The 72089-nt window shown below is 31.4% G+C and overlaps 2 protein-coding genes across 6 annotated transcripts; one reads left to right on the top strand and one right to left on the bottom strand.

The window, feature by feature from the left end:
- The first annotated feature begins 22531 nt into the window (after positions 1 to 22531).
- On the top strand, positions 22532 to 25717 carry LOC142627835 (putative trehalose-phosphate phosphatase 3). Its single transcript, XM_075801730.1, has 9 exons — positions 22532 to 22639; positions 23036 to 23176; positions 23795 to 23866; positions 23993 to 24118; positions 24272 to 24328; positions 24529 to 24630; positions 24786 to 24863; positions 25133 to 25273; positions 25517 to 25717. The coding sequence occupies exons 1-9, from the start codon at positions 22532 to 22534 to the stop codon at positions 25715 to 25717; spliced, it is 1026 nt and encodes a 341-aa protein (XP_075657845.1).
- A 10650-nt stretch (positions 25718 to 36367) lies between these two features.
- LOC142629725 (putative disease resistance protein RGA4) lies at positions 36368 to 40206 on the bottom strand. Of its 5 annotated transcripts, none has more exons than XR_012843104.1 (5): positions 39603 to 40206; positions 38602 to 38758; positions 37977 to 38081; positions 37622 to 37812; positions 36368 to 36973 (listed from the first exon to the last, which is right to left on the bottom strand). XR_012843104.1 is itself a non-coding variant. In XM_075803765.1 (3 exons), the coding sequence occupies exons 1-3, from the start codon at positions 39932 to 39934 to the stop codon at positions 36643 to 36645; spliced, it is 699 nt and encodes a 232-aa protein (XP_075659880.1). In that variant the 5' UTR covers positions 39935 to 40206; the 3' UTR covers positions 36368 to 36642. The 5 variants fall into 5 exon arrangements, 2 of the variants coding, with proteins under 2 accessions (XP_075659880.1, XP_075659881.1); XR_012843103.1 differs by having other exon boundaries at positions 37622 to 37804; XR_012843105.1 differs by lacking the exon at positions 37977 to 38081.
- Between the last annotated feature and the right edge of the window lie 31883 nt (positions 40207 to 72089).

Genomic DNA, 72089 nt, shown 5'->3' with positions numbered 1-72089 from the left:
CTCAGTCAAGCCTCTCTCTCGCTCTCTCAATCTCTCAACATCTCCGACACGTACTGCTGATCTACACTGATATCTCAACATCGCCGAGCTCATCGCTGTCAACTTCATCATCGCCGATCTGCGCCGTCGTTGTTAACCTCCATCATCGCCGATCTGCCCCATCACTTCACCTCTATCGCTGTCAACCTCCATCATCGCCGATCTGCGCCAAAATCTCAACCTCCATCGCCGATCTGCGCTGATCTCTCTACCTCCATCATCACCGATCTGCGATTCTCTTCCGTTCACCATCGTCGATCTGCAATCTCTGCCATTCAACATCTCCGATCTGCGAGTCAAGGTTGTAGTTTTCAGAAAATATGTTTGTGTTCTTTAGATTTGTGGCTACTGGTGTTTGGTTTTGTAAACTTGTTCGTTAGTATAGATTTTTTTCTTCCAGATATGTGAAAATTGTATCAAGTTTGGTTCTTGATTTGTGTTTTTCGGTCGAAGTTGGATCCGACCGCCGTCTACCTGAGCCCGATCCGACTCGACCCGTGGTGTTTCACGGTCGACGACGGGTCTTCTGTTCTGCAACCCGACAGGATCGGGTCGGTTCCGGGTTGGGCACAAACCCGACCCGGACCGACCCGTGGACAGGCCTAATCTATGTACTATTCTAGACTTCTTTTTTTCTTTTTTCTTTTATATCATTTGATAATGTTTGGGTCAAATTTATTCCATTGGTTTTCATTTGGATTATTATTATTATTGATATTATTTTATTATTTATATTGACGACCGGTTATTTCAACATTTTAAAATATTTTTGTAAAAATTTGTGTTGATTCTAAACTTATTGCTTATTATTTGTTATTCTCACAATAGTGGTAGATTTTAATATATTTCCATAATAATAGTAGGTAGTTTTTTTTTTTTGCTAAATAGTAGTAGTGGGTCATTTTCGCCTCTCACAACATGAATTCACTATTTGCTAAAAAAGAAAACATAAATTCACTATAAGCTCGAATCTTTTATAGGGGACAATTTACGCAAGAGAAATTTTGCTTGGAAAGCTCAAATGTGAAATGTTTGACCATAATGGCCAGTATGGTTCTTAGAAAGTTCAGAGACTTCTTTTGAATTTCGTTTCATTGGGTAACTTTCCTGATATTGCAATGTAATAAGCATTAATTGTCACTTGAAAGTTTAAAATGTTTCATGCGCATTTTAATTATTTTTTTAAAAAAAAACTTTTATTTGATTGTTTATTGTAAGTTAACAAAAATAAAGTGCACCTATAAAAAAGTGGGTCTATTTTTATTTATTAAGCTGATAAAATAAATAAATAACCTTAATTTTTTTTTAAAGAAATAATTACAATATGTTGCCAATTCTGCAGGTCAAATCGTTTTCCTCTTAGGGCCCTAAGCACTTTGTGCATATGAAGGTACCAATTCACCTAATCTTCCACTTTAAGTAGCAAAAGAAAATAGTAGTCAATAAAACCAAAACAATCTAGGTTTACAATATTTTTTCAAACAATTAATGTCACCAGTTGTAATTAGTAAATAATAAAAATAATATTAATGATGAGGCTTTTAAAAATGATATTGCTTCTATCACAATTTAAACATATTGCTAGGTATCTCTAACTGGACTAAAAAGTAAAATCAACACCAATAGTGTTTTTTGTTTGAGAAAACACCCATAGTTGGAAAAAGTAAAGGCACTGTAATTGTATTCCTTTACAAATTTTTAAAGGCACTACAATCCACTATTTTAAATATAAGGGCCAACTTTTGTTTAGTCCACCATTAGTTCGCACGAAGATTATCAAAATCGAAATCTTACTTCTTACATAGGATGAGAGGGAGAATCACATGAATTGGACTATAGGATTGAATTGAAGATCAAAAATCGCTAGAGGCTATATTTAATTATCAAGAAATGTTAAAGAACCTTCTCCCCTCTCCCCCTGTGTGTGTGTTAAAAATACTTAGTATTCTAAATATATATATATATATATATATATATATATATATATGTGTGTGTGTGTGTGTGTGTGTTAAAGAAAAAAAATTAGCAAAAGTTAATTATAAAAGGTAATAACTACTATGTTACAAATTACTAATATATAAACAAACTCCAAACTCCAAATTTCAAAATTACATCTTCCAACACCCAAAACATGCTTAACGTTCTAAATTAACAATATAATGCAAAGTACAATGTTTCTAACCATGTACACCATGGTAATAACACAAGCACATAAGAATGAATATTTTCCATATGGTTATCTCTCACTCATTCTAAATATAGATCGGTCATATTTATATTCATTTTGAAGTCTTGGGTATACATTATAATAGATTAAGTAGCACTCGATTTTTTTTAAAGTTAGTCCTACATTCAGATGTTTCAGTGAGCAAAGCATCCCCTGGAATTCACTATCTAAAAAACTTGAGGCCAACTCTGGCCAATGAAGACCATACCAGATTTGATCAGATTACAGTTCACACTAATCTCTTCTGTCCAAGACTCCAGCTCACCGACAAGTAAAATGAAATTTCTCCAGTTATTACTACAAAGTTATAAACTTTATTTATTTTGGACCATAGTTCTTTTTATTTTTCTTTGTCTTTCATAATGGGACTCGAAGAAAAAGACACATGAACCCAATTTGACACTTACTAATAATGAAAAATCATTAAATTTTTTTCCAAAATAGATGGTCATATGCTTCACCTTATTTTCACAACAAATCATAGGTAGTTGGTTGTTATTGATTCAATGTGATTTTGGTGGGAGATTTTAAACAATTGCTATCGATTGTGGAAAAATGGTTGTTAGGCCTATTTCACAACCTAGAGCCTTAAGCATTTATAAATTATTGATGTGGTTATTGATAATTAAAAAATTATGTAAGTGTTGTATTCAAATGTAAATCAATAAAAATTTGCTACATCAACAATTTTTAAAAAGTTTGTGGCTATAACATTCTCTTAAAAGAAGCAATGATATTATTAAGGGTGGACAAAGTGTAATTTTATAGAACAAAAAAAATACTAAAATTAGTCCATATGTACATGCTAATATATTTATTGAAATCCCCCCTCCCCCTCTCAATGACTCCCTCCATCCCTATGTGTGACGCTTGTTCTCTTTAAGAAGATTCAAGCCCAAAAATTAGACCAAACAACTCTAAATTCAGTGGGCCCATGTTTTTTAAGTTTTGGATGATGAGTTTTGAGTTATATAACTCAAAACAACTCAAACCAAACACCACTCATTATTTTTACAATAAATTTTCCAACTTTTAATTAAAATATTAAATGTTCGACGAAGACATTTTTGGTTTCCATAAAAGCTTTTGAGATTTGGCAATGTGAAAGTTTGACAGCAATGATTGTCGGTATGGTTCTTAGAAAGTTCAAAGAGTTATTTCCATGATATTGTTGCAATGTAAAGAGCGTAATTGGTACCTAGAAGGTTCAAAAAGTAACTGGCTATAGTTCACATAAAAAGCAAGACGACGCTTAAGTCTCCTCTTCCTTATAGATTAGAGGTTTCTTGGAGGAAGAATTTTGCAGTTTCTTTTCATCGAAATTAAGGATTTTATATTTTTATTATTACTTTTTATAAAGGTTTTTAATTAATTTATGGTGAAAATTATTTTTGAGGATGTTTTTATTTTGTTGGGATCTGATAGTTGTGATGAAAAGTAACAACTATAGTACTCAAATTTGGTTTGTTTACTTTGTTATCAAAATCAAGCTTAACACAAAGCTCAATTTTTATTTTTCAAACTTGATTTTTTTTTAATTTTTACATTCTTAGTTGAAATTAAACTTGTTCAAGAGCTTAGTTTATGTCCATTAAAGTTTATTTAACATAACATAACTTTTACTTATAGTTACTACATAGCAGCAGCATAATAGTCACCGTAATTTTTATTCAAAACTTTCTCTTTAAATTTAAAATTACACATATTAATTAATCACAAAAATATTACTTCTAAATTAGATTCACAAATAGCCAAATAAAAAAATGGAAAAAAATCTCTCTCTCTCTCTCTCTCTCTCTCTCTCTTTATATATATTTGGCGGTAATATTTAATGTTGCTATACATTTGTTATGCCACCTCATTCACCATGTCATATATTATTTTTTAGATTGTGTTTTGGTATTATGTTTCTTTCATTTCCCATTACAGAGTCTCCTCCTCCATTTTATAGCTTTAATTGAATTTTGGTTTGGGTTAGTACTTAATTTTTTTTTGAAAATAGGAATTTAAGTTTATAACAAAACACAATTTACATGATTATGAATTTGAATATGTCTACCAATTGTTTGAGTAATAAATTACTCTTACAAAGTCTATCTTTTATTCCTTTAGTTTCATTTTAATTTTTGGTTGAGATAACATTATAATTTTTTGATGAGTTTTGATTACCATGATAATTTACTTATTCTTTAAAAGATGAAAAACTTGAATAATAAATTTGAAATTTATAAAGTTTAGTTGTATATTAGGAAAATATAACACACTACAACAGAAAAAAAAATAGTTCACCTTAAAAAAAAATATTAAACAAACACAAAAAAAATAATAGAATTATATATTTTTAGAGATAAAAAGATAAAAAAAAATACTTGTAAAAATTTTTTTATAAAAAAATAGACAATACTTGAAATAATTATTACTTTTTATATATTACACCGTATTACATAATATATTTAAATATTCAACTAATTGCAATAAAAGTTGTATTACACAAAATAATACTGATAATATTTTTAAATATTCTACATAATATTTTTCTTAGTATTACATAAATTTTTTTTTTTAATACAAGATAGAATTCTACTCTAACCTAATCTAAATGTATATGTATGTAAAGTTACCTCTTGGAGACTTAAACCCCGACCCTTACTCCCCACACTCCACAAGCACTTATACTTATGGAGTGACCATCACATCAAAGATATGCGGTACTATTACGTAAAAGTTGTATTACATAATATATTTAAATATTCTCCTTCACATTATTAAAAAAAAAAAAAAAAGTGTAAAATCACCGATAATATATAATAAAGCCTTCCTTAACAATTTCAGTCAACATGAAGTCAACTCTGAAGAAATGAAAGAACCAAGCCGCTCCACGATAGCAGAAAGTAGAGCACCGGCCATACTTTGGCAATGGAAATTTACTGAATAACACAAGACAAAAGAAGAGTCTTGTGTTATTGTCTAGTAGCTCAAAGTGCAAGCAATAATGAAGTTGTGGGCCCACTTTCTGATATCTCAAAGCAAAGCCTCCTCTGGTCAATATCAATAAATGAGTCCACATTATACATCACCAGTTCACACTGGCATCCACCCTGTAATCTAAAAAGCAGAGCCAGCCGAGTTTGGCATGAGGTTATTTCCTGGCATAGGTTTTATTACATTTTTTTTAATATTATTTTTGGATAATTTTATTTGTAATATTTTTAAAATTTTTTTACAATAAATTATATGCGGTTAGTTATTATTGGTTCAAATTTGAACCTATTATTAAATTACTTTTTTTGCTCCAACAAATAAAACTAATAACAATTTGATACTTAAAATTTGTTATAAAAATATTATGTGCTGGTTTGGATCCAGCTTATTAGTGCTGCGTCTACGTTTTGCTTTTTTTTTTTTTTTACCCAGCCGCAAGGTTGGACTTTTCAGCTATGAACAGTGCACAAATGCACTATTTATGGGTCTCACAAATTTTACTTTTTAGCAACTTTTTCATTAAAAATGAGTCCCAAGGTACTATTCACACATTTAAAAATTATTTTGCTACAGTGTTTTCAGTTTTCAGTTTTCAGTTTCAGCAAAATAAGTTCTATCCAAACAGACCCTATGTATATAATATTTCTCATTATTTATGGATATTATTTAGTTAAATTTTTTTTTTGTTAACCATTTTAACAAAAAGTTTTCTATTTCAATTAACTAATTAAGTTATTTCTAAACCAACCCAAAATCTAGACAATACGGCACCAGTTCACACTGACCATTTACAAGGTGAATTTCTCCGCTTATTTACAATGCCCAAGGTGAATATCTCCACCTATTTACAAAGTAATGAACTTTTTAAAGTTCTAGTACTAGTGGAGTGTGGACCAAGATGAAGAGGTTTCTTCTCTGTAGACAAAGTCTTCTGCAATAGTTTATTTAATTGAAATTAAAAATTTTTTTACTAAAAATATTGTAGATAAAATTAAAAAAATATTTGAAATAGTATAGTAAGGCTTACAAATAGTGCTAAAAAGTATAATAAGATTTATGAATAGTAGTAAAAATAAGTTAAATAGTAACAAAAAATAAACTAAATAGTAAAAAAAACTAACTTTTTAAGCCAATGCCAGACGCAACATAATTCTATGTATATCTTTCTATTTAATGTAAATTTTAAATTTTAACTATTGAATTATATGTTTTTTATGTTTTTAATACACATAAAATTTTACTCAAATTAGATGTTATTTACCATTCAGTCAATAAACCTATTTTTTATGCAAAATTTTATGGATTTTATTGTACTTTTTCAAAGAAGAAACTAAAGAGGAGAGATTAAGGGACTGTTTGGTAGTGTATTTTGAATAACAGTTTTCAGTGTTTAAACAATATTATACATATTCTATTATTATTGTTTTTCGGATTATTATTGATATTATTTTATTATTTATATTGACAATTGGTTATTTTAACATTTTAAAATATTTTTTGTGAAAATTATGTTATTATAAACTTATTATCTACCATTTTGCTTGGAAAGCTCAAATGTGAAATGTTTGACCGTAATGGCCGGTTTGGTTCTTAGAAAGTTCAATGACTTCTTTCAAGGTTTCACGTGGTAACTTCCTTGATATTGCAATGTAATAAGCATTAACTGTCACTTGGAAGAAGTTTAAAAGGTTTCATGTGCATTTTAATAATGTTTTTCTGAAATTTTTATTTGATTATTTATTGTAAGTTAATAAAAATATAGTGCACCTAGAAAAAGCGGAGTTTTTATTTATTTATTTATTAAGATGATAAAATAAATAAATAACCTAATCATTTTTTTTTTTTTTTTTACAAAAATAATTACAATATGCTGCAACACCGTAGGTTAAATTGTTTTCCCTTTAAACACTCAAATACTTTGTGTATGTGGAGGTGTCAATTCACCTAATCTTCCAAAACTTAGTCTAGGCTTACAATATTTTTTCAAACTATTAATATCGATTGTTGTAATTAGTAAATAATAAAAATGATATTAACGATGAAGCTTATAAAAATGATGTTGCTATCACGGTTTAACACATGTTATGAAGTATCTCTAACTGGACTAAAAAGCAAAATCAACACCAATAGTTGGAGAAAGCCAAGGCAACATAATTGTATTCCAGCTCAAATTTTCAAAGGTAACCCATCTTCATTTATTGCAATCCACTATTTTAAATCTAAGGGCCAAACTTAGGTTTAGTCCACCATCAATTCACACCACCGTTATCAAAATCAAAATCTTACATAGGAAGAGAGAGAGAATCACGTGGATCAAATTGTAAGGTTGAATTGAGGGTCAAAAATTGCTAGAGGCTATATCTAATTATCAAGATATGTTAAAGAAAAAAAATTGATAAAAATTAATTATAAAAGGTAATAACTACTACGTTACAAATTACTAATACATAAACAAACTTTTTTTTTTTTTTGAGAAACAATACATAGACAAACTTGAAACTCCAAATTTCAAAATTACATTTTCCAACACCCAAAACATACTTAACGCTCTAAATTAACAATATAGCGCAAAGAACAATGTTTCTAACCATGTACACCATGGTAATAAGTTAACACAAGCATATAAGAATGAATATTTCCTAAATGGTTATCTCTCACTCATTCTAAATACAAATGGGTCAAATTTGTATTCAATTTGAAGTCTTGGATATTTACTTTATAATGGACTAAGTAGCACTCAAATTTTTTAAAAGTTAGTCCTACATTTAGATGAAGACCACATCGTCACTATCTAAAAAATTTGAGGCAACTCTAGCTGATGAAGACCACACCAGACTTGATCAGATCGCAATTCACACTGATTTCTTCTCTATAACCACTGACAAGTAAAATGAAATTTCCCTACATACTACAAAGTCATAAACTTTATTTATTTTGGATTATAGTTCTTTTTTCTTTTTCTTTGTCCTTCGTGATGGGACCCTATGAAAAATCATTAAATTCTTGTCCGAAATTGAAGGCCACATATGCTTCACCTCATTTTCAAAATAGGCTTAGACTGTGCAGGATCATTTTAGGCATTTTGTGGGCCTAATTAATCAATAGTAGTTCTAGTGGGAGATTTTAAACAATTGCTATTAATTGTGGAAAAATGGGTGTTAATAGGTTGGATGGGGCCCAGAACATTAGGGCACGTTTGTACAAGGACCTAGGAAAATGGAAACTACTTTTTCCATATGTCCGGGTTATACATTTGCCTTAAATTATAGCAAAACCAACACCAATTAATTAGTAGAAACGGCAAAAAACACCATAATTGTAGCCCCACATTCATTCACTATCTTAAGCTTATGAGCAAATTATGATTAATAAAGTCTATGCAATATATTATTAGTTCACACTATGGTTATTAAGTTCAAAGTCCTACAAAGGACTGGTGAAATGGTCATATGGATCGGATTGTATATTGAATAGAGAATCATAGGATTCTACTTTATGTTATAAAAAAAAAAAGGTGTAAAATCACCAGTAATAATATGAAAAAAAGTGGTATCCCTAACCTTACTCACCGACGATAATGAATATTCAATCATCCAAACCAAGTTCATTATTAATTTGTAGAATATTTTCTAAATCGTTATATCTCACTCATTCCATGTACAAATTGGTCAAATTTGTATTCATTTTGAAGCCTTGAATATATACATTATAATGGAATAAGTAGTACTCAAAGTCCACACGGGTAGACTCGATCAAATCACAGTTCACACTGATCTCCTCTCCAACCCACCAACAACTAAAATGAAATTCCCCCACTTACTACAAAGTCATAAATTTTTTTTTTTGGATTGTATTTTTTTTCTTTTTCCTTGTCCTTCATGATGGGACCCTAAGAAAAAAAAAAGAATTTTTTTTTAAAAAAATTTTGATTTTGAATTTTTTTGATAAAAAAATAAAAAGACATTGGAACCCAATCTTACACTTACTAATAGTAAAAAATCATTAAACATTTGTCCAGAATTGATGTCCACATATGTTTCACCTCATTTTCAAAATAGGCTTAGACTGTGGGGGATCATTTTAGGCATTTTGTGGGCCGAATTAATCAATAGTGGTTCTGGTGGGAGATTTTAAACTATTGCTATCGATTGTGGAAAAATGCATGTTAGGTCTGTTTCACAAATTAGAGCCTAAGCATTTAGGGTTCACTTAATTGAAGGAGTGAAAAAGTGGGAGGATAAAAAATATTTAGTTTTCTTTCATTTGTATTTGGTTAAGATGATGTAAAAGTGGAGAGATAGAAAATTCATTTATTTGGTTGAGAAAAAAAAAGAAGAGAAAATGGAAAATGAAATTTGTATAAATTTACAATTATATCTCTATTACATTAAACAACTTTTTTAATAGTATATAAATAATTCCTTTTCATTATTATTATATAAGAAAGAAATGCTATCGATCAATTTAATATATATATATATATATATATATATATATATATATATATATATGTATGTATATATATAATCTGAAAAGCAATTTCAGCCTTCTTTTAAAAAAAATTAGCAACTAAAAAGAATCAAAAAAAGAAAGGAAGAAAGAAAAAAGTCTAGCCGTAATTTTTTTTTAAAAAGAAAACATAAGTAACATGTAACCATTTTTCTCATATGGTTATCTCATATTCATTCTAACTCCAAAATTAGATAAAATTTTTGTTAATCATATGAGAGTGTGGCTTGATGGTAGGAGTTCTTATCCCAACATTAAAAAAAGAAGATGTATGATATACGTAGTATTACTCATTATTGTCACGTGACATAGGGTCAATGAGTCTACACTGAGACTCCATTTTTTTCATTTAGAAAAAAAAAAGATCAAATTTGTGTTTATTTTGAAGTTATAGATATTTACTTTATTTCATTATTTTTTTTATTATAAAAGAAATCATTAACTTTTTAATTTTGGACTATCAGTTCTTTTTCTCTTTCTTTGTCCTTCATCATTCATGGGACCCTAAAATTTGGATCGTAGTTCTTTTTCTTTTTTCTTTGTCCTTCATGATGGGACCTAAAAAAAAGACATATGAACTTTTTAATTTTGAATTATATATATATATATATATATATTTTTTTTTTTTTTACTTTTTCTTTATCTTTCATCAGGTGACCATAAAAAGACACGAACTCTTTAATTTTGGATTGAACAAAGTTTCTTTCCAAACTAGTTTGGAGAAAAACCCTTCAAACTTATCATATATCTTTTTTTTAGGTGTGAATTTTGAAAATCTAACCGTTGAATTTCATGTTCCTTATGTTCTTAACATGCATATCAAATTTCGTTCAAATTGGATTTTATTTATTATTTGATCAATGAACTTATTTTTTATACACAATTTTAGATTATAAAAACTTGAAATTTTAACATTTGTTTGATGACATAGCAATTGATTTTTTATTTTCTTGAAATTTTGCAAGCGTGAATAATATAATAAGAACATGCAATCCAACGGTTAGATTTTCAAATTTCACACTCAATATAAAAATATTTGATAAATTTGAAGAGTTTCTCTCCAAACTAGTTTGGAGAAAAACTTTTTTCTTTTAGATTATAGTTCTTTTTCTTTTTTATTGTCCTTCATCATGGGACCCTGAAAAAGAAAAAGACATATAAACCCAATCTGACACTTACTAATAACAAAAAATCATTAAACTTTTGTTTGAAAATATCATTAAATATTATAATCACCGAAAATTATAATATACGTTAAAGAATGATTGTCAGAAAGAATAAATTTGACACAAATTAATTATCTAAGATAATATCTGCTAAGTACCAAATGAAAAACTCAAAACTTCAAAGTTAGATGTTCAAACACCGCAAACTTACATGTGATTTAATTTAATTTATTTTGAAAAAAACAATGTGATTTTAAATCAACAACTCGGCATAAAGAATGATGTTGCCATCTATGCAGACTATGGCAATAATAGCATGCATATAATAACGAATATTCAATCGGGGACGTAGATACGTATTAGCCAGCAGGTTAGCCTGAATAATATTTAACAAATGTCAACATTTGACTACAAATTTGGTTATAACTTAAGGATATAACAATTATTAGATTACATATTCTTTATGCTAAACTTATTTTTTATGCTTAATTTTGGATTACAAAAAATTAAAATTTAAACAAATATTGATGACATAGCTATTAATTGAAAATTTAGCAAATATAGAAGATATAAGAAGAAAACATAATTTAATTGTGAATTATTAAAATTCACATCCAATAAAAATATATGAAGTGAAGTTAAGGCTATAACCTTGTAGCAAAATTTTTTCCTTTAATAAATTTTATGTGTTTTTTTTAAATCAAAATTAGATGCTTCAAGAGTCTGGCCCCTAACAAAAATAATAAGTAGAATATATAATTATTTACTATGAGACATAAAAATATTGTCCAATGAGTTGTTGGCTTTGTCAACTTGATTGAAATGATAAGTTACTAAGAGAGTAATGCTAAGTCTATAATATTTTCATTATAATTTTATAACAAAATCTTAAGTGACAAGCTACTATTAGTTTTAAATTAGATTATATTACTTTTTTATTCATCAATAATATATTACCTAAAATTTGTTGTGAAACATTATTTTTCCTAAAATAATTGATGATCGGTGTATTGGCTATTGCTTTGATATTTGTAGATTAAATAATCAAGAAAAGTTTTTATTAAATATTTCTGGCTCTTTCCCTATAATCCAAACCAAGTTTTTTTTAATAATTTGTTGAATATTTTTCTCAAATGGTTATCTCATATTCATTCTGACTCCAAAATTAGATCAAATTTGTGTTTATTTTGAAGTAATGGATATTTATTTTATTTCATTATAAGTAGTACTAAAAAATATTTTAAAAGGTACTCCTATATGCAGTAGCTATTTCAGGCAGCAAAGCATCCATATCAAAAACGTGAGAGCCTAGCTGGTCAATGAAGTCCGCGCGTGGCACGCTCCTGTCCCAGTTCACATTCTCTTTCCTCTCTTCAAAGCCACTGACAAGTAAAATGATTTCCCCCACTTTACCAGTACTACACAGTCATTAACTTTTTAACTTTGGACCATAGTTTTTTTTTTTTTTTTTTGGAACCCGAAAAATAGACATATAATTTTGGATTATAGTTCTTTTTCTTTTTCTTAGTCTTTCATGATAGGACTCTAAGAAAAAGACATGAACTTTTAAATTTGGATTAGAGTTCTTTTTCTTTTTCTTTGTCCTTCATCCTGGGACCAAAAAAAAAAAGACACGAACTTTTTAATTTTGGATTATAGTTCTTTTTCTTTTCCTTTGTCCTTTAACATGGGACCCTGAAAAAAAGACATACATGAATTTAATACACTCACTAATAATGAAAAATCATTAAACTTTGTCTGAAATTGATGGCCACATATGCTTCACCTCATTTTCAAGAGAGGCTTTAGATTGCGGGGGATCATTTTAGGCATTTTGTGGGCCAATTAATCAAGAATAGTGATTGTTGGAGATGGCAAAGAGTTGCTATTGAATGTTGAAAAATGGGCGTGAGGCTTGTTTCACAAATTAGAGCCTAAGCAATACAAGCTTTTAGATATTGTTTTGAATGATTGTGGAATGTGGACTTTTAAATTTGGGTCTTGGTGGACCAAATTTAAGTTTACATGGTCTTATTGTAGGTTGGATTGGGCCCAGTATATTAAGGAATGTTAGGACAGAAACCTTGGAAATGTGGCATGGAATTGGAATTGGAATTGGAATTGGATATCCTACCCAGTACTATAGGATATCAAAATCATTTTCTTAATAGTCTTTCTAGGACACAACAAAATTCAAAAAGATTTTCAAATTAGTCTATCACATTACATATGAGCTAGTAAAATTACAAATTGTGTTGGCCAATATGTGAGGTGGTAGGTTAATTTATGTGAAATTGTAAGAATTTTAGTTGTATCTATAATTCTATTGTTTTCTTAAAGGGCACCATATCTAGGGACTGGTGTGAACCAATCTAGTCCTGATTCCAAGTAGACTTTCGCCGAGGTAGAAGAGTGAGTGAAAATATGATAATTGGATTTAAATAAAGACAAGCCTTAGAGAGAAAGCTTGCAATGGATTTTGAAGCCGTTAAGTTGGATTTCATTTAAATAAAGCATATGATAGGTTTTATTCAAAACAGTTTAGAGACCTATCACTTTCCAAATGGATTTAAGTTCAAAATCTAGGTTGTTCCAATCATAATTATTTAGGAATCACTAAAACTAACTGCAAACATTATTAGAAAATTTTCAAATAAAGACAGGAAATAAGATGCTTAAAACAAGAACAAGCACAAATGATCCCTCTAATGAATTGTTTTTCCATCATACATAAAACAATTTGATCTAGATGAAACATCATAACAAATGTCAATAGAGTTGTATATCGAATACATACCACATTTTAATGGGAACCATCTTCCAGCTGGTTGATGGGCAATAGGATTGCAAATGCTACCAAAGTTAGCAGGCATATTGGCATAAAGTAACAAAGCTGCATGAGTGTCCTCATTTGATGATCCTCTAGTAGAAAAAAACTATTAGTATGTATACATACCTACACCCTGTACATACACACATATGTATAGAAAACATACGATTTAACTTAATCAAGAAGGTAGAACATTGAAGATTGACAGTTGTGTCAAGGCTTGTGTTGTTCAATAAGGTCAGGTACCTCCATTCTCCATGCATATTTCTTCATGTCACTGATAAAAGAGAGTAGAATGTTGGAGAGAAATAAAATAAAATCCTTTTCCCATGGATACTTTGTATTAGACAACAGAGAGTGTGTCAAACATCATGTACAAATAGTTTGGGGGTAGGTAACACCCCTCACATCAACAACAAAATTAGGTGGAATATTAAGCAATAAAAGGGAAATCTAAACCACAACCGACTTTAGTCAAGACATCTGCAATATGGTTTTCCCCCCTTTTATAAGAATGTTGTAGTTGATAGGGGTCGAGCTAGCTAAGTAGCACTCTTTGGTCCATTTGGTGCACTTTGGTCCAATTCGGTCCATTGTGGTGCACTTCGGTCCTCTTTTGTCTTTTTTGGTTTTCTTTGGTCTGCTTCTATCAAATTTGGTCCATTTCGGTCATCTTATGTCTAATTCGGTTCTCTTCGGTCCATTTCTGTCTATTCAGTTCAATTTGGTTCACTTCAGTCCATTTAGTCCTCTTTTGTCTAATTTAGTCCATTTACGTTTTTTTGGTCTGATTTAGTCCACTCTAGTCCATTTAGTCCTATTCGGTCTACTTTGGTCCTTTCCAGTCCATTTCGATGCACTTATTTATTTATTTTTTTTGGGAGAAAAGAGAAGGGATACTCATGTTTGTAATCATTTCCCCACGTTCCATGATACACTATCACTTGGATTTTTTGATAAGCCTATGGGTACCACCAGTGCAAAGTAGGGTGTGCCACTACTCAACCGCATTATTATAATTTCTGCATATTAAGTATGGGTCAGTAGTAGTACTTGAAGACTTCTTGGCACTTGGTTTAAAGTAATCGGTTTCGAGGGCTTCCTACCATTGCACCACACTTGCCAATGGTGGTGCACTTACTTAAATCCAAATTTATTAAAAAAATATAGATCTCAATCTCATTCCAATTTCTATAAGATTTTACCAATTTAATCTCAAAGTGTTCCACATATATTTAATGAATCCAACCACATTTGCAACCTATCTATTTATTTATTTTATTTTGCTTAAAAAAAGACAACTTAACATTACTTATTGTTAAAATTCTAAAATACTATTAAATCGCATTCAAACATTAGAGCCACTATATTTAGTTCCGAAGCCTGACATATATTGTGTATTATTAATATATAAATGTTTGTTGAATATTTAGTGATTATGTCTAGCAATTATTGTTACCATTAGTAATATTTAAACCATCTAATAATATTAATAATCCAAAAGAACATTCAACAGGGTTGAGAGAGAGATAAAGAAGATAACTTAAATTTCGGCCAAACTACAAATGAGTAAGTTATAATTAGTCCTAAATTATATCATAAAGAAATTATGATAAGGCGAAATGCTGAATAACATGTTATAGTCAATCCTTAGATAATTGTACTCACCCAATATACTTGACTCTATTTTGGCCCCTAAGCATGTGTGAACTACGAAAAAATTTACGAATATATAGTTTAATTGATCATGTAGTACTACTCTTGCAGCAAATTCCGAAGTGGTGGATATGGTTATATTATCTAATTCTGGTTACTAAATGGTTTGTTGAGATATAAACAAGGAGATTTGGGTATTTGGAGAAACCAAAACAATTGTTGCCTTCTTAAAAGATTACTTCGGGTTTCACCATAAACACTTAACTCTTGTACTTGCTCTTCCCTAAGAGGATGGAGATGGTGCATGTTTCCAGCAAGCATTTACGCATGTAATGTGTTGATTAGTGTAGTAATCAGTGATGATATGCAAAGATTTTGTGTTTATTAAGATATCTGTTGTAATTGATCAAGTTAAGAACAGATGTTTTCTCTGTTCAATATTTAAATATTAGAAGTTAAATTGTTAAAACAAGAAATTACAACATGTACGGTATATGAACCACCATGCTAAGATGAGGCCTTTTGAAGTTGAACAAATGTTGTGTTTGTATGAACCACTTAAGAATTAAATTCTTCCTTCAAAACCCATTATATAATTATTTTTTTCTGTTAAGTAAAGGAAAACCCTTAAATCAACTTTCTTGAGTAGCAGGATTGTCAAAATCAAGTCCATTGATATGCATGCTTGTATAGTCTATAGTTTTAATATATTGTGCTAAAAGCAAAACTTAGGTACAGTATTTAAGTGTTGTTCCTTAAATTCCCTTTTTAAAATTCAGTCATGTGACAGTATTTAACTAAAATACTCTTTCATGAGTTCATCCCATGAAAAAAAATTACATGACTGAATTTGTCTTGTACTAGTAGTCTAAATAAAATTACTTTTTAGGTGAACTTGGATTGTGTAAGTTGGATTTTAAGATTATATAATTTGTGAGCATAAGCCAAATCCTACGTCTAGCATATAAAAGGTCTATTTATGGAGATGTCATTTTTTTTAACATTTATGGAGATAACAATTTTCTCTTTTTGATAGATACAATCTAATTATCTTTTCTTTCTTTTTTTTTAATGTCAAATATAAGGAAAAAAGCAAATACCGCATCAATATGGTCTTGTAGAACAGAGTAAAACCAAGGAAGTCAATACCGTACCGGAGGCCGTACCTGTTTGGCCACTGGTACGATATAATTCGGATACCGGTTAATATCGGTGTACCGTTTCGGGTTTACCGCTATTTTATATATACATACATATATATATATATATATATATATATATATATATATATATATATATATTATATACACATACCAAAATCTCTAGAACCATGTTTATAAGCACATAATATTTCACTTATGTTATAGTAGATATAAAAGTTTATCATAAAACATTACCTCAATTCAGAAAAAATTATTCATAGTTTTAGACTTTAGTATCAATTAAAAGGAAAAAAAAAAAACATAATATAAAAAATAGAAAACTTAGTTGTTCATTGCATACTAAGAAAACAAATAATATTAATAAGTTAATGTAAATAAGTTACCATTATGCCCTTACAAAAATTCAATAATTACAAAACTAAAAAAAAAAAAAAAAAGGCTTTTTTCTGTACCGGCCGGTACGCCCGGTATCGGCCGGTATTGCCCGAAATTGGCCGGTATGGCCGGTACGCGGCCGGTACATCCGGTATTTTTTCCGGTACAAAATAGAAGTGTACCGGTACCGGTGCACTGGCCGGTACGGTATGTACCGGCCGGTACGGCCGGTACCGGTACGGTATCGACCACCCTGAGTAAAACCTTCTCTCTTTTTTCTTAATAACTTGATAGTTTGGGTGCAGGTTTTAAATCCTCGACATCTTTATTGAAAATACCAAAATATGTTAGTTGAACTATAAAACTTTTGGGGAGAACAATGTCAAACTTAAAAGAAAGTTGAATTTTCTTGGCAAAATGAGTAAATACCCTTAATTTAAAACTATGTAGCAAAATATCCCCATTTCCAAAGTATTTAGCAAAATGTCCCTGTTTTGGAACTCGATTTTAACAAAATCGAGTTCTGTGTAAAACTCAGTATCCTCAAAATCGAGTTCTATGTGTATTTTTAAGTAGAACTCGACATTCGCAATGTCGAGTTCCACTTAAATTTTCAAAAAAATTTAAGTAGCAAAATATGCATAGAATTTGACATTGTTAATATCGGGTTTTGCCTATAACTTGATTTTGTTAAAATAGAATTTTAAAAACATGGACATTTTGTTAAATACTTTGGAAAGAGGGGTATTTTGTTGTATAGATTTAAAATTAAGGGTATTTACCCATTTTGTTCGAATTTTCTTATAACCTTCATACCAATTGAAAATTATTAGAAATTCTCATAGCATAACGGGATGGTACACTCTCTTCTAACATGCATAATAAATCTCACCCAAAATTTAATTAGTAGGACTTACTATTATAGAAGAAGAAGATATATCACATTGCTATGGTAATATATCACATCATTTTACTCTTAAAGCACTAATTATTAATTACTCCGTACCATTATTGAAAGGTAACTCTATGAGAGAATACTTGGGGTGCCCGAAATTAGATTCTCATGGTAATATCTAATATGTAATTGAATACAAAACATCCAGGAATGGAAAAAACAAAAATTTACAACACTACTTGATTTGCCTAACAAATCACAGTTGTACCCACCTCAATTTACCATTTAAGAAACAAAAAGTTTATGGGCACAACAAAATCTGAAGGCATTTTTATAACAAGTTTGTTTTGAATTGTGATGGGTCCAAGTGAATTTTATTTTAATTTTTATCTTATTTTAACTTACATTTTGACTTCTTGTGAGATTTTGTTGTATTCGTGGAACTGAAGGCATATTATCGGACAGAACGAGGAAGGAGGGCAGTCACACATGAACAATAATAAACAAATTCACGCAAATCCAAACTAGCATCTATTAAATATGAATAAATTTTCGAAAAAACACAAAATAAGCTATTTCTTAATACCTTTCAACTAAATTATCTATCAAAATGGAACTCGCCGTTGTTTACTTGTCTTAAATTTTAAAGATTATCTATAGCCGACTCTGTATTAAATTTAGTAGAATTTATCTTTCAATGTTAAATAAATTAAGAATTGGTGAGAAAATCATCTTCCACTGTTAGTAAGATTAACAAAATTAATCTTGATTTATTTGTTCATGTTTCAAGCAATGAAACATTGTTATAAACTTAGGGATTGACTTACCTCTAATACTTTTTAAAAATAAATCTCTCACTTTGTTTTAATGAGAGACTAACACATTACTCACTCACTATATAAAAGGTGGGGATTAAAACCTACTACCACTTGTCATTGTATATTTAAAACAAAAGGACATATTCAATTAAAAAAATACTAAAGATAAGCCAAACCTATAAATATGTTACTTGTTTTGGTAAGGGGAGGGGGGTTTTAAAAGGTGACACTGATATTATTCAATATAGGTTATTTTTAATTATTATTATTACAACAATTCAATGTATTATGGAAACCTTTAACTCTTTAGTATTTTCGAAGTTCAACAATGTTGTTACATGATATTCATTTCTCTCACATGAATTGCGTGTTCTACTAATAAAATTCACAATGGAATCTACTATTAACATGCGAGGAATGAATATCATATTACTATACTTCAAAAGTACTTAATAAATTTTTATACCCTTAATGGTTGATTTTTTATTTGTTCTCAAGCTTCATTAAGTACTTATTAATTTGATGGACAAATTCATATCAACAAAAACTTAAAAATTTATTGAACTCGAAAACAATGATTTTATGAGAGGCCCATATTTCCGCTTGTAAATGATCCAAGTAAAATGATAGGTAAAAGTGTATAACAGCCACGGAAGGTATTAAAGAAACCCTTGTGCTACTAAAGAAACAAGCTAGAATGTAACTATGGACTCATCAACTAATATATTTCTCTTTTTGATACAAGATAGAAATTCTACTATAACTTAATTTAAGTGTACATATGTGTGAAGTTTTCTCATAAAGACTTGAACCCTGACTCTTGCCCCCCACGCCCTACACCCCACAAGTACAGTAGTACTTATACTTGTGGAGTGACCATCGCATTAAAAGTATGCGGTGGTCAATTAATATATTTTAAAAAGTTGAAAGCTAAGTGATAGGGGTTTTGTGAAATCTTCTAAGAAATTAATGGGTAAAAGGATTGGAGTTGATTTAATGTATTTCACAAAATAACCTAATCATTTTTCATTAGGACCCGCCTAGAAGTATGCTACTTATGTGAGTAAAACTAAAGCAATTGCAGTATTTATATCATTTGTGGAACGGATAATTCCACCTGAGGTAATTGTATGATTTGCCATACGTATTTTAATTCCCATTACCTTTTTCTTAAAAAAATCTCATTACTAATTTTATAATTTCACCATGGCTTTTAAATTGAGCTTATTTGTATTATAATATCTCTCTCCTAAGTTTTTGTGTTTGTTTCTCATAAAAATTTCATAATTTCAGACTTTATTACAACAATAAAAGTGAATTTTACCATATTCCTTATTATTTTACATAACCAATAAGTTTTCTCAAAAAAATAATAATAACCTTCTCTAAAAAAAAAAAAAAAACTATTGTCCGATTGGAGTGAGAGTAATTAATGCACTATAGCACACGTAAAATTGGAATCATTACCATCATTTTAATACCATACCTGTGCTTTTACCATATTCCGAATCCTAGTTGGACATTAAGCAAACTAGGTAAGTTTTAAATTTTGTGTGTGTTTTGTTTTTTTTCAAGTTTCATACATTTACAGATTTACAGTTCACGAATTTTGAAAGAAAAGTTTTAAAAGGTGAGAATCCGACGAGATTGTAATCTTGATTCTCTCCTCGTAAATGTATAAATACCATACCACCCCTCCCTTCTAGTTTCTCTCTTTCTCACTAAATTCTCTTTCTTACAAAGTTTAATTTCTAGGAAATTTTTCTCTCTAAGAAGTTTTTCTCAAATCAACCCAAGCTAATTAGGTACTTACTCTCTTCTCTTCACTCTCCCTTCTAATTCTTTTTACTTCATTGTTTATTCATAGCCGCACATACTATGTACTATGTTACAAAGTTTTGATTTTGAAACGAAAACAAATTAAGATTTGGTTCTATATATATACTAAGAAAAATTTGTCCTCCAACTTACAATTGAAATAATAATTCAATTTGGTACGTGGGGTCTATTCAATGTTACAATGAATAGCCTAATTTCAAAATGCTTTTGTTTTCTGTAAATTATGTTTGAATTTGAATGTATGTTTTATGTTTGTACTTGGGTTTTGTTGACGTGTGTTGGTTTGGTCTCCAATAGTAAGAAGGAATCTAGATTTTTTTTTTTAGAAGAAAGAAGGAGTCTAGTTGTGTGTCATTTAGAGTTTTTTTTTTTTGAATAAAAAAGTGGGTCCTAGGTATGGACTAATCGACCTCACACCACGTGACAACTATGGATAATAACATGCGCCATTGAGAGTTTGTACTTTATAGCATCCTATAGTAAAAAACGGATAATATTCAAGTAATCAAGGTTTTTTTTTAATTTTTTTTAATTGGGTAAATTTCATTAACATACCCTGAGATTTGGGTTAATGTCAATTAGATCCAAAAATTTTTAAAACTAGCTTTGTTCACTAAAACCAACTTAATTCCTAAATACTGTTAAACTTGTTAATCATTTTCCTCAACCATCTTAGGGACTAAGTTGGCTTTAGAGACCAAATTGATTAGTTTTGAAAAATCTTGGACTTAATTGGCATTAGCCCCCAAACTTCAGGGTATGTTGATGGAATTTAATTACCCTTTTAAATAAAACTTTTATTGAAGGTCTTGGATTTTAATATAGCGGAGTGAAAGGTTGATTGTAAAGACCATCATAGCCTTGCTTTTGACTTGAATCTAGGGTGACAATGAATAGACAAACAAGTAAGATAGGGGTAAGATAGTCATTGTCTTAAATAAACAGAAATCTTGCATCGATATTCATCAAAAAAAACTTTAGAGTTTTGATTCTTAAAAATAAAAACAACTTTAGGATTTTAATTAGAATCCACTCAATTGGAGAAAAAGGATCATAATACCCTTCTAAATTTATGCATAGTAATTGGCGGATGACAAGGTCTTCAGTCTCCCTAGTCCGTTCTATCTAATGACTCAAACACTAATACACGTTTTTTTTTTTTTTAATTATTGAAACTTTATTTAATCGAAAAAAAAAAATCTAAGGTATTTGTCTTGCTAACTTTAGCTTTATATTATAAGAGAAAAGCTTTTGGATGAGAAAAAAAATGGTACTATAATCTCTAACAATTACTTAAATATGATTTGTTAAGAATTTTGTAATTCAACTAATTAGTATCTTTTAATAGTTCTAATAGAAAAATCTCTGATTTAAATTCCACATTTCCCAACTATTGAATTATAAAAATAATACTTAGATATATTATTAAATTACCCCAAATACATAGTTCTATTTTTTTAAAGAAAATATTCTAGTTTCCTTTATTATTATTATTATTTTGGTAAGTTTATCAATTCTTTTGGTAAGAATTATTGCTATAGGGGTCTTAAAGATTGTCTATTAATAATGTAAAACTTCACCTGATTTTTTTTTTGTAGGACCCCATTAAATATTTTTTCTTCCAATTTTAGCTATAAAAAAAATAATTTTAAAAAAAAGGCCCCACAAAGCAATATTAAGTGAAAATGTGAAATCCGCCTTTTGTTTTATTTTTCCTTTTTCTTTGGGTGGTTAGTTGAATTAGTTGATCCACTTTTATCCCTTACGTTTTTAACCCAACTTTTTTAGTCAATTAAAATCATCCATTTTCAAAAGAAAAAACTATGTTAAAAGAGTGAATTATGCATGGTTGATATTGTCTCAACCAAATATATGTGAATGAACACAATTTCTTGTACCATTCTACCAATTATTCTTGTATCAACTATGAGTCTAGTCTAAGTTTCTTGCTTTGAGCTTGATTTATTTCCTTTCTTTTTTCATTTTTGTTAAATTAGTGTTGCAAAGTTAACTAACGCAATTTCATTTAACTATGGTATATCGACAACCACCTTCAGATCCCTTAAACATGGAATTCAACCCAAAAGAAAGATTTGACGACAATGGAGATACAATTAATGGTTCTTATGATGTATGGCTGGTAAGCACACACTATATTTAATGTTCCAACCACTAGAGATACCGATAGTTTATCATGTCATGCCTTATGTTACACCATTTTGCTATGAATGATTCAAAGAGTTTTCAAGTTTTCAACTCATTACAAACTATCTTTTATACATAATTTTTTACTTTATGTATATATCTTTCTCTTTTCATTGGGTACATTATTGTTTTCATTCATATTTTTTTAAGAAAAAAAAAATATTTTGCATTATGTACCATTTCTTAAAAGCTTTATTTTTTTAGGTTCAACTATATTCTTATCTACTTTCAACAAATAAACAAATCAACACACAAAAATCCAACCCAAAAGCATATTAAAGCTTTCTTGTTGTAGTAAATTACTAACAAGTTTTTTGTTTGGCTGCTATAGAAAAATCATCCTTCTGCCTTGAGCTCTTTTGATGAAATAAAGAGACTGGCTCATGAGAAACAAATGGTTGTATTTTTGGATTACGATGGAACCCTCTCACCAATTGTAAACGACCCTGATCGAGCTTTCATGTCTAATGTGGTAAGTACTTTATCTAAAAAAAGTTAGAACATGCATTAATTGTGACCATACATACATTATTAAAGATTATATTTTTGTGGTAAAAAATTCCCAAAAACTTTATGGAGGAAGAACTAAATTGTCTAATTTTTTTAACTAGTTCATGTATCATTTAGAATTCATTTGGCCGAAACCAAAACATATATTAGGAATTTATGCCTATGACCATGATTTGAATTATTTTATTTTATTTTTTTTACTTTGTTGGTTAAGCATCGTGCTATAGAAGTATAGGCTATACCATATAAAAATGAGTTTTCTTTTTAGAAAGTTTCAACTTATAGCATTCGCTTCTGATATTTTAGAAAACAAGTAACTTATATCAAAACTATTAACGTACTATTTTTTCAATCATTGCTTATCTTACTCCAACAATACTCTCCCATATGTGATATAACACAACCGTTGAATTGTGTGATATGTTTGGAAGTACAAAATTTTAAAAACGATGCAAACTAACAGGAATAGCATTATTTTAATATGGTATATATGTGCAATTTTTTTTTTTAATGAATGAATTTGTTCCTCCAAAAAAATGTTGTCTTATAACACTATAATCATGTGCCTATCGATTGACAGATGCGTTCGGCTGTAAGAAAAGTTGGTAAACATTTTCCAACTGCAATTGTCTCTGGAAGGTCTAGGGATAAGGTAAATTGCTCTTACACAATTAATGCAACAATGAGCTAGCTAGACCTTATAAATACAAACTTTTTTTTTTTCAAATTAATTAGCACACTTGTGATATTAACAAAGTGTTTTTTTTCTCTACTCTAGGTGTTCCAATTTGTGAGATTAAATAATATCTATTATGCCGGAAGTCATGGGATGGATATATCAACCCCATCAGTTTCTCTCTATTATGGTAACCATAAGCATCAAACTAGGACTATTGATGAAAAGGTATATTTTCTCAATTGTTTGTGGTTAATTTTCTATACTTGGTGCTTGTCATGGAAATTGCATTTTTTATGTTGTGTTCAAAACCTTAAATCAAAATTTAAATTGCAATGAAAATATCCTAAACGTTTTCCAGTAACTTTTTTGATCTTGTAGGGTAATGAAATGGTTAACTTCTGCCCAGCACAGAAATTCTTGCCTAGAATTCAAACAGTAAGAAATTATGTACTGTTTACAAACTTTGTATCCCCTTTTTCAGAGATAAAATGGCAAACTGATACGAAAATGCGTGGTTATAGTATCAAAAACTCCTCCTTTTGTTCCTAGCTAGGACTTTGTAGTATTAGAATGCAAATAAATTGTCTCTTTTTTTTTTCTTTTTAAACTTCAATAATGCTTTGCTTCTCTTGCAGATAAAGGTTATGTTGCAAGAAATAACAAGAGGCATAAAAGGTGCCATGGTTGAAGACAATAAATTTTGCCTCTCCGTACACTTTCGATGTGTGAATGAAGATGTAAATATTATAATGCAATAATGATAATTTGATATGATCAAATAAAAATAAATGCAATATGATAGCAATGTTATTGTTGACACATAAAAAACATGATAACATGTAGTAGTTCTCAAATTTGTAGATAATAAGATTGCATGTCAAAATTAATGCAGAATGTTGGCGTACTTAAGGAGAAGGTGGAATCAGCAATGAAATGCTATAAAGACTTCCGTATATCCGAAGGAAAAGAGGTATAGAATTTTTTTGTTATCTTTATAATAAATTCTAAGATTTCTCCCTTCTTAAAAATATAATTTTCCATTAAGTAGTAGTAATGTTTGGAATAAATCAATCATGCAATCATATAATTCATCTCTTTTGATTTTTTTTTTGGTGGAAGATAAATCATAGTATATGCACGTGTTCAATCCTAATTATTCTGTAAAAAATTTATAACTAATTCCAAAATTTTACAATTAAGACATGGTTGTTTTTGTTAATGTTGTTATTTTTGTTATAGGTCATGGAAATCCGACCTAATATAAACTGGGATAAAGGTCTTGCTTTGCAATATATACTTGATAATCTTGGTTTTGAAAATTCTAGCAAGGTCCTTCCTATATATATAGGAGACGATAAAACTGATGAGGATGCTTTTAAGGTATAGATTATCTACTTGATGGTACTTTATTATTGTTACCAATTTTAAAATGTGGTGATTCTTCTTAAAGCCTAGCAAGATGAACCCGTTAAATATTGATCAAACCCCCTCTTCTTCCATAGGCTTGGTGGATGTTGCCAAAACCATTGAGATCATGCATTTAACTCTTTTTGTTAATTTTGATGAATGATCAGGCTTGTATTTAGACCCACACTAATGTAATTTGTGTACCAATGTTTGCAGATGATTAAGAGCATTGGAAGAGGATTTCCTATAGTTGTTTCTTCTACTCCAAAGGAGACAGAAGCCCTATACTCTTTACGTGACCCAATAGAGGTCATGTCCTTCCTAATACGTTTAGCAAAGTGGAAAAAGGATTGTACTTTGAGAGGTGGATATGAAAACAAATCTTTGTTTGGTGTATTTAGGAGGTTAATTAGGTAGAGAGATGCTAACTTCTCAGTACGAGGTATGCTTAACAGGCACAGGTGAACTGGTTCATACTAATTGGATATTGTTACATTGTTATCATTTATGGGCAATTGTTTATAATTATATATAAGGGCTATTTCTTCTTATTTGCCTTTCTCCCAAGGTTCTAAAAAGTATGATTTTTATATGTACATTGAGTCATCCATGGCTCATGAAAAATCATGTTAATTGTTTTATTAAAATCAGTTTTTTTTTTTTTTTTTTGGGCACTTTGAACTTGGTCTTCCTCCTCAATTGTTTGGATCATTCTTCTGTCTCTTCTTCGTCTCAATTATTTAGTCATTCTTCTCCTTTTATTATTATTATTATTATTTTTTCTCTCTCTTTCTATGTTTGCTTCTGACAATTGCTCTTTATCATCAGACCAAAAACATCAACTAGGATTTTTGGTGTAAGAGGGTAAATGCAGATCAGAATTAATATATCTAAAACTGGTTTTGGGCTATAGTTCTCTTGTAACCAAACAGCCATGGAACTTGTTCAAGAACTTGGAACAGTACTGTCCACAAATTGGAATAGTGCCTGTCCCTATTTCAGAAGAATGACATCCAACATGCATCACCAAACAACATTGATGAAATAATGCCATCCCTATTAAAGTACTTATTATACATAGCAAACTCACTAGTGAACTTGCGGAAACACTTATACGCATAGCTCATGGCCGGCGTAAGTCCCTTAGCAAAGTCGTAATTTTTTAGTAGCATTTAAGGAATCCAAAGAATTTTAAGATTATATATTCTTTTAAGATATAAATTTTATTCTAGAATAATCTCACCTAGAGGCTTGAATTTCGCCCTTACTCCTCACCTCACAAGAACTTGTATTTGAAAAATGATAACTTGTATTTGTAAAGCGATCATCATGTTAAGGTAGCATTGTGATAATATTACATTTTCAAAATATCACAAACCTTGTTTTCCTAATAAAAAAATTAAAAGAAATAAATATATAAAACATAAACCTTAAATAACAACCAGGCTGTTTACATAGAAATGCCTTATGTCTCTCAAAAAAATAAAAAAGAATGAGAAATCGCTTATTATATTTATATATCAAAAACCTAATTTCGCACCTAGGATGTGCATGCTTCCACATGACTCTATCTCTTTGATTCCAATGCCCAATCTTATATTAATTGTATTATTTAATACATCAATTATATATGTTATCTTTTAGAGTGATGTAAACCCTATGATGTCACATAGCACACAACGTTTTATACACGTCATACAATTTTGAGCTTCTTCAATACACCCAAATAAATAAGTATTTTGATGTGTACTATTTCTTTCTTTCTTTTTTTATTTATTTTTTATTTTTTTATTATAGATAGTTTTAACATATGGCATTTACTCCTGATAATATTTTTTTATCATTAGACCAAGACATCAATTGATTTTTGGTGTAGGCGGAGATTAAACCTCAAATCTCTTATTCAATCATCAGAGATTTTACCAGTTGAGTTAACTGAAACCCACATTTTAAATTAATCTTAAAAATTTGTCATTATTAGAAGTATAAAACACATAATTTACTGAGATACAGGCCAAAATGAGCATTTGCCCATTTTTCCAAAACTTTCCAACAAAATGTCCATGTTTTAAAACTATCTAGCAAAATACCCCTATTTTAAACTCAATTTTTAAAAAATCGAGTTTCAATAAAAACTCGATTTTTAGAAAATCAAGTTATGTGAAATCAAACTTAAAAAAAAAAATGGAACTCAAGTTCCATGCAAAATTTCTCAAATTACTTGATTTTCATCAAATCGAGTTTTTCATTAAAACTAGATTTTCTAAAAATCGAGTTTTAAAACAGGGGCATTTCGCTACATCTTTTAAGTAAAATGGGCAAATGCCCATTTTGGCCCTGAAATACATATATACATAAGTTGTTTTGCCTTCTATTGCCTTTTTCAATTATCCATGAAAAACTTGTTCTCCTTTTTCTTCAAATGATTACATAAGTTGTTTTGCCTTCTATTGCCTTTTTCAATTATCCATGAAAAACTTGTTCTCCTTTTTCTTCAAATGATTACATGTGTCCCTTTGTGAATGTATTCAACAATTACAGATGTCATCCTTAAATTTACTTTCAATGTTAATTAATTTTTTTAATATAGAATATAAAGAAATATTAACATCCATACAAATATACAATATATAGAATGGAGGTTTAGTAATTAATTTTGGTATATTGACTTTTATTTCTCCCTATCATTCTTCCAACCCCTTTCCTCCCTTTCTTAACTCTTCTTCTTCCCCCATAGTTCTTCACCACACTGTTACTCTTTTTCAAACTCTTCATCTCTCTTTTTAAATCTCCTTATTCCTATCTTTGTTTTTATAAATTTCATATTACTTCTCTCTAATTCATTCCACATTCTTCCTACAAAAAATATCTCTCTCTCTCTCTCTCTCTCTCTCTCTCTCTTTGTGTTTTCTTCTTTTTTCTATGTATTAATTATTATATTTGCCTTTTTTAGCACATTTTTTTTTATTCTTTCTTGCAACTTTACTTTAGGTTGATATGTTTTAGTGTTTTGATTCCCCATCACAAGCCCCTTTTCTTATGAATTTTGTTTGGATTAATATATATATATATATATATATATATATATATATATATATATATATATATATATATATATATATAAAGTTTGGGTAAATACTTGTTTTGAAATTGAGAATTTAAGTTTATATTATAAAATGCTTGACTTGGCTATGTATTGAATGTGTTTACCAATTATTTGAATAATTGATTATTACAAATACTATATCTTATGACATTAATTTCTTTTTAATTTGGGTTTGAGATTAGGGAGAGAAAGTTTGAATTTTGATGTTATTTTGGCATTCTTTTTTGTTTCAATTTGTGTTTATATTAGGTTTTGGATCCTAAAAGTGTATGTTCAAAAAACAATTCTTGATTTATAAATGTTTAGATAGGTAACATATTTTTTTTTTGGATATAGTGTGTGAAATTTGGATTTTATGAATTTTATTAAGCAATATTAATTTCCAATATCTAGTGAACTTTGATGATGCACAAAATTTTGTAAGTAAATATTGTTTAGAAATGAATATTTTCTCTACTTACCTTTTGTGTTCTTGAGAAAGTTTGTCTTGTTTTACATATTTTATCTATTTATTTATTTATAGTTATGATAGTATTTCAATCTATAGCGTCTATTCCTTAATAATTTTTCTTTATCATCAAGCTAAGACATCAAATGATTTTTGGTATAGGCGGGATTCAACTCTAATCTCTCTTATTCATCTACAAAATATTTTACTAGTTAAGCTAACTGGAACTCATATTTTACTTTTAATTTTCATAATAAAGAAAATTTTTAACTATAATGTGTTATATATATATTAACTTCAAGAAAAAAACTTTCATGCACATCACATAATTTACAGCGACTAGCTTCTTCTTAACTCTTAGCATAACCTTTCCTTGTCTTTTTATTTTTTATTTTTACAATAACCTTTCCTTGTCTGTTCCTTGCATATGCATCTCCTAAGATAACTTTGAAAATTCCTTCTCAATTATATATAATCCAAGTGGTGACAACCGACAAACATGAATACTGGTATCAAGGAAGACACAAATGAGATTAAAGAAACATTGTTTATATTTTACGAATGAAGCATATATCTATAAAATAATTCATGAGTCTACTGTTAATACATGCTAGATTGTATAATAGTTTGAGGTCCATCGCCAATAAAAGGCTTGGTATGTTGAGGGCAGAGAAGCAAAACTAGAAAGATAATACAGGCCTATCAATATAATTGCACTGTTCATCTTCTTTCTTTTGTATCAGTTCAGTCATCCCTCTATACCTTGTGTGTTTAAGTGTGTCTATATATACATATATATGGAATCAATCACCGTCCGGCAAGTGGCGGCGCTACCTTTCCCATGCCAAGGCCACATCAACGCCATGATGGGTGTCTGCAAGTCATTATCTTCAAAACAAGGCCATGGAATTCTCATCACCTTCGTTGTCATGGAAGAGTGGCTCAACTGCATCTGTGGCTCCGACCCCAGCAAGCGAAATGATAACAGTAACAACACCATTCGCTTTGCTACCATCCGTAACGTGGTCGAGCGTGAAAAAATGGGTGACTTTGCGCCCTTCAATGAAGTGGTGAAGGCGAAAATGGAAGCTCCTGTTGAAGAACTCCTGGATCGACTGGACCCTCCGGTGGATTGAATTTGTTAGGTTTTGAGTTTGTAATGTTGGCAAACCATAACAAAAACTAAGTCTCATTGGTTTAGAATGGTCTACAGTGAAGTCCAAGGCAAAAAACTCATGTCCGGGGTGAAAAAAATTGAGTAACAATCTGTTTCGTTCGATTGGTACTCGATTGGTACTTGATTGATCGAAAGGCATTCGATTGGTACTTGATCGATCGAAAGTCGCATATCAGCAAAAATCAACAAACGTAAGAAGACCATAACTTTACTGTTTTAAGCTCAAATCACGAGCCATTTTTTCCAGTATTTAAAGGACATTATAAGCTAACCCTAGAGAGGCTTTTTAGAGTTTTTTTTAGAGAGATTAGAGTGCATCTTGTGCCTCTTTGTATTTAGGGTTTTGTTCCTAAAAAGCTCTCTTATATCTTCTACCGGTATTATTACTTGAAGAATCTCAAGATCCGATGTTGTAGAAGTTGCTGCCTTCTCTAGTCATCAAAGGTGCTGATGATCTAAACCTTCAATGGTGGTCTTGAAGTCATAAACAGGAGAGTTTGTGTTGCTAAACCTTTGAGTGGGATCTCAAAGTCACAAACGTGGGTGTTTGTATTTTGCAAAGCCCAAAGAAAGAAGTAGTTTGTAGACTCGGAGCTATCATGGGGTCGTGGTAGTAAGTTTTTTACTTGAGGTAGCAATATAATGTTAGTGGTCTAAGTCGCTATTACAAACTTCAATTCTTTCATAGTGGATTTGTTGTTTTACCTTAAGAATAGCTAGATCAAATCCTCCCTAGGTTTTTTACCGATTTGGTTTTCTTGAGTCATCATATCATTGTGTTCTTTATATTTCCACTGTTTTGCATGATATGATTGTTTTTTTTTTAAACCTAGATTTGAATAATAAACCTCAGTATTTATTTGGTTAATTAATTAGGTTAAACAATCTAGTTTTATAGGGGTCTAAAACGTATAAGTGGTATCAGAGCAGGTTAGCTCTAGTGTGTAGATTTTTTGATCTAAGAGTTGATCCTTGATCCCTGTTATCATGGATAATTTTAAGTGTCTTACTATTTTTTATTGTGATGATTTAAATAAAAAGGACACTGTTGTTTATGTTGATCTTATTGATGCCTGTGAAACTCTCCGTAAGGAATTATTGAAATATATGAAAATTGCTAAGAAATTCAAGGAAGAATTAAAATTGGCTAGTCTTGAAAAAGATGAATTGGTTACTAGATTAGATGAATCTAATAAAAAGAATGAACTTTTGAGAAATCAAATTTCCTCTCAAGATGAGAAGATAAAAACTTGGAGCAAGAGTTGGTTGAATGTAAGGCTAAAATTGAAAATTTGACTAGTACCAAGCCTGCTGTTGATAACAGAAGTGTTTCTGTTTCTCTTAAGCCTAAAACTAAGAGAGTTTATATCCCTCATTTCAAGAGGAATAATAAAGAAAATGATTATTTTGCTAGGTTAGACAAAGGTAAAAGTTCTGATGTAGACGCTGAAGTTTCTACACCTAAGTCTAAACCTACTATTAGAGAGCATAAGAAATCTGTTTTTGTGCCTACCTGTCATCTTTGTGGTGTTGTTGGTCATATTAGACCAAATTATTCTTTGTTGAAGCAAAACCAAAATCTGAGACTAGATTTACTGTTAGGAATACTGATGTTCCTAAATTTGTTCCTGTTTGTCACTTTTGTGGTGTCTCTGGTCACATTCGTCCTAATTGTCATAAATTGAAATTTAAACATTCTGTATTTCAATCTAGGATATGTGATAATATTTCTCTTGCCATAAGTCCATATAAATTGTTTCATATTCTTTTGAAAAATTTGAACTTGTTGGCTTGTGAAAGAAAATTGCAGGATTTTAGTCTTTCTCAGAAGATTGGTGTAACCCCTCAAATACACTCTGCTTTTCATGGATTTTCACCTACAAAGCCGAAGACTCGTGCTATATGGGTGAGAAAAGATTCTCTAAGGTAAGTGTTACTTACTTGTCCAAGTTTTAATTCTTTCAATTATTAATGGACATGTTTTCTTTTAGTTTTTTGTTGTTTTATTTTCTTAGGTTGTTTTGATTATTCAAAAATCCAAAAAAATTGAAAAATTTCAAAAAGATACAAATATTTTATTTTGTGTCTTGTTTTATTTGTTTTGAGGATTACATGAATTAGAATATCTTTTTCTTATTTAGAACATACTTGACATTGTGGAGAAACTTAAATAGTTTATGTAATATATGTGCTAAGCTATTTCTAATCTTGTATAAGTATGTACTAGTTTGTACATGTATTCATGGGTTAATTAAGAAATTAATATTTTTTTGTTTTTGTACCCTCTATAGCTTAGTTTTGCATTGTCATGCATTGCATTTGCATTTTATACATTAAGCATAATGTGTGCATTTAGTTTGGGTCATAAATTTTTTTAAACTAAAAAGATTTTTGTGTTTTGTATCACATATCATGGACTTGTAATCAAGGTTGGCCATATTATCTTTACATAACTTGTTTTTGTACTCTGTTTAGCTTGGATGAGCTTATTTTATTGCACTTTACTAGTTTGAGCTTTGTAGTGCATGTTGTGTGGAAAGATGTTTATAGTTTTTGATAACTTTGTCTTGATCTTGAAGTCACATGCCTTTGATTGTTAAACTTGAACTTAATGAGAAAGACATAAATAATCATCTCACCACTGTTTACTAGCCAATCATGAACACCTTAGTGCATATTGTAAGATTTTGTACTTGAGAAAATGTAACGCATGCACAAAAAGAACATAAGGTGTAGCCTCGGTTTAAATAATAAAATTGGTGTGTACATTATCTTGGTTATTTTAATAAATTTCAAAATAAATAAAATTAATGTGTACATTATGAGGCAAATCAAGAAACTTACATGATTGCAAGCTTTTATTCTAAGAGATGTGAGAATTATATGATGTAACTCTTTAAATGATAGTCTCTTTTAAATGTATGTGATGGATTTTGTAGAAATTGTGTTTAATTGCTATTCACATATCTCCTCACATGTATCTCAACCTTTTTGATAGCTGCACACACTACACAAGTTACTCTTTGCTAAACTTTGTACATGTTATTGTGTGTGATCTTGTTGTGGCCATCCAATATTATGTTTTCTATGGTGTTTGATGCAAAATATGTTTAAGGGTTGGCAAAAATTATGTTTTTAATGATTAAAAAGCTTTGTTTTGAAGTTCTGGGTTGAAAACTCATGTTTTTGAAAAACTTTTAAACTCACTGTCATGCATTTCATCCATGAAATAACTTGGTTTGAGTGGTTTCTGCAAAATCTATTGTTGTTTTTCAAAAAATTTGTTTTCTAGGATTTCGATCGATCAAATCTGTTTTTCGACCGATCGAAAATCCCTTGATTTTTAATCATGACTTTCTGCTTGACTCGATTGGTATTCAAATGACACTCGATCAATCGAAACTGAAAAAATTTTAGTTTTTAAGCTTTTGACCAATTTTTTTTTATGCATCATTTATGTTTAGGATGCACATGCATTGCATTGTTTTCTGTATCCATTTTGCAGTTTAGCAATCATATCTCTCATTGTTTTCACACATACCATGCATACACTTTGCTAAATTGGGTACTCAACTTGATTTAAAAATTGATTGATTAATTTTTGAGTCCTTTGTACTTTCTAGTATATGCTATTTTTATGTGTGAACTATAGAAAATATTTTTCTTAAGAGATATGGTGGATAATCAATGTGCAAATATTTTTTCTACTCATGCAACTGTTTATAGGTCACATAGTGTCAAGTTTGCATTTATTGAAAGAGATAATATTTTTCTTCATGTGTATCCTCAACTTAATTTTTAAGTTTGGTTTATGTCTTTTTATTTTTCTTCACCTCCTAAATTTTCCCCAAAACTGTTTTTTCCCAAAACTTGTTTTGTTTTTCCTTTTTTTATAGAGGGAGAAAATTTTTTTTTTTTTTAACCTTTGCTCTTCATAGGGGGAGTTTTCTCTATTCTCTATAGAGTTGGATTCATTTGTTTCCTTGATTCTCTATGTTCTCTTAACTTTTGTTGCGTATGTTTTCTGTTTACTCTTTGTTTGAGTTATCTTTGTCAACACGTGATAAAAAGGGGGAGAAATAGATGAAATGTGGGAATCTTGTTTAAAAAGATTTTAAAATGTTTTGTTTAGGGGAAGATAAAATTGTTTTTGAAATGGAGAGAATATAAAAACTTTTTGATGTATCTAACTTAGAGGGAGAGTTAGAATTTACTTTTGTTTTTATATTGTGTTTCATATTATTGTTTATATGTCTTTCTTTCCACACATGCATTTATGTGTTCTTTTGAGTGTTTTCAGGAAAGACAGGTACATTCTGATCAAGACCTTCTACCTCTTATTGCAACTTCCAGGTTAGGAGTCTTAGATTGGAATTTGTGATGTATTTGGGCATTTAATTGTATATGGGCATTATGTTGTATGTGTGTTTTGTCACGGATTGCCAAAGGGGGGGATTGTTAGGTTTTGAGTTTGTATGGCAAACCATGACAAAAACTAAGTCTCATTGGTTTAGAATGGTCTACAGTGAAGTCCAAGGCAAAAAACTCATGCTCGGGATGAAAAAAATTGAGTAACAATCTGTTTCGTTCGATTGGTACTTGATTGATCGAAAGGCATTCAATTGGTACTTGATCGATCGAAAGTCGCATATCAGCAAAAATCAACAAACGTAAGAAAACCATAACTTGACTGTTTGAAGCCCAAATCGTGAGCCGTTTTTTCCACTATTTAAAGGACATTATAAGCTAACCTTAGAGAGGTTTTTAGAGTTTTTTTTAGAGAGATTAGAGTGCATCTTGTGCCTCTTTGTATTTAGGGTTTTGTTCCTAAAAAGCTCTCTCATATCTTCTACTGGTGTTATTACTTGAAGAATCTCCAGATTCGGTGTTGTAGAAGTTGCTGCCTTCTCTAGTCATCAAAGGTACTGATGATCTAAACCTTCAAGGGTGGTCTTGGAGTCACAAACAGGAGAGTTTCTGTTGCTAAACCTTTGAGTAGGATCTTAAAGTCACAAACGTGGGTGTTTGTGTTTTGCAAAGGCCAAAGAAAGAAGTAGTCCATGGACTCGAAGCTATCATGGGGTCGTGGTAGTAAGTTTTCTACTCGAGATAGCAATAGGATGTTAGTGGTCTAAGTTGCTATCGTACAAACTTCAATTTTTTCATAGTAGATTTGTTGTTTTACCTTGATGATAGCTAGGTCAAATCCTTCTAAGGTTTTTTACCGATATGGTTTTCCTGAATCATCATATCATTGTATTCTTTCTATTTCCACTGCTTTGCATGATATGATTGTTTTGTTTTAACCTAGATCTGAATAATAAACCTAAGTATTCACTTGGTTAATTAATTAGGTTAAACAATCTAGTTTTATAGGAGTCTAAAACGTATAGAATCATAGCTGACTTTGAGCTGCAGTGGCCAATAGACTTTGCGATTTGAAAGGAAATTCCAATTGCCTCGCTTTGGAGCATATCAGCTTTTTTTTTCTCCATGCTTCATCGTTATTATGTTTTCACACAGCATCATCATTTGCCGCTTCACTTTATAGGCACTTCCATTAGTAACAGTGCATGTTAGTGAGAAATAAAAATAACAGATCTCATCTTTACATTTTTTGCCCCAATTTAATAACACATGTGACTGTGATTTAAGAACCATTACTATCATATTGATTGACTCACCATTTTTACTCTTTCATTCACAATCGCATGTATCACAATTGCACTAGAAATTATGGTACAAAAATTGTGTCCTAACAAAGAGTCTTATGGCTCAACTAGTTAGTACAATCTGATATTTTCAACAGAAACTTTCAGGATTCAAATGACTTTCTCCTATTGCAATTATTAAATTTTCAAAAGAAAAAAAGTTGGACCCGTAAACTTTCTCTAAAAGTGATAATCTTTCAAACACAAGGTGACATGATACACTCTTTCCTTGGGACGCAATATTTTTGTAATTCTTTTTTCATAGCTACTGACATAATTTGTTCAAAATCATTTTCTTTGAACAGGCACTATCTCTAGGGAAATGCTATTAAACCAATCTGGTTGTCATTCTCCAAATCTCTAAAGTCATAAATGACAAAAGAGTTTACTACTGCTAATGAAAAAAAGAGAGTAACTGATGTATACAAAATTCTCACTACACTGCACAAGCTCTACGATGCAATTGAATCACTGTACGAACTCCTCAGATGTCAAAAGGATTATATAACAATTACAAATCAACTTCAAGGCATAAATCCTTCATGAACCAAGCTAACAGGACCAACAGCAATTGAATATACATTAGCAGCACTAGCCATTTAGGCTCTTTTGATTATGTGATTACTGGTCCACACAAAGTGCACATGCGAACAATTTTAATATACAAACAACCTGCTTCTAAAGCCAAATTGTTGACTTGACCTTTAGCAAACTGGTTGATTCAAGAATATTAAGATTCCGGCACGTCTTTCAGCTGCAATATTTTTTGTTTGGTTGTTAATGATCATAAAGCTGAAATTTGAAAGAATACAAATAAAATTTTCCTCTTAACAAAAGCAATCTATGTACTTTCGAAATCACGTATCTATGATGACAAACTTGATAACCAGTCATTCACATTCAAACAACAAAAGAACATGGAAACAAGAATTTACATATGTCACTGCTTGACATTGTTTCTTCTTGACATCCATGATATGTTAGATTCAGGATGTTGATTGGAGCCTCATCTATAAGCCTTTTTGTGTCCATGACTTTGTAAACAATGACAATGCTTCGGGGAGGAGAGAAACAGAGCTTTGTTGTTTTGATATATAGAACTTTTCCGTTCTGCATATGGAGCCTTTTAAATTAGCTATCTTGCACCAAAATGTAAGACATGGCTATATGAGGTGCATCATTGCTTAATGATTTTCACCAGCATAAGCTACACTTCTCCAATAAGTTTAGACTGCATAGGGTCAACAAAGAAGGTCGTAGCTTCAGGACAAAGGACAGAAAATACAAAAGCAAAGCTTGAGAATTAAAAAATTTCAACAGGTTTGTTATGGAAAATCAAACGAAATATTTTACTTTGACATGAAAATGATTCTAACAATTAAAAATATTCAGCAAACTTCTCTTCTATTTCCCTATTATAGTCTAAATCTCAAACCCATCGCAAGATCAATATGGTGTTTTGATTTTCCACCCACAAATTCTCAATTAGTACACCACCATACTGAATATCGTAGTAAATTTCTGTGCTTGACATAACCATTATAGCACTGTAGCATTTTATTTAATTGATGCTAGAGGTTTAGCAAAATTCCAAACAGTGCGTGACTGAGATAAAATCAGCAATTGAGAAGTAACAATATGGAAAATGTAAGCTTTGACTAGACCTCTTAATCCCCAGTAACTTCCAATTTGTTGACTATGATTTAAAACTTAGATAACCACATGGTTGAATGGTGTTGAGCTATTTTATTGGAATCATATAGAACTACATAATGAGGATTACACACACAAATATACCTCCTAGATAACTTAAAAAGGCTAAAAGAAAAGCACCTTAATTATGAGAATTTAAAAAAACAAAGGAAAGAAAAATGCAAACCTTCAGTGTAATAACCCTGATGTTGAGGAGAAAATAGATGACATTAAGGCGTCAATATATGAAATCTGAGGTCAAAAGATGTTCATCACTATAAAACTCAACACTACAGTGCACTACACCATTCTCCGTGCTTATAACTTCAAACACTCGCTGGCTACTAGATTAATGAGCTTCTTCTGTGATCTGAATCACTAGCGACAACCATACCCAACAGATTAATGAAGAGAAAGTTATACGAAACTAAATAGTTACATGCCAAACAGAGAACCTATAAAGCCAGCAGAGGAATAATGAAGGACAAATTCAAGAAAATTTGGTCACTGGCAATATTAGTAAGGTAAAAGGAAAAACTTACTTCCCTTGGCAGTTCAAAATCCATGCTCGCATCCCCAAGCACTCACTGAACATTCTTTCTCTGTCCTCAGAGGCCTATTGCAAAGCAAGGAATGTTTTCTAGTGGCTGGAATTAGGGCTTATTCAGGGTAACAAGCATTATCAGAAGTAAGAAGTTTGCAAAGAAGGCTAACTTTTTTAATGATTAGAATTATACTACTATTAATCACAATGGACATCAATGTAATAATCTAAAGTAATTATACATAGTGGCCAAACCTTAATTTCAAGAATCTATGACATGTTAAGATAAATTTCAAAGTCTATGCAACAAACAAGGGATGAGCATCACAAGCAATCAAAGTAGTAGTCAGAATGATTTTTTTTTTTTTTTTTCTAAAAAATAAAAGGTGACTGCTAGGACAGACTCCAGAAGCAGAGTGCTAATTCCTACAGCAAACTTTACTACTATGCCTTGCAACGTATTTAACTCATAAGCAATATGAGGAGCATAAAGATAATCCAGAAAATATAAACCTAATTCCTACAACAAAACAGGGCAATCAAAGACTATTCAAATGAGAAGCAGCAATAAGTATGGATTTGACAACCAAACAAGAAAAATGGAAGTTAAATGAAAAATATACCATATAATATATTTGGGAGGCATCATCTTCCTCGATTTCCTTTGTGAGTGGTGGTGTCAAGATCATGTTCATTTCCTTCCTCAACTGAATTCTTGACGTCCTTGATGGGGTTTCCTCTTTGAGATTGATCTTATCTTCCTTGTCCGTCAGAAATAAGCTGCCCACAAGGTATATGTTAATCTGTTGGTCGAATGCTATTTGTGACAAGTAGAGGACTTTGTCTAAAATCTGAAAACATGATTGACAAACAGAAGAAGATTGTTTTGAGATTTAAACATAGACTACACTAGGAGATGAGCTAGAGATGACATTGTCAATGATTTTAGGAGTTGTAGCGGCAAAAGCTTTTGAGGGTACTCCAAATTTCCTACAGAGATGAATACTGTTTAACACAAGTTTCAAATGTATAAATTATAATTTTCTAGCAAATTCTTCTTGATATCAAATAGTCCAATCCTTTCAAAATTAGGGAACTTAAAAACTCCAATTTTAAATCCATAAAAAACAAAAAACAAAAAACAAAGAAAACCAATAAAATAGTAAACAAGTTACATTACCTCTTCAATAGATTTAAGGATTTTTTTGGCAATCCTACACTGATCAAAAGGTTCGGAAACACAAACCCACGTTCTTTTTTCAAAATGGGACTTCAAATCATGATCATTGTAAGCTAGTTGGGCTAGAGTCGTTTTTCCAATACCACCCATTCCCACTAAAGAGATGACATAGGGGCTTCTTTCATCTACACTACCCTTGCCCAGTAGGATGCTTACTAGGTCATTCCTAACCTTATCACGACCTAAAATTTCAGAAACATCAACAAAGGAAGTAGTTTTTGGTCGTTCAACTTCTTCAATGCCCCTAGTCAATTCAAATCCATATGTCTCTCTCTCTTTGTTAATCTCATCGAATTTTTCATTTAGTTCTTTTATCTTATGAGCAATATCACGATGCTGAAAAGGACTAGGAAGTGAGAAATTAAAGTTGATAAGGGGCCATACCTTCCTCTTCTTAGCAGTACTAGTTTCAGCTTTCTCTTCTTCTCTTCTTCTTCTTTTTCTTGTTTCTTAATATCTGCTTTGATCATGGCGGTGTTCCACTCATCTAACACGTCATCCATCTCATAGGATACGTCTTTGGGCTTATCTAACCAAAGCTTCACAGCTTCATCCTTCAGTTGCCTTTTCTCTGCATCGTTGAGCACTGCCTGGATGGTGCGGAATTTGCTTTCAAGCTTTTGGACTTCTTCCTTGACACTTACAGTCAACCTGAGATCTGAAGCAATGATGGAACCAAGCTCCTTGGCAATTGCAGAAACTAGAGCACGAGCCATACTTGAAAATGGAAATTTGTTTGGATAATCCAAGAGACTGAAAGAGTAGATGAAAACTGGTTGATAGATCAAATGTACTGCTCTTTTACTTTCCACCTCTTATAATGGATTGGCAAGGCCAGAAACAATGCACTCAGTCAGGGGCACAAAATAATTAAAAGATATTGATGCAGTGATCGGTAGCATGGGAACATGTCACGTTCACATTGGAAGCACTTGATTTAAGGGAGGTGGGAAACCAAATAAAAAAAAAGCTTTACATTGGGAATTGTAGATTCTTATCTTAACACATGCCCAAGACACCAACTGTAATTTTATATATATAAAACTGCTCTTAAGTCGTATGTAAGTTTGCATGGGAACATGGCACGTTTGATGGTTAAAGCACATGCTACGAACTCGGTCATAACTTAAACCCAACTTCTATGTGCTACGCTGTCCTATTATACTTTTCTTGTTTGCTTATTTTTAAGGTATCAAGAGAATAAATACTAAAATATATACCTAACATGTGAAAGATTATTGGTGATATAATGAATTTCTAATGAGATAACAATATATACCTCTCTCTCTCTCTCTCTCTCTCTCTCTCTATATATATATATATATATATATATATATATATTCTTTCTTTGATGGATGTTTAATTCTTTAAATTGATGAATTTTTATGCTTAACTCTACCTTAGGTTGATATGATTTGGTTATATTTTAATTTTTGATCTTTTTAATTTTATTTTCTTTGTTTGTTACATGTTATCTTATGAAATCATAGAATGATTTAATGATATTGTACTACATAGAATGACTTGGATAATTTGATATTTACAACTATACATTTCTTTTGAATATTCTTCTACTCGTCTTTTTTTATATAATTTTTTTTGTCTCACATTCTCTTCCAAAAAAAGGTGATTGTTCTCTCTCTCTCTCTCTCTCTCTCTTATTAATTATTTCTTGCAACTCTATTTTAGATTGATGAATTTTTTTTTGTGTCTCTACTTTTGGATGATACACTTTGGTGGTGTGTTTTTAAGGCTATTTATCACATGTACTCTCTATCCCTCTTATAGTTTTGGTTTCAATTAATTTTTAGATATTTTAGAAGTGAGATGATTATGTATTTGAATGTCTCTATAAATTATTTGAGTAATATGAATTGTAAATTTGTGATGAGATTTGGTTATCATGATAATCTTTTTAAGAAAATAAGAAATTCAAATAATTAATTTTGGAACATAAAAATTTTAGTTGTAGGAAAAAAAATCCATAACACACTATACAAAAATTTGAATATTATAGATCACTTGAAAAACGAATAGAATTTCTATATTTTATGTCAAAAGAAAAGATGGAATAATATCAGTCAAATGCACCTAAGTTTTTCAAAAAAAAAAAACTCAAAATAATAGAATGATATATTTGTAGAGATAGAGAGATGAAAAATAATTTTAGAAATAATATCTAAAGTACATTTTATAGAATAAATTATACATTATACCATATTACAAAATAGTTGTATATTCCCACGCATCGTGTGGGTCTGCAATTAGTTTCTTATAAAAGAAAATAAGAAATTTTTTTTGATAAAATAAAAATAAAATAAAAGAAGAAGAAGAAGAAGTTGTTTGTAACATTATTGGTTCCAACAAGAATAAAAATATATTCTTGCTTTCTCCTAAACTCTTACCATTTGTTTTAAAAAATATGATTTGACTCCGGATTGCCCTAAATACAGTTCATCGATTCCAACAAGGATGTATCCAGTAGTCATTATTTATGAGAAATGAATCTTGGGATCCCAACTTTCTTTTTGTTAATATATATATATAAGGAAATGTTAACGAACGCTTTAAGGGCATTTGTTATCGTATATAGTTTTAGGAAAGTTTTTATGGGAAAAGAGAAAAAAGAAATTAATGTTTTGACAACTTATTCACATTTCCATAAAAGTGGTATAAAAAACTTTCCTAAAATGGTTTATTAATAATTGCCCTAAAGGTACCCGTTATAATTGTATATTTTTTTTAATTTTTAATTTTGGGTTTAGGGAAATAATATTTAAAAGTAAGATAGAAATAATGTCCTAATTTTCAAGATTTTTCTCTACATGAGAGTTGATAAAATTTTGAAAGCCTAAAACTTAGGAACTTTTTAAAAAATAGTAAATTACTTTTTTAACCAGTCTATATTTTTAATTTTAAAATTATTTAACTAAAAGATAGGGGTATTTTATAAAATTTAAGAATTTTTATAAGGATATTTTAGTACGCAAAATCATGAAACTCAAATAGGGAATCTTATTATTAATATACTAGACTCATCACACGTGCTTTGTGTGTGCAATAATACTCTTTTTTATTTATTTGTTTTTTTGGTTTAGTATTATAATCATGTGTATTTTTTTTTTTAAAAGAAAGAGGTAAGGATTTCTTTTATAAAAAAGAAAAAAGGAAAAAAAAAGGTAAGGTAACGTGAAATAATTTTAAAAAATGAGATAAAAATAATCCTAAGTTTTAGGCCAAATGGAGAAGATAAAAGAAAAAACCTAAAACTTAGGAATAGTAAATTACTCTTTTAAGCAGTTTGTATTTTTTAATTTAAAATTATTTAACTAAAAGATAGAAGTATTTTATAGAATTTAAGAATTTGTGTGAGGAAATTTTAATACACAAAATGTTGAAACCCAAACAAAAAATCATGTTATTATATATGTATATATATATATAAACAACTCAGGGTTAAAGAAGGTAGATCCAAAGGTTGGAAACTCGGTTTCCCAACTAATGTTGCAATATTATAAAATTAGAAGATTAGTTGGATCCTTATTTTTTACGCTTGCAACATGTGGTGGGAAAACGAGTTTCCAACCTTTGGATCTACCTTCTCTAACCCTGAGTTGTTTATTTCCACAAGAATCAATAATACTTTGTTCATACTAAATGATAAGTATTGCAAAAAGACTAATAGTTAAGTGGCATAGTTTGTTACAATATTTTTTATTAGTTAGATCTCCCTCTTTTATTGTTGTAAATTGTAATTACTGAATTATAAAAAAGAAAAAAGATTAGTATATATTTATCATCTGCTATGGATCACAATTTGTTTTTTAAGAAATAATTACAATATACTACTAATCTGTAGTTCGAATCCATTCCCTTACATCACCACTTTGTACATGAAGAAGTGTCAATTCAGATGCCAATAATTAGTGTATGTTTATTATCTGCTATGGATCTCAATTAAACAAAATATGAGTATCTAATTTTTATGACCACAACCTCTAACCAATTCCAAGAACTTCTAACAAACTGACTCCACAATAGTAGCACTGGGATACATTAATCTCTAAAGACACCGTTTCTAAGATTTAACTACACCTTTGATTAATAATCCATTTCATCATCTTATCAACAAGTTACGCTTTGATTATCTAATTAGAGGCCTACACAAAAGTGCAGCACACATGAATAACTTAAATATATAAACAACCTGCTTCTAAAGCCACCTTGTTGCTTTGACTTTTAGCAGACTGGCTGATTCAATGATTAGTATATATTTATTATCTGCTTCTACAAATAAAATTTTCCTCTTAGCACCAGCAATTTAGTACTTTAAAAATCATGTCCTTATTATGACAAACTTGATAATTAGTCATTCACATTCAAACAACTAAAAGAAATGGGAAGTCACATTCAGGATGTTCATTGAAGCTTCATCTGTAAGCATTTTTGAGTCTATGAATTGAGTATAGAGCTCTGTAAACAAGGACAAAGCTACAGGGAGGAGAGAAAGAAAGCTTTGTTGCCATTCTGCATATGGAGCTTTCTCAATTAGCTATCTTGCACCAGAATGTAAGACAACCATCTGAGGGGCATCATTGCTTATGATTTTCACCAGCATCAACTATGCTTCTCTGATAAGTATAAACTAAGACTGCATAAGTTCAACAAACAAGGTAGTAGCTTCATGGAAAAGAGCAGAATATATATATAAATAAACTTTTGTGCAAAGCTTGAGAAATAAAAAATTCCAGCAATAGGTTTATTACAGCAAATCCATCAGAAATTTTTTACTTTGACATCAAAATAATTCTATCAATTAAATAATCAGCAAACCTCTCTTCTGTTGCCCTTCTCTAGAAAAGGGCAGTCATATTCTTAAGCTCAAACACATCCCAAGATCAATCTTTGATTCCCCACCCATAGATTCTAGCAAATTCTCAATAAAAAGTACACCACACTGAATATTGTAGTAAATTTTTTCTATGTCGTGGAGGTAAGACCATTATTGCATTGCAGCATTATATTGAATTGAGGCCAAAGGCTAGCCGCCAATGTATAGAAAAATTCTAATCGTGCCAGATTGAGATAAATCAGCCATTGATAAAACAATACGGAAAATGAAAACATTGCCTAGATCTATTAATCCCCAGTACCTTGCAATTTGTTGACTATGATTTAAAACTTACATAACCACATGGTGGAATGATGCTCAGCATGAGTGAACCATACCCAACAAATTAATGTAGAAAGAGATATAAGAAACTAAATAGTTGCATGCCAAATAGAGCAATATTTGAAGGACAAATTTTGAGAAGGTGGTCTTTGGCAAATTAGTATGTAAAAAGGGAAAAAGTTCAAAATCCATGATTGCATCCCCAAGTGCGCACTAAACATCCTTTCTTTGTCCTCCAAGGTCTCTTGCAAGTGTGGATTCCCCCCGCCCCAGTCCCCTACCCCCCTAGTGGCAGGGATTTAGGGCTTATTCAGGGTAAAACATGATTAGAAAGAATTTTGCAAGGAAAGCATACTTTTTTAAATGATTAGAATTATAATACTTTTAATCACTATGTACAAAAATGATAATGATCTAAAATAAATATATAGTAGCCAACCTCTACTTCAAGTAGCTATAATGAGCATCATGAGCTACACACAAGCAATCAAAAGCATGGTCAGAATCACTACTTTTTTGTTCTTATTTATAATTTTAGGGTCACTAGTAGGACAGACTATTTCCTACCATAGAATGCCGATTACTGGAGTAAAATTTTTACTACTATGCATTGCAACAATATTTATTTCCTAAGCAAGATGAGGAGCATAAAAATAACCCAAAAAATATGATTCTAATTTCTACAATAAAACACAGCTACCAAAAACTTTATTTAAATAAGAAGCAGCAATAACTATTGATTTAACAATCAAACAAACAAAACAGAAGTTAAGGGAAAAATATATCACATATGATATATTTAGAGGCTTTACCTTCCTTACTTTTCTTTCTGATTGGCTCGTGCTCATTTTGTTCCTCAACTAAATCCTTGACCTCCCAGATGATTTTTCTTTTCTTTTTTTGGAGATTGATCTTCCTCTCCTTTTATAAATAATCTGTCCGTAGTATATATGTTAATCAGTTGGTATAATGCAAATTGTAAAAACTAAAAGACTTTGTCTATGATCTGATAAATGAGTGACAAGCAGGTGAAGATTGCATTGACATTTAATCATAGATTACAGTAGGAGACAAGCTAGATATGATTGTCAATGATTTTAGGAGGCGCAGCTACAAAAGTTTTTAAGGGTTCTCCAAAATTCTTATAGAGAGGAGTACTTTTTAATACAAGTTTCAAATGTATAAATTATAATTTTGTAGCAACTTCTTGATATCACGTAATCCAGTCCTTTCAAAATTAGGGAACTAAAAGAACTCCAATTTAATTCCATGATACAAAAAACCAATAAAAATGGTAAATCAAATTGCATTACCTCATAAACCACAAAAGCCACTCTTGAGCTATGTCCACTCCCATTAAGCAAAACTGATGAGATTCAAATGAAAATTATCAATTATCAAACAGATATATTGGAGCATTTTCGAAGGTAGAGGCAGCTATGTAAAGTTAAATCTTAAGTTACCAATGGCAGGGGAGATATTTTTAGTAGATTACCGGATCCTGAATGCTGTAGACAGTTTCAAAGGTGCCACTGACATTTCCTGTTCTCCCAATTATGGTGCCATAAAATAAATTTTCAGTCATTTGCATAACAATTCCCTCTTAAGCAAGCTGTGCAACAATAAACAAGTTAAAGGAATGAGAAAATAAACAGATAGCATAAAACAATTTAATAAAAAAAGGCAGGTAAGATTGTTTTATAGTGCTGAACATACATTATTGCAACTTCTAAAAAAATAATAATTAAAAATCTACACACAAAACAACATAGTTTCAAGAGATTTGAGAAAATCAGGACTTTCGATCATGTTCAACACTACTACTAATGAATAAATATATATATATATATATATATATATATATATTTATAGGTAATTGGTGTATACAAAATTTCAATACAGTACTTCACAAGCTGTACAATGCAATTGAATCTCTATATGAACTCCTAAGATGTCAAAAGGATTATAATACAATTACAAATCAACTTCAAGGCATAAATCCTTCATGAACCATGATTATAGGACCAACAACACTTGAATTTCAGCTGCACTAGCAATTTAAGCCTTTTGAAAACATAACCAGGCAGTGAGGGATCTTCATACCCAGGCGGTGAGGAATCTTAAGGGCAGGGGTTGGTAGTGAAGGGAAGTCCAGGGCCTTGTCTGATCAGCTTATTGGGAGAATTCCAGACAAGGGAGTCTTCTTCCTGTGTCTATGAATTAAGTATAGAGCTCTGTAAATAAGGACAAAGCTTCAGGGAGGAGAGAAAGGGAGCTTTGTGGCTTTGCCCTATAGAGCTTTGCCATTCTGCCAATATAGCTTTCTCAATTAGCCATCTTGCACCAGAATATAAGACATGACCACAGTGGGGCATCCTTGCTTAATGATTTTCACCAGCATAAACTACGCTTCTCCAATAAGTTTAGACTGCATAAGTTTAACAAACAAGGTTGTAATTTCCGGAAGAAAGGATTAAAAAAAAAACCATTAAGAGCAAAGCTTGATAAATAAAAAATTTCAATAATAGGTTTACTACAGCAAATCCAACAGGAATTTTTTACTTTGACACCAAAATGATTGTATCAATTGAAAAAATCAGCAAACTTCTCTTCTATTGCCCTTTTCTAGAAAAGGGCAATTGTAGTTGTATGCTCAAACACATCCCAATAAGGAGCACACCATACTGAATATCATAGTAAGTTTTTCTGTATGCTGGATGTAAGAACATTATTGCATTGTCGCATTATAATGAATTGAGGCTAAAGGCAATCCAACAATATTACTGCTTCCATATGCCCGGGATATGCATACACCTACCTAGAAACCTTATGAAATCAATATCATCTTCTTAACAGGCACCATCTCTAGGGAATGCGGCAACACCAATCTGGTTCTCATTCCCCAAATCTCTGATGGCATAAATGAAAAAAGAGTTTAGTACTGCTAATGAAAAAAGAAACAAGAAAAAAGGTAACTGGTGTATACACAATTCTCAATACAATACTTCACAAACTCTACATTGCAATTGAATCACTGTATGAACTCCTCAGATGTCAAAAGGATTATATCACAATTACAAATCAACTTCAAGGCATAAATCCTTCATGAACCAAGCTAACAGTACCAACGGCCACTTGAATATATATATCAGCTGCACTAGCCATTTAGGCTTTTTGATCGTTTGATGACTGGTCCGCACAAAAGTGCACATGCAAACAATTTAAATTATATAAACAACCTGCTGCTAAAACCAAATTTTTGACTTGACCTTTAGCAAACTGGCTGAATCAAGATTATTAAGACTCTGGCGAGTCTTTCAGCTGCAAACATGAATGACAAACAGAAGAAGATTTTTTTGAGATTTAAACATAGATTACACTAGGAGATGAGCTAGATATGACATTGTCAATGATTTTAGGAGGTCTAGCCGCAAAATCTTTTGAGGGTACTCCAAATTTCCTGTAGAAAAGAGTACTGTTTAACACAAGTTTCAAATGTATAAATTATAATTTTTTAGCAAATTCTTCTTGATATCACATAGTCCATTCAAAATTAGGGAACTTAAAAAACTCCAATTTTAAATCCATAAAAAAGGAGGAGAAAAAAAAAACAAAAACAAAAATCAATAAAATGGTAAATCAAGTTAGATTACCTCTCATAAACCACAAAAGCTGCTCTTGAGCTATATCTACTCCCATTAAGTAAAACCCTAATTAGACTTTGAATTCAATCATGGCTTAAGCATGTTGGGAACTTGGGAACTTACTGTATCTATTGTAAGAATGTGTTGAGAGAAAAGATAAGAGAAATTTTTGAATATTGAAACTTAAAATATCATTGTATGATCAAAGAGAAATGTAAATAAAGAAATAATGAAACTGTGAAATCAACCAAAAAATTAAAAAGAAACTGTGAAGACAATTAGTTTGGCACTCTTGGACATGTAGTTATTATCATTATCCTTCAATTGGTATTGAATTGACATTTTTGGCTTCTCGTAGCCGCTTTGAACAACGAACTCGTGATATCAAGAGTTTATGGATGTCTTGTGATCTATTATAATCCCATTTATTTGTATATGAAAGAATATTATGCTTCATGTGTTAAAGAATTACAAGATATTTGAGATTACATGCATGGATATATTCAATGATTTCCAAGGACTTTCTTATGCTATTGTTGTTATATTATGCTTTTAACTTTGGATGTTATTATTATTATTTTTTTTATAGGATATTGAAGATTTTTATTGAAATTCAAAACGAGGAAAACCCATATAAATAGGAAACCGTAAATGAAATAGAAAGATATAGGTAGACATTGGATCTGTTTTATGTCCATACATATGCAAATGAATGAGATTTTTAAGGATATTTATTTGGATATTTATTGAGCAATTTTAGATAAATCATAGAATAGCCGAATCTAAACAATATATAATATAAAACGCCTAATTCAAATGGCGTGGGAAATTTTGGTAGACAAGTAAAATTTTTATTAATTTAATATTGATATATTGCAAAATAAAAGACGAAGTTACCTCTATGCAAGGGATGTGGGAAATCTTGGGTCACTCCTCTCCTATCCCTCTTTTGCAGCGTACAATGAGAATTGGATGTTGGTCCATCTTCAAATTTCGTAATGGAGTTGTACGAAGGAAGTTCGGCAACGACTTTAACTTTGGGCAATCCAAGATTGTCAAATGTTGAAGACGTGGCATTATAGTGAATCTGTTACACTCTTCTTCTTCTTCTCCTTCTCCAATCACATTCCATTCTGCCCAGTTATCCAAATATCCAAATGTGAGAGATATCAAATTTGGGTTAGTGTTATTATTATATCGCCTTTCTCCTTCTTTTCAGATTCTTCTATTCCCATAAATTCAACCCCTAACTCTTTTTTTTTTTTTTTTGTTGATAAACTTCAATGAAACTTCATTAAAAAAGTGCAAAACAGGGGAGAAGTTTGCCTTACAAACTTCGTATAACACCAATGGCATACTATCCTTAAGGAAACACGAAAATCATAGGTCCTCTTCTTTGGCGTGCTCCTCTTCATCATTTTCTTCGTCATCTTCTTTGTCATCCTCTTCTTCGTCATCTTCTTCCGGGTCATTCAGCTAGTCCCAATACATCTACATGCCAAAAATGAAGAAAATTTGCAAGACCCATATAAATATTAAAATATTAAAGAATTAGAAAGAAGTTGGCATTGGAGCTGTTTTCCCTGTATGCAAATGAGTAAGATCATTTTTTATTAGTCTAAACAATTTTAGATACATCACAAGATAACTGAATCTAAGCAACCACATGCTTTGCTGGTTATGTGAACATGGAAAAATACAAATCGCCTAATTCAAATTACTTAGAAACTAATTAAAGTTGCTATTAAAACTATAATCTGTGGGACAGTTTGGCAGCCAATTAGAATATGTTAATTTTAGCAAAATAAAAGACGATGCCCAAGGACTAGATTAGACTTGCAACACTGAATTAAGCCAATAATTAACTTTGCCAACACACACATGCAGACTTAAATCATCTTTCACCATCATTATCCAAAAATCTTTCCTTAAAGCTAAAATTCATGAACCCAGAAACACAGAGTTCACTAAAAATGTTTTTGTTTATCGTCTTTCTACATGCCCAAAAGAAAACCATATGATTTATTTGATATTAGTCTATGAAGTAACTGCAATATTTATTGACTCTATGAAGCAGTTAAACGAATCTAAGGAACCACGTGCTATGCATGCTAGTTACGTGTATATGTACAACAATAAAAAATATAAATTGCCCAAGTCATGATTATCCTTATCTTTTATCTCAAAAAAAAATTCATGATTACTAAATTTTTCTTTTGGTGAGAAGTCATGATCTTTTTTATTATGAACTATTATTTTTTATTTTCTATGATTTGATTACAATTTATTCCATTATTTTTCATTCTCGTTTGTGCTATTGTTAATATTATTTTATTATCTATATTGTCAACTTTTCCTTTCAACATTTAAATTATTTTGTGAAAATTTTTGTAAATTCTAATTGTTTAACATGAATTCACTATTTACTAGAAAAAGAAATCTTTTATAAGGGCCCATTTTACACGAGAGAGGTTTTGATTGGAAAGGTCAGACTTTAGATATTTTTGGTTTCCTGCAAACAGTGGCAGAGCCACACAAAAGGGTAGGAGGCCGTTCCCCTCCCCCTCCAATATTTTAAGAATGTATATTATCTACATTTAAAAAAAAAAATGTATAGCTTATAAAAATTGAAGTTGGCCCCTCAAATTTTGAGTCATTTCAACGATGTTCTCAGTGGCGGTACCAAGAATTTTTCTATAAATTATATAATATAATAAAAAAAATTCATATATTGACAACAACAATAAAAAAAACACGCAAATGCATAAAATTTACAATTACCTTCTACGAGTTTTCATATTTTGAAATCATTACATAATAATCTCATTATCAATGCTACAAGCTACATCTCTTTCAATGTACACAACCAAGCAATCATTCATTCACTGAATGTAGAACAAATTATAGAGTAAAATTTAATTTTATTAGCATAAAAAAAACTGAGGGTGTTCCCAAATTTTTTTGAAGGATAGATAATAAAAAAATTTAATTATTATATATAAAAAAAAAATTCAAGTCAGGGTGATCCTGAAACCACCCTGGCCTTAAGGTGGCGCCGCCCCTGGATGCTCTTAAAAGAAAGAGACAATATATTTAAACTCATATAATTTAAGAGGTTTAACAAATTACACTATGTAGTTTCTAAGTAATAAATTTAACCTTGATGTTTTAGAAGGTAACAAATTTAATCTTGATGTTTCAGAAAGTAACAAATTAATCTTTAACCTAATATATTTGAAATTTAATATAAGTTAAGGGTTTAATTTGTTACACGCTTAAAATAAAATTTTTTTTAAAAAAAGGTCAATTGGTCTAGTAGTTATAGAGACAAGATATATTTTTTTTTCTCACTTTCAATTTTTTTTGGTAAACTATGCTCTAGTATACGTATGTTAAAGTTTTGCATTATTCTTGAACTTGAAGATTTCATTGGTTCCATAAAAATGAAAATCTTCAAAATTTCATTATGGAGATGATTAAAGATTAATTTTATTATATGAAAAATCATCATCAAGCATAATTTTGATAGGAGATACTACATTATTTTTTTAAGAAGTACACGACTTTTATATTCTCATTAAAATTTATAAGATAATAAATTCTCTTAGAAAATTAATTTGAATATATATATATATGTGTGTGTGTGTGTGCGCGCGCGCGCGTAGGCTTGTCGTAACTAATATATTAGTATCATAACTTGGCTTCCAAACTAAAATTTCTAGTTCGCCCCTACCTGCAAAGTTTTTATAGTCCGTTTGGATTGAGGAGGGAATGAAGGGGAGTGAAAGAGAGTAGAGTAAAGTAGAGTTGATTGAAAATAGGCTAATTTTAAGCCAAATTGACACTATTCTACTCTACTCCTCCTCTCCCCAATCCAAACGGAGCATTAAATAAGATTTTGAAATGTGAAAAATGTTTGACTACAATGAATAGTTCTTAGAAAGTTCAAAGTCTTTTTCTTTTGGGTTTCACACAGTAACTTCCCTGATAGTGCAATGTAAGAAGTGGGTCTTTAAGAAAAAAGTATATATGCAAATAAATTAATAAGCTGATAAAATAAATAAATAAAACCTAATCCTCCAGTTTATTTATAAAATTGCGATAAATTATAAGCCTTATAAAATTGATGTTGCTTCTTTCATGATCTAAACACGTTATGAAAGGTGGTATCTCTAAAAAGATGCTAAAATAGCCCAGCATATGATTAGAACCTTTATATATATATATATATATATATATATATATATATATATATATATATATATATATATATATATATATATAGAATTTCAACCTATGGCGTCCGCTCCTGATGAACGCTCTTTGTCATTAGACCAAGACACTAATTAGTTTTTGGTGTAGGCGGGGATCGAACCTCATTCAACCATCAGAGACTTTATTAGTTGAGTTAATTAGAACCCTTAAACACAAGTTTTACAAATAAAAATTTTTTTATACTAAACTAAAGATTAGTGTAGAGTACATGCTTAACCAATTTTCATATCAACTAAACCTAAGCAATATAAAGCTAAGCAAATAACGAGCAATATGAAAATAAGAGAAAAGCAAGCAAACTACAGCTAAACTCCAAGAAGTGTTTAGAAAGAGAAAAACCCAAAGTTCTAGGCAAAAATACCTCTCCCCCGACCACATCATCAGAAATCTCTAGTAGAAAAGATAGTTGCAGTACATAGGACACTATTAACTCTCTAACATATTTATAGAATATCAACATATTTCTTTTATATAAGGATAGTTTGATAATCAAAACTGTTTTGGGAAAACCCCCCAAAATTAGTAAACACTACTTACTTTTTATTTGTAAAAATGAAATCAACCACCCTTAAGTCACAATAAATCAGTAAAAGTAGAACTTAGCAACACCAAAAATAGGTCCATCATTATGCAAATTTTCCACTTAAAAATATGTTTTCACACTTAAATAGTTTAATCCTGGACAACACTAATATTTCCAAATTTTCCATTTATTTACTCACTGTCCAATTCATTTTTAGCTTTGACCCAAAAGCTCTATTGCACATATTTGCACTAACTATTAATTGGCATGAAAGTACAACAATTCTATAGAACGCTTAGCATTTCATTATATGTCTAGCCATTATATAATCTACTATTCCTTAGAAGCCACATGTTATATTCATATCTGATCAACTTAATATGCATCTGATCAATCAAATATATAGTTGAAGCCACATATAATATCTTAATTTATCAATCCCATAGCTAGCCCATTATTCCCTTGATGCCACAAAACTTAAATGATAAATTTGGACAAAAATTTGCACAATGACAGTGCGTGGATGATAGATTGGTTAACTTAGTTAGATGGTGCTATTAAATTTCCAATTGTCCTAAAAGTTTAAGCTATTAGGAAATGATGAGTTTAATCACTTAACTATAATTCTAACACTTCCCCTCACTTGCGAGGCTAAACTTCCCCTTAATAAGTGGGGGCCCAACAAGTGAGAATTTAACATTTTAAGTGGAAGGTAGAGTGAAGACAGGATTGAACTTAGGATCTCTTGCTTTGATATTATGTTAAATTACCGATTGTCCAAAAAGTTTAAGTTATTAGAAAATGGTGAGTTTAATCACTTAACCATAATTCTAACATGTGCAATAATATAATAAACCATAAATAACTTTTTCTCATTAGCATAATGACAAAATTTATTTCCTAAGTCCATGCCTAACAACCTATAATATGTGCGGCACAAAGACTAATATACCTGAACATTCTCTATCCTAGGTGTGAGATATCAATAGCCCTTAAGCTATATAGACACTTGATAGGTATCACATAAACAAAAGAACCCAAGTAATGAGGAGGGTTGACTTGATTTTCCCACGCACACTCTTAGAGAAGGAAAAAAAACAAGAAAATTGCTTGGTGCAACTAAAAGAGGGGAGGTCTCCTACACACACACACACACACACATATAACTTAAGATAAAAGGCTAGGTTTTTTTTTTTTTTTAATTTTTTTTTTTAATCAAGGCCTATCTTTTTACTTATACCATCTCACTTGGGCCTCTTGTATCACAATAATTATCTTATTTAAATATCTTAGGCCCAAATCAATTAAATTCATTTAATTGGGGGCCTCCTTTTTAATTTATGTTTAAGAATTAAATTAGTAACAAAATTATGGGGTGTTACAAATAATGAGTTTATTGTGAAGGTCCACACTATAGTTTGATCGTGTAGGGTTGTTAGGCCAAAAGAACTTGTCTCACCAAGCTTTACCTTGGGTGGCATTAATCAACCTTTATGGACAACACTTCTTGTGTGATTTTCTCTGTCTCCCTCAAAATGAAACCCCAAGAATAACCTTGCAAAACCCATAACAGTAAAATCGAAGAAATTTAAGCCTCATACCAGTACCCATAATCAATCACCCATCCATCAAATATATCACAAAATGAAGTGATAGAAACAAAAAGAGAGAAGAGTAATCATGCAGCAGTGATGAAATCAGTAGCAAGAGGGAGAGACATAGACGTTGGAAATTAGGAATATAAAATCAAAGAAAAATTTGTTGAGCCTCTAAGTATTTGCAGCAGCGATCTTGATGTGCTGGCCACGCGTCTCAGATGGCGTCTCCGGCATTATTTTCGACTACTACTTGCCGTCCTTATCTAATCTTCTGCTCAAATGGTGATATTCAATCCTCCGAGTCAACATTTTCTACATCTTCATGTTATTTTGTTTTGAAAATGAAATGGGTTGGTAGCGTAAGGCCTGAACTGGTTCAGCAAATGTTCAAAACTTTCAAAGGGTCAGTAGGTCAATTGAATTAGGACAGGTTAACAGTCTACTTTGGGCTTTAAAACATTTGTCTTACTTGTAATTTTTATTTGGTCCAATGAGATTTTGACTCTTTATATGACATGAGTTGCAATACTTGCAGGTAAATCTGGTCGATTGGCTGCAAATGATGGTTGGAAGCAGGCGATCAGAAGAAGTGGTAGACCCAAATATTGAAGCCAGGCCATCAACAAGAGCCCTTAAACGTGCTCTTTTGACTGCTTTGAGGTGTGTTGATCCAGATTCCGAGAAAAGACCTAAGATGAGCCAGGTTGTCCGCATGCTTGAATCTGAAGAGTATCCCATACCAAGAGAGGTTAGTTTCTGAATTTTTCTCAATAGCATGAACGATATATTTATATCTTTTTGTAACTTTAGTAATATCAGATTTGATTGCTGGGGCAGTACTATGTTGAAATCTGCACACATTTTCCAGTGTTTGAGTCTTTTCTTTTTGCATGATCAAACAGACTAGTTCTGTCTTTGTAGTAAGCTGCTTCTTTTTTTTTTTACTGTTATTACCCCTCCCCCATCCCTGGCCCCTCCCATTCATTAAAATTTTTCCCCTTTTTTATGTTGAATCGAAGTCATCAATTCTTCAATTATTGTTATAAATCATATTTGTCTTAATTTAATGCCATGGAAATGTAATTTCACTCTATAAATCTATGGTTGACAGCCACTCTTCTTTATGACATTTCAAGTGGCCAAACTACCTACACCTAGCACTTTTCTATTCATCTCACATTTTGTTCCCTGCTGCTTTAAAAAATTTTACTTTCCTCTGCTCATATGATCAATGCTGATTTTCCTTGATGGTTTATCATGGCTCCCTTTCAATTGAAAAGGGCATATCAAATGCTGGACATCTGATTCTGTCCCCTTTATATCAGACAGATGGTCCCTGACCAAGTTTTAAATTAGAAGTTTTGTCCCTCCACTTTTCAGGATCGAAGGCACCGAAGAAATCAGGCGGGTAGCATGGAGATCGAGTCCCAGAAGGAATTTTCTGACACTGATCGGAGTGATAACCCAGATTCAAGATCGAACAGCAGAGGGTACCAGCGCACATAATCAAACAAGTGATCATTTTAAGGATCTAAAGGGATTATATGAAGTGAGGGTAATTCCTACAATTTTTCGAACTCATTGAATTCTTGGGTTTGCCTACCTGGGCATTGGAGAGAAAGGGGGTTGGTGGGGGTAGTAAAAAGGTGGTCTTTCAATTTTTATTTTTTCATTTTTACTCTGGTTTCTTGTAGATGGAGAGATTATTGTTTGTGTATGAAAGTGGTGTGAAGAACCCACAACAATGGGGTTGTGTACAAAATTGGGTAGATGTTAAAGTTGTTTGAGGAATATGCTGTTCCTTCTGTTTAAAAAGAAAATACACACTGCTTTACCACTAAAAACAAAAAGCACTGCTTTTATGATTGGTTCAAGGATTTTTTTTTTTTAATTTCTTTTTTGGATAAGAGTTCAAGGGTGTTGTTGCTGCCAGGAGAAGCTCCCAAAAATATAAAATTACCTCATCCTTGTGGCCCAAACTCTGGCATGAATTTGATGCCTGGACCTTTCCCCATTCATGAGTACACTGACACTAATGCTTCATACATTTAACTTATTAATGATTTTGTCCAACTCATAACATGGTTGAGGACTGGTATGCATAGTGGGTAACAGGGTAAGGAAGGCCCTGTTTAGTTCTGTTGTAATCATGTAGATGGCACACAAGAACAAGAAAAATTCTAAAAAAAATGAAAGGAACCCTTGCATGCCTGCCAACCATTGTTTCTGCTAAGATATATGATCACTAAAAAGTTTCCATGTGCAGAGCACATACTCTAATAATAGTCTATTTTATAATATATATATATATACTTAGTTATATTACAGATCAATCAGTATCAAATATATATTAATATTAAATCTGAAAGTATTAACTCCCTAAGACAGACCTAAATTGAATTATTTAAAATTTTCCTTGATAATTCCAAAGAAGTCAGGCTTTCAGGAAAAAAAAAAAAAAAAAGGTAGTGTTGTAACTTGTAACCTGAAAAGTGGATTGGGTCTAACTTGACCCTCTCTATAATTCACCTATCAAAATAAAACCCTTAAATTTTTTCATTACGTGTATACCAAAACAAACTATCAATTGATTAATTTTTTTTGTTATGGAAATGATTTATAGTAGTGTTATTGAGAAGGCTACACCATATGAAGTTTGTGCCTTTTTTTTTCTTAAGAAAATAATAAAGATAAATAATTCTGATAGGTTTTAGAGATGACAAATTCCATGACTTTGCATGAGTGTCAAAAATCAAAATCCAAGTTTATGATGCAACTCAAAAGAAAATATTATTCAGGATTTTAACTGCCGCCCTTCAATCGATGTTTGACTGATCGATCATGTTTTCGCAACAACTATTTGACAACTACTCGCTCGATCGATAGAAGACTTTTTAATAAGCTCTTTGACTAATGTTTGATTGGGAATTCAAAATTTGGTGTGTGCCATTAAAATTCATGTTGTTTAAGTTTTCGTGCACTACATGCAAACATATAAAAGACATATTATAAGCATGACTCAAAAGGCTCTTAGGAGGCTATTACCATGCACCAAACCAGTGCAAATCAAAGCCTAAGTTTTCTTCAACCCGTGCACCAAAAAGCAGACTTAAAGTCTACATGTGCTTTTTTTGGATGTCAGGTATGAGACTTTAGGTTTTCTAGGATCTTAAAGTTTCTTACCATTTGACATTCCTTTAATTCATGAGAAAAATACCTACACCAGTCGAGCCTAGTAGGTATAGGAGGATTGAAAAAAAAAAAAAACAATAAATCTTGAAAATAATTTAATATTTTAGAAAAGCGTTTGTAAACTACTCAATATTTTGAATTTGTTGAGATAAAAAACCATCTTGAAATTTCCCTAGTTACAACTTAGGAGGTGAGATTTGAACCCTTAAATTGCTATTAGAGATACATATATAAATTACATATTAGGGTAAATTTAAAATATTAACACAATAAATTGACATGCATTTGCTAGTCTTATATTAACACAATATATGACTAGCAAACAACTTTCTTCAAAGAATAGGGAAAAAAGAGAGAAAGAAAGTCCCATCATTGCAAAAAGGAATTTTTGACAAGGTTTTCAGTTATTGTGTGTTCTTAATTCTTGGTTCTTCCACATGTAGATGCATGGCTCGAGACAGTTTTGTTTCATAGGTTGATGTGGGGGAAGATTTAGCTGGGTAGTGACTTTACTTGCGAAGGTGTGCACTATATTTTTTGAAAGATATTATAAAATTGTACTCACCTAGAGAGCCCGAATTGAAGGTTAAGTGATGATTATATTAGATATGCCTTAGTTAAGGGTGTTCTGATAAGAATTTGGGGAGATAATTTAATTTCCCTTCAAATTGAGTAGTTGCTCTTGGAGCTTGAGTGATGATAATATAAATACGCCTTAATTAAGGGTGTTACGTTTTGAATTTGGGGAGCTAATACCTTAAAGAATCTCTAATTGAGTAGTTAATATAACATGTAAATATACCACTTAACCCAAAAAATTTAGACCTATGAGTTTGGGCCCAAACATCCAATTATGTTACAGTTCTCTTTTGTCATTTTTATTCAATATGAGATTTCACTCGCAACAAAACATTTTGACGAACTTTATTATTATGTTTATTCTTTTTAACAAAACAAGATCCGTAAATCCCAAGGAGTGATGATTTGCTAGTGATGCAAATGTCATATTAATGATGATGGATGCAAAAAAAAAAAAAATGGTAGCCATTATGTTTTTTTTTTTTTTTTTTTGTTGAGAAAGAAGCCTAAGAGGCTATAGCATTAATGTATTAAGGCTAAATTAGACTGGAAAACAGAAAAAGAGGGTAGATGAACAGTCTCCATCCACACAACAAAGTCCACAATATGTTTTGCATGCCTGACAACACTGTGTACAACTTTATTATGTTCTCTCTTTACATGAGAGTAATGTAATTCGTTAAAATTATTAGATAAAAACTTTGCATCAGTTATCAAATAACCAAGAAGAGCCAGAGTTTATATGAGCTACCAAGGCTTGAGTAACGAGCAAAGAGTCTCCTTCCATCACTGCATCCATTATTCCAATCTCCAAAGAAAATTTGAGTGCTCTTGTTGCTGCCATGGTCTCTATTTCTGCTGCCAGGTATCTGCGTGAGAATTGCTGGGAAATTGCAACTATAGGATAGCCCAGGGAGTCGCGGATTACAACCCCAATGCCTGATACCCCAATACCTCTATTTTATATGTTTTTTTATAAAAAAAAATTTATAAAAGAAAGCAAAAATCTCATGTGGGAGATTATGTAGTTCTACTATGTGGTGATTTGTTAGAGACTTAGAGTAATTTTTTGTTTAATTTTCCACTTCACTTTTTTACATATTTTGGACAGTAATAAAATTATATTATTAGGACATTACTATTTTCACTTAGTGTTTAACATACCACCATCATACCTTTTTTTTATTTTTTCTTTTTTTTATGAGAATCCACACCCGGAGGCCATGTTTTATTGATAAGAACCTAGAAAAGATTACACATAATCTAGTGTAACATGGGGAGTTATATCTTCAGGGATGGATTCAATCCAAACCTGTAGCTAGTTGCCGGATGTTAGGATATATGAAAATCATGTTAGGAATATATGTCATTATAGAATTGGCTAATCCTTTGATAAAACGCACTTTACTTGTAATTGGGTAAATCTAGGATATGTTTAATACTTCAAGAAACAAGGTTTCAAATTCAAGTGTTAAACCCATGCAAATCTGTCCAAAAATCAAGTGAAGAAGTACTGAATTTTAAAACTCGACAACTAGTATCTATTGAGGCTTAAAAGGCTGTTCTAGCCCGATGCTCGATAGTTGCTCGATAGATAGGGTATTTGTCGAGATTTATGAAAATCAGATTTTCAGTTCTGATTTCATTTCAATCCATGTGTACATGTTTAGGTTTTCTTTTCTCACAACCCTAAACATATATAATGATTATTTTAAGAGCCGTCAAAGGTTGCAACAGTTGCACAAGTGTGAAGCAAAGTTTTGTTCATGCAAATTGTGACCGAAGATAGATTTTGCCATAGTTCATCTTTCTCTTGAAGAAGTTGCTACGTTTGTACGCCATAGGGTTTTGTGATCAAGGAGTTTCGTGATGTTCATCATGTGATGAATAGAAGAACTTTGCAGCCAACATTCTTTCTCAAGTTGGTGAGTAAGTCGCGAACTGAGATCTACGCATCGATTGGTTAGTCACGTACTGGGAGCCATGCATTGAAAATGAGAGATTGTCACTATAGAATAAGTCCAATTTGGTATTGGGATAAGGGTTCAACTGTAGGTTGGTATAAGGTACTCAAATTCCTTTACTTGTAACCACTTGTTGTAATAATAGTTGATTCTCGGGAGCGGTGACCTTAAAATCACTCGGTGGGGTTTTTACCATGTAGTTTTTCCCCATTCGTAAACAAATCCCCATGTCAATTTATTTTCCGCTGCATATTTACTTAGTTGGTGATTTGTTTGTGCTGCCACGCATATTGCATTGAAAATGAGAGATTGTCACTATATATTAAGTCCAATTAGGTATTGAGATAAGGGTTCAACTGTAGGTTGGTATAAGGTACTCAAATTCCTTTACTTGTAACCGCTTGTTGTGATAATAGTTGATTCTCGAGAGCGGTGACCTTAAAATCACTCGGTGGGGTTTTTACCGTGTAGTTTTTCCCCATTCATAAACAAATCACCATGTCAAATTTATTTTCCGCTGCATATTTACTCAGTTGGTGATTTGTTTGTCCTGCCATGCATATTGCATTGAAAATGAGAGATTGTCACTATAGATTAAGTCCAATTAGGTATTGGGATAAGGGTTCAACTGTAGGTTGGTATAAGGTACTCAAATTCCTTTACTTGTAACCGCTTGTTGTGATAATAGTTGATTCTCGGGAGCGGTGACCTTAAAATCACTCGGTAGGGTTTTTACCATGTAGTTTTTCCCCATTCGTAAACAAATCACCATGTCAATTTATTTTTCGCTGCATATTTACTTAGTTGGTGATTTGTTTGTGCTACCACGCATATTGCATGTTAATTTGATTAATTAATCAACTTGACTAATTAATTAGTTAATTCATTACAAGTGGTCAATAGTCAATACATTCTTGGCCTATCACCGGACACCACTATCATACTTCAATAACATAAACATGACATATCATAAATTTTCTAAGATATTTCCATAAGCCAACTAAACATTAACATGATATTAGAAAAAATTTATAGTAACTCCAATGCATCGCAGAAACAAAAAATATGATTAAACAAAGAATCAACCTGTGAGTTACATCACATAATAACTAATATCTAATTTATATGACATTTACTCTATATTCTAAATTTTTCATCTCTTTAATTTTGTATTACATCATTAATTAAATAAAAACATCTTCATATTATCACAACACTACTTCATGTTATTACTTAAAAATATTTTGAATATTTTATATAATCTTTTCACATAGCAGCTTACAGTATTATTCGCGCATCACACGAGCCCATTGCTAGTATAATATAAAAGTCAGATCCCATAACTGGTGGATACACACAACAATGATAAGTGGCATAATCTTTTTGTTTGGTTCTAAGTACTTAGGAACTAATGTATTAGAACTCTAATTTGTATTATTGGCAAACCATGATCAAAACACGTGCTTAGTCTTGTTTTAGACTTGCTCAAAGTATGTTCATTTATGTAAAGTTGGAATCGAATTAACTGCAGAAGTCACTGTGCAAATCTGTCTGGCTCGATCGATCGAGAATTAGACTCGACCGATCGAAAGTCCTGCAGATTGTTTTTTCTGCAGAATTTCCAACTCAGCCCTAAGCCCATATGACGTGTAGAGTTTTATGTTTTGCCCTAGGTATAAAAGGCAAACCCTAGCCAAGTTTTTGAGGTTGCTCAGATTACTGTTTGTGTGAATCTCTTGTGAGATCTGAGAGGTGCTTGCCTTCACACAAGCTTGGGATTATCAAGATAGAGATTTCTTCAAGAACTTGATGATCATTCAGTTGCTGCCATAAGAGCTTAAAGATACACAAATGGGAGTGCTTGTACTTTCTAGAGAATCCAAGAAAGAAGGAGTCCGTGGTCTTGGAGCTTGCACGTGGTCGTGTCAGTAAGTTTTCTACTGGTGGGTAGCAATAGGATGTTAGTGGTCTAAGTTGCTATTATACAAACTTTAATTCTTTCATAGTGGATTCAGGTTTACCTTGAGGATAGCTAAATTAAATCCTCCCCAAGTTTTTTACCGTGTGGTTTTCCTGGGTCATCATATCATTGTGTTCTTTATATTTCCGCTGCTTTACATGATATGATATATTTGTGTTAACCTAGATCTGTTTAATTTACCTAAGTTAATAACTTGGCTAAATAACTAGGTTAATCTGATTGTTTTAAGGGTTCTAAATTCTAACAAGTGGTATCAGAGCGGGTAGCTCTTTTGTTGTAGATCTTTTGATCTTCAAGCTGGTCCTTGACCCCTGTTGTCATGGATTCTTGGAATATCCTTTTGCTTATATGTCAACATGTCTGCTTGTTGTTTTTGTCTCTTGTTGCTTATGTTAAATCTTTCCTAAAGCGTCTTGATATAATTACATGTGATGATAATTATCTGTGTTATACTGCTTTAACCTTAAAGGCACGTGATTCTTGTCTTTGGTATTTGGATAGTGGTTGTTCTAGGCATATGATAGGAAATAAAGCTTTATTCAAGACACTTTTTGAAGGAAAGATTGGTACAGTCACATTCGGAGATGGAAGCAAATCTGTGATCAGAGGCATTGGAACCATGGACATCCCAGGACTACCGGTTTTTGAAGATGTCTGGTATGTTGATGGGTTGAAGGCTAACTTACTCAGTATTAGTCAGATTTGTGATAATGGGCTGAATGTTCTCTTCACCAAGTATGAATGTGAGATACTTGATGGAGGAGGCGACTGTATGTGTATTGGTGTGAGGACAGTTGACAATTGTTATGGTATAACACCTAGTATAAGCAACAAATGTTTTAGTGCAAAGATCAATCAAGTTGAATAATGGCATCAACGACTGGGACATGCAAGTCACAAGCAATTAAAGAAGATTTCCAAGTGTGATGTAGTTATTGGTTTGCCCAAGTTTGAGAAGATAGAAAAGTGCATCTATGGACCATGTCAGATGGGTAAACAAGTAAAGTCCAAGCATCCGTCTGTAACTGATGTTACTTCTAGACGTCTAGAGTTATTACACATTGATCTCATGGGTCTTGCCAGAGTTCTGAGTTTAGGTAGAAAGAGGTATATCCTAGTGGTTGTGGATGATTTTACGAGATATACATGGGTTGTGCTTTTGAAAGATAAAACTGAGGCTCCTAAAAAAATGATTCATTTGTGCAAAAAATTGCAAGTTGAGAAAGGTACTGTGATAGCCGGAATCAGAAGTGATCATGGAAGAGAATTTGAGAATTCAAAACTGGCTACCTTCTGCAATGATCAAGGCACACATCAAGAGTTCTCCTCTCCCAAGACACCACAACAGAATGGAATAGTGGAACAAAAGAATAGGGTTGTCCAAGAAATGGCACGTGTCATGCTACACAACAAGAAAATGCCTAAATCCTTCTGGGGAGAAGCGGTTAACACTACTTATCATACACTTAATCAGGTGTACTTCAGACCTGATTCCAAGTAAACTCCCTATGAACTCTGGAGAGGAAAGAAACTAGTTGTAAAATATTTCAGAATATTTGGTAGTGACTGTTACATTTTGCGTGATAGAGAGAACCTAAAAAAATTTGATACAAAGAGTGACAAGGGTTACTTTCTAAGATACTCTTCTACTAGTAGAGCATACAGAGTGTACAATTTGAGAACTAAAACAATCATGGAGTCTTCTAATATGGTGATCAATGATGAATTGAGTTCAAAAAGTCATTCAGAACACACTTCTCCGGTTCAAGAAAAGATAATGGAAGCTGATGATTCACTACCTGATGATTATGTGGGGAAGCATACTGAGGAAGAACGGCTGTTGTTGAATGATGCAGTCTCTGTACCATCAAGCTCAGAACCATCCACACTGGTTCATGAAACTCGACAAGAACAGAGTGAGCTTAATCCTCCATCTGAACAGAAAGTGACCTCCACATCTTTGGTCAAAGGTCCATCTTCTAGAGTTAAGTTAAATCATCCTGCCACAAATACATTGGGTAGTCTGAATGATAACATGAGATTGAAATCCAAAGCTTTGAATGTAATTACTCACTCATGCTATCTATCCCAATTTGAACCGAAAAAGATGGATGAAGCCCTTTAAGATGCTGATTGGGTTAATTCTATGCATGAAGAACTTCATCAATTTGTTCGAAATGATGTATGGGAATTAGTTCCTAGACCAAAGGGAGTCAATGTTATTGGAACTAATTGGATATTTAAGAACAAGTCGATGAACATGGTACGGTTATCAGAAATAAATCAAGACTTGTTGCTCAAGGTTACACACAAGTGGAAGGAGTTGATTTTGATGAGACTTTTGCTCCAGTAGCAAGACTGGAATCCATTCGGATACTTTTGGCCATAGCGAGTCATCTGAACTTCAAGCTGTATCAAATGGATCTTAAATGGTATGCTGCAAGAAGAGGTATATGTTGAACAACTAAAGGGTTTTGTAGATCCTCACAGACCGGATGATGTCTACAAGTTGAAGAGAGCCCTCTATGGTTTGAAACAAGCTCCAAGGGCTTGGTATGATAGGTTAACTACATATCTCACTGAGCATGGATTCAAAAGAGGATTTGCAGATACTACTCTCTTCATTCGAAAGGATAAGAATTATTTTGTTGTAGCTCAAATATATGTTGATGATATTGTTTTTGGTGCTACTAATGATTCTCTTGCTCAATCTTTTGCAGATGAAATGAAGGCGACGATTGAGATGAATATGGTTGGTGAACTAACTTAGTTTTTGGGATTACAAGTGAAGCAAATGGATTCTGGAATTTACATCAACCAAGCAAAGTATGCAAGAAATCTAGTCAAGAGATTTGGACTTGACAAGGCTGCACATGCTAGAACACATGGCTGCAAATGCAAAACTGACTAATGATCCGTCAGGTGAGTCTGTTGATGTTACATTATACAGAAGCATGATCGGTTGTCTTTTGTATTTAACTGCTAGTCGGTCTGATATTGCCTTTAGTGTTGGTGTTTGTTCTAGATTTCAATATAATTCTAAGGTTTCACATTTAAATTCTATTAAACGAATCATTAAATATGTTGGTGGAACTTGTGATTATGGATTGTTTTATAGCAAAGAGTCAAATCTATCTCTTGCCGGATTTTCTGATTTTGATTGGGCTGGCAATGCCGATGACAGAAAAAGCACCACTGGTGGATGTTTGTCTACCGCAGAGGTAGAATATATTGCTGCTGAAGTTGTTGTTCACAACTTCTTTGGATGAAAAAACTCTTGAATGATTATGGAATATCACAAGACACCATGGTTGTTTATTGTGATAATTCTAGTGCTATTGATATCTCTAAGAACCTTGTTCAACATTCTAAGACTAAGCACATAGAGATTAGATATCACTTTATTAGGGATTTGGTTGAGGGGAAGATTGTTGTTCTTGAATATATTCCTACTGAACATCAGAATGCTGACATTTTCATCAAGCCACTTGATGGAAGCAAGTTTGAAGCACTTTGTCAAGTAATTGGTGTGATACTGTGTCCTTAGTCATCCTTGGCTTTCATGGTCCTTGTGCTTCATTTGATCTACTCATTGTGACAATTTTTTTTGTTTTTTTTTTCTTTTTGTCTCTAGGATTTGCATTGCATTGCATTGCATTACATTCATGCATTTCATTCTAGGATTTTTTTAAAAAAATAAAAAAAAAATGGAAGAAAATTGTATTTTGCATTTAAATTCCTGGTTTTGAAAATAAGGTTGGTCAATTTATTTTCACATAACATGTTTGTGTACCTTGTTTAGCTTGGATGAGCTTATTTATTGTACTTTACTAGTTGAAGCTTTGTAGTGCATGTTGTGTGGGAAAGATGTTTGTGGTTTTTGATAACTTTGTCTTGATTTTGAAGTCACATGTCTTTGACTGTCGGACTTGAATCTTTTGAGAAAGGCATAAATAACCATCACGCCACTGTTTACTAGCCAATCATGAACATCTTAGTGCATATCGTAAAATTGTGTGCTCAAGAAAGTGTAGCACATGCACAAAAAGAACATAAGGTGTAGCCTCGGTCTAAATGCTTAAAATTGGTGTGTACATTATTAGACTTAATACTCAATCAAATAAATAAAATTGGTGTGTACATTATCCAGGCTATTTTTAATAAGTTTCTGAACAATTAAAATTTGTGTGTACAATATGAGGCAAAATCAAGAAACTTACATGATTGCAAGCTTATGATCTAGGAGATGTGTGAGTTATATGATGTAACTCTTTACGTAATAGTCTCTTTCAAATTCTTTGTGATGAATTATGTAGACTTTGTGATTGACTTCCACTTTCATATCACCTCACATATATCTCAAGTTTTTGCTAGTTACATACACTACACAAATTACTCTTTGCTAAACTTTGTACATGCTATTGTGTGTGCTTTTGGTCTGATCAACCAAGTTTGAAAATGCTTTAAGTTTTATGCAAAATAGATTTGATTGTTGAGAATTCAAGAAAAATGTTTGAAAATTGTAATTTTGGGAAAACTAGGTTCAAAACATGTGTTTTTGAAAAGCATTTCATCTCATACTCATGCATTTTATTTATAAATTTTAATGCCTTGAGGAGTTTTTGCATTAATTTGCTCTATTTTTAAAAAAACTGTTTTTTCCAGAATTTCGACCGGTCGAACCTGTTTTTTGATCGATCGAAATTGCGATTAAAATATTGGTTAGCCTTTGTCTGTTTCGATTGGTGCCCAATTGGTTTTCGATCAATCGAAGCATTTTCGACCAATCGAATCTATTTTTCGATCGATCGAAAATCGTGTAGAAACTTTTTTTAAAAAAGGATTTTTTTCATGTGTTCATCTAACTTTTCGAAAGTTTTAGCAACCTTTTCTCTCTCCATACCATCCGGTCAAGGCTCCAATCCAATTTTTTGTCATTTTCCTCCGTTCTTTTTGCAAGGTTTTCCTCTCCCAAAGCTGGTATGACCTTTATACCCCTCCTTTTGCATTTTATTTCATGTTTCATGCATAAAATCATGCATTTAAGGGAGATTTTCGGACCTTTGCTTATTTCTGGGGTTTTTTTATGAATCAAGCCATATTTTCTGAAATTGATCAATGGGTTTTTGTCATATAATGTTATAATCATGATCCCTGGTGTTTATTATGATCAATTTGATGTTTTGTGAGGAATTGAAAATTCTAGGGCTTGTTTTTTTATCTGAATTGGGGATTTTGTTCAAATTGGGTTTAATTGATGAAATTGGCTTATTGTTTTGATGCATTTGATCATTATAATCTGTTACCTAACTTGTGTGATGATCAATTGGTAAATTTAATAAAAATTCAACAAGTGGTTTTTCAAATTTTGGAGTTTTTGTTATAAACTCTTTGCTTAAGCCAATTTTGTCATTCTAAACTTCAAATTGAACATGTTATCATTGCATTAAAGCATGCATCATGACATTCATTTGTTCATGCATCATATAATTTTTTTTATTTTTTGGTTGTGCCAACTTGCAGTCTGCATTGTGTTTTTTTTTTTTTGTTTTGATCTTTCTCTTGTGCCTCTGTCCTTATCCTAGCACAATGCCTTGGAAGACTAGAGCCAATAGGTCATCCTCCTCTTCTTCTGCCCCATCCTTTAAGAGTGACAGATTCTTGAGTGCGAAGCACCAAGAGACCTTTGAGACACTTAACCTTAAGAGAAAGATTTGGGCTGAGCGTAAGGTTCTGTTAGATGAGTTAGATCCAGCCATTAAGGCAAACTTTGAGCGTCGGGGCTGGTTGCCACTTTTGGATTTTGATGATCCCCTTTCTGCTATTTTGATTAGAGAGTTCTATTCAAACCTCTCTGTTCATTCCTATGATTCCGGCACTCTTGTGAGGAACTGGATTCATGGTGTTGAGTACACCATTACCCCTTCAGTAGTGGCTAATGCTTTTGGGGTGCCTCTTGTTCAGCATCCTGTTTACCCGTATGCTGAGTCTCCTCCTCTAGATGACGTCATGTCATACATCACTGGTACTTTTATCCAGTGGGGTTCTGATCCTCGGACCACTTCTGCTGAGCTTACTCAGTCTACCTATCTCTTCTTTAGGATAGCGTGTCATTCCTTGTGGCCTATTTCTCATCTGCACACCATTCCTTTAGAACGGTGTGTGTTTTTATATGCTCTTGTTACGGATGCTCCTATTAGTTTTCCTCATTTGTTTCTTCGTTCTTTGAACGAAGTTTATAGGAGTTCTTTTACTGCATGCTCTTTTTCATCCTGTTTTCATTCATAGGATTTTGTTATTTTTGGGTTTAGATGACTTCCCCGCTTCTAAGCCTATACACATTATTGCTCCGATAGGTGCCACTTTTCTTAGGCAGAAGGCTGCTTAGATGAGAGAGCGTTCTAAATGCCCTCGTGTTGAGCCTTCTGGTACCACACGCCCTCCTTCTTCTACAAGTGTTCCTTTTGGTGAGGAGTCTGCTGATCTTGTAGGTGATGCTGCTGCTGTTGTTCCTCCACCATCTACTTCGGATGACTTTGACATTCATCATACATTGGAGACTATCGTGACCGTTCAGGCGGCTCATGGTCAGATTTTGGTGGACATGCTTGATGAGCTCCGTGCTTTACAAGCAGATTTGGCATATCTTTGACGTTCGCCTCCTCTTTCTGATGATGGTTTTTGATTGCCCTTTGGCATTCCATCACAAAAAGGGGGAGTACATTTTGGACATTTTGACACTTTGTAGGGGAGTTTTGTAGTTAGGGGGAGATTATGTTTGTTGGTGGGAGAGTTACTTATTATGAGCCTGTGGAGATAAGATTGTATCTAGGTGCTTCACTTTGTATTTACATTTTTGGCTCTTGATGAATTCATGTTAGGGGGAGACACATTTATTTATGTTTCTTGTTTCACTGCTTATTGACTTATGTTTATGAGTTATTCATTGATATACGTCTATATTTTGTGTTTTGTGAAATCAAGATTTTTATTTTGTTTGCTTGTATTTTCCACGCATACGTTTATGCGTTTTGTTTAGTGTTTCAGGAAATATACAGGTTGATTCAATTAAGCTGCTGTTTACACTTGCAACTGATGGATAGTAGTTAGGATTGGATTTGTTGAAATGGGCATTTTTTTATTAAAGGGCTTTTCTTTGTAATCTTTGAGCGTTTAGTTGTATTTTGTCACGGATTGCCAAATGGGGAGTTTGTTAGGTTCTAAGTACTTAGGAACTAATATATTAGAACTCTAATTTGTATTATTGGCAAACCATGATCAAAACACGTGTTAAGTCTTGTTTTAGACTTGCTCAAAGTATGTTCATTTATGTAAAGTTGGAATCGAGTTAACTGCAGAAGTCATTGTGCAAATCTACCTGACTCGATCAATCGAAAATTAGACTCGACCGATCGAAAGTCATGCAGATTGTTTTTTCTGCAGAATTTCCAACTCAGCCTTAAGCCCATATGACGTGTAGGGTTTTATGTTTTGTCCTAGGTATAAAAGGCAAACCCTAGCCACATTTTTTCGGTTGCTCAGATTGCTGTTTGTGTGAATCTCTTGTGAGATCTGAGAGGTACTTGCCTTCACACAAGCTTGAGATTATCAAGAAAGAGATTTCGTCAAGAACTTGATGATCATTCAGTTGCTGCCATAAGAGCTTAAAGATACACAAGCAAGAGTGCTTGTACTTGCTGGAGAATCCAAGAAAGAAGGAGTCCGTGGTCTCGGAGCTTGCACGTGGTCGTGTCAGTAAGTTTTCTACTGGAGGGTAGCAATAGGATGTTAGTGGTCTAAGTCACTATTGTACAAACTTCGATTCTTTCATAGTGGATTCAGGTTTACCTTGAGGATAGCTAGGTTAAATCCTCCCCAAGTTTTTTACCATGTGGTTTTCTTGGGTCATCATATCATTGTGTTCTTTATATTTCCACTGCTTGACATGATATGATATATTTGTGTTAACTTAGATCCGTTTAATTTACCTAAGTTAATAACTTGGCTAAATAACTAGGTTAATCTGATTGTTTTAAGGGATCTAAATTCCAACACTTCTATCTATTTAGAATGATGTGGAACATGGTGCCATATGGCAATTAGTAATAAGTTCATAACACATCACTTCTAATATGCGGTAATATATTTAGTCCTAAATTAAAGGTATGTTACGATATTTTTTATTTAATACTTTTAAAAGTGATGGTGCATGTATATGTTATTTACTAATATATATATATATTGCTATTTACTTTCACATTTTACCATTTGATAATGAACAATGAAATTATAAAATTGAAACAATTTTTTTTTTTTAAATCACTTACATTGAAACACATAAATATTGCAAAAAATATTTTTTTATGTTTAAAAAAAACCGTTTTATAATTATCTAATTATGTATGTTTTTTTTTTTGGAAAAAATCTAATTATATGTACTAATTAAAAGAAAGAGACCATCTCTCTCTCTCTCTCTCTCTCTATATATATATATATATATATATATATAAAATTATGAAAGTTAGATCCATAAACTAATAGATGCACAAAATGGTAATATGTGTCCTTTAGAAAAAAAAAAAAGGAAAATATTAAACAAGAACAGGATGATATAAATAGTTTTGGTGAAACTATTATTATCATTGTTGTTGTTGTTGAGATGATAATGAAGTTACTCATGAAAGGTACTAAAATATCTTCTCTTAATTTTGTTTTGTCATGTGACTCCTTGAGACAGATAATTTACTTTAAGTAAAATTTTATTTATATATTTTAAAATGACTCACAAATTATTAGTATATTTTCAATTCATTTATACCTAAAAGATAAAGCGTAACGTTTACTGTTGCTGCACTCCTATTGAGTCACCTCATCCGCCAGTTATTGGCCACATCATTCATCCTTTTCATATCTATTTTTTTACAATATTAAATATATAAATATATTGGCTTTAAAAATTCATTTTAGGCGGTTTTAACTTTACATATTCTTTTACTTTAATTTTGACATTATAACTAAATAATAAATCAATTGAAAATCAATACAAAAGTGTTGTCTATATATATATATATATATATATATATATATATATATATATATATATTCTTTTTGAGCGGTTTTAACTTTAAATATTATTTTGCCAATTTATTTTTCTTTATTTTGGCTTTTCTTATTCTCATAATTTTACTATAAATTTTCCACTCTCTCCCATTCTATGCATCTTTTTCCCATAAGACTGGGTTTAATAATTGTCAAATAATCGATAAAATTGATAAGAAAGGCCTTTTTTATTTGACGATTCATCAAGATCAGAAAATTAACCCATCCAATCAACAAGGTTTTTTCTTTGATTGGATGGGAATGAATGAAGAAATACTAAGTCATCCCATATCAAATCTAGAACTTTGGTTTTTCCCAGAATTTGTGATATTTTATAATACATACAAAAAAGGTTCTCTCTCTCTCTCAATTTTTTTTTTCATTTATTGTAGGTTTTATTTTATTTTTCTTGCATCTCTACCTTAGATTAATGAATATTTTTATTTTTTTAAAACTCTACTTTTAGCTATTTATAATAAAAAATGAAATCAATGAGTAATAAAATATATTGTTTTAAAAATTTTCTATAAAAAGGCATTCACATGTCTTGCTTAATCATTGATAGTAGAAAAGTTACAACCTGATAACTAACCATAGGAGGATCTTCTACTAGAGGTTTGTACTTTATAACTCTTATTGTCAAATTATTGACTAATTCATATGTGTTCCTTGATGCAATTTTTTTTTTATCGTTTTATTCACAACACTAAATACTGTTAATGAATGATGTTTGTTGTTTACCTGATTTGGGGAAAAATCATTATTATTATTATTTTTGATAAGAAACTGTAAACTTTATTAATGAAATCATGTAATGCACGATACATCATGGAGAAGAGCTTA

The sequence above is a fragment of the Castanea sativa genome, chromosome 3 (assembly GCF_040712315.1).
Source record: "Castanea sativa cultivar Marrone di Chiusa Pesio chromosome 3, ASM4071231v1".
In the NCBI taxonomy this organism is placed as follows: Eukaryota; Viridiplantae; Streptophyta; class Magnoliopsida; order Fagales; family Fagaceae; genus Castanea; species Castanea sativa.
This window is presented reverse-complemented; position numbering and strand designations above follow the sequence as displayed.

Bases quoted from the DNA above. Each gene is read 5' to 3' on its own strand.
- LOC142627835 (XM_075801730.1), top strand. From the start codon at position 22,532: ATGGTATATCGACAACCACCTTCAGATCCCTTAAACATGGAATTCAAC. The intron at 24,119-24,271 runs GTATATTTTCTC...TTGATCTTGTAG, and splicing joins CTAGGACTATTGATGAAAAG to GGTAATGAAATGGTTAACTT. The intron at 24,329-24,528 runs GTAAGAAATTAT...CTTCTCTTGCAG, and splicing joins TCTTGCCTAGAATTCAAACA to ATAAAGGTTATGTTGCAAGA.
- LOC142629725 (XM_075803765.1), bottom strand. From the start codon at position 39,934: ATGGCTCGTGCTCTAGTTTCTGCAATTGCCAAGGAGCTTGGTTCCATC. The intron at 38,759-39,602 runs GTATGGCCCCTT...CCTTGTGGGCAG, and splicing joins GTACTGCTAAGAAGAGGAAG to CTTATTTCTGACGGACAAGG. The intron at 36,853-38,601 runs GTATATTTTTCA...CTCCATATGCAG, and splicing joins CCTCCCAAATATATTATATG to AACGGAAAAGTTCTATATAT.